Source organism: Medicago truncatula, chromosome 4, assembly GCF_003473485.1.
Source record: "Medicago truncatula cultivar Jemalong A17 chromosome 4, MtrunA17r5.0-ANR, whole genome shotgun sequence".
Lineage (NCBI taxonomy): Eukaryota > Viridiplantae > Streptophyta > Magnoliopsida > Fabales > Fabaceae > Medicago > Medicago truncatula.
Window position 1 is genome coordinate 15,240,167 of NC_053045.1, and position 58,069 is coordinate 15,298,235.

The 58,069-nt window shown below is 32.9% G+C and overlaps 5 protein-coding genes across 5 annotated transcripts; 1 reads left to right on the forward strand and 4 right to left on the reverse strand.

Annotated features, from left to right (window-relative positions):
- Nucleotides 1-1,323: 1,323 nt before the first annotated feature.
- Nucleotides 1,324-2,283, reverse strand: LOC112418110 (proline-rich extensin-like protein EPR1). Its single transcript, XM_024774341.2, has one exon. It carries the CDS (start codon nt 2,281-2,283, stop codon nt 1,324-1,326), a length of 960 nt encoding a protein of 319 aa, XP_024630109.2.
- Nucleotides 2,284-3,152: 869 nt separating this feature from the next.
- LOC25480867 (uncharacterized) lies at nt 3,153-12,991 on the reverse strand. Its single transcript, XM_013586649.3, has 16 exons — nt 12,838-12,991; nt 12,063-12,140; nt 11,005-11,054; nt 10,819-10,872; nt 10,594-10,646; nt 9,787-9,859; nt 9,337-9,398; nt 8,821-8,889; nt 8,070-8,175; nt 6,375-6,439; nt 6,095-6,195; nt 5,466-5,561; nt 4,487-4,554; nt 4,296-4,341; nt 3,592-3,673; nt 3,153-3,468 (listed from the first exon to the last, which is right to left on the reverse strand). Exons 1-15 carry the CDS (start codon nt 12,943-12,945, stop codon nt 3,593-3,595), a joined length of 1,110 nt encoding a protein of 369 aa, XP_013442103.2. The 5' UTR covers nt 12,946-12,991; the 3' UTR covers nt 3,153-3,468; nt 3,592.
- Nucleotides 12,992-27,705: 14,714 nt separating this feature from the next.
- On the reverse strand, nt 27,706-31,402 carry LOC25480206 (transcription initiation factor TFIID subunit 11). Its single transcript, XM_013587356.3, has 4 exons — nt 31,078-31,402; nt 30,894-30,981; nt 28,267-28,366; nt 27,706-28,054 (listed from the first exon to the last, which is right to left on the reverse strand). The coding sequence occupies exons 1-4, from the start codon at nt 31,368-31,370 to the stop codon at nt 27,927-27,929; spliced, it is 609 nt and encodes a 202-aa protein (XP_013442810.2). The 5' UTR covers nt 31,371-31,402; the 3' UTR covers nt 27,706-27,926.
- A 2,477-nt stretch (nt 31,403-33,879) lies between these two features.
- Nucleotides 33,880-37,735, forward strand: LOC25480205 (uncharacterized). The gene is made up of 5 exons (XM_013587355.3): nt 33,880-34,037; nt 34,133-34,295; nt 36,043-36,136; nt 37,031-37,230; nt 37,399-37,735. Exons 1-5 carry the CDS (start codon nt 33,978-33,980, stop codon nt 37,512-37,514), a joined length of 633 nt encoding a protein of 210 aa, XP_013442809.2. The 5' UTR covers nt 33,880-33,977; the 3' UTR covers nt 37,515-37,735.
- An 11,652-nt stretch (nt 37,736-49,387) lies between these two features.
- On the reverse strand, nt 49,388-54,776 carry LOC25480204 (cytochrome b5 domain-containing protein RLF). Its single transcript, XM_013587354.3, has 5 exons — nt 54,530-54,776; nt 53,422-53,782; nt 52,196-52,330; nt 52,041-52,091; nt 49,388-49,811 (listed from the first exon to the last, which is right to left on the reverse strand). The coding sequence occupies exons 1-5, from the start codon at nt 54,560-54,562 to the stop codon at nt 49,735-49,737; spliced, it is 657 nt and encodes a 218-aa protein (XP_013442808.1). The 5' UTR covers nt 54,563-54,776; the 3' UTR covers nt 49,388-49,734.
- Between the last annotated feature and the right edge of the window lie 3,293 nt (nt 54,777-58,069).

Consider the following 58,069-nt stretch of genomic DNA (forward strand, 5'->3'; position numbering starts at 1 on the left):
GGGAAACTATATTTAATAAGGTGGAGCTAATGTCCATATTTAGAACTGTCTCAAGTGAGATTGTAACCATCTCTATTTTGATTACAATGTCAAACTTTTATCACAAACAGAAAAACCATATTAAATTTTGTTTATCCCATAAAATTAAAATCACTAGTCAAATGATAAATTATCTTCACAAAATTATAATGAATTCAATTGGTATTACGGATCAACACCTTAGTACGAATTGATTATTGTAACCTTGAGCGCCAACAATTCGATGGAAAACTATTTACCTTCTGATTTTCTCTTTCTGGATTCTCTCTTGGTGTCTCTCCATCAAAGAAGCTACAAGATTACTATCATAGTTAATTGGAAACTCTATACAGCGCCTTGGGTCAAAATTAATTCATAAAGTTCGGTCATTAGAACGCATGCTTCTTGTAAAGGCATTTTCCGAGATCATTTGGACCCTTTTTTGGGGTTGATCTGCTTACAATTTGGGCAGCCTATCTATTTTTAAATGTGAAATAAACGAGTACATTTGGGCTATGGAGTATACAGGTCAACATGGTTGCTGGAGTTAATTATTTGAGAGTGACCCATCTACTGCTATTTTGATATTAAAGAATCTCGTTACTATTCCTATCAGCCATCAGAACCGATGGCACAATTGCCTTCACTTAGGCCTACAACTTGTATCTGCCAACATCTATCGTAAATTCAATGGCTATGCCAACAAGTTCTTCAATATGTGTCATTCTTTTCAAGATATGTTTGGTTCGATTCTGTCCTCTATTTGTAGTGATTTTTTTTTTGGGATATGAAGGATTCCCCATTGATTGCTAGCTTTAGATTATAATCATTTTAAGCTTTCCTATTCTCGTTCGAGTGTTTCAGTTCCGTCCCCACTCTTGCATATACTTTTCTACTTTTTAGCGAATACTAATATCGTAGAAAGCTTGTGTATTAAAATTTATAATTTTTACTTCATTTAAAGGATTGTAAAGAGGAATTACTTTTGAAAACTGTGTGAGGAGTAGCATAATTATAATAACAAAGATAAAACATTTCTATATGATCAAACATATATTTGAAAAATTAAGTGTAGACTTGTGACGAAATATTGGATTCCACACACATAAACTTAATTTCGGTGAAATAAATTTTTAAATAAATCAAAAGGAAAAAATGCAACAATGCTACTAATGATAAAATAAAATAAAATAAAACACACAAAACTAAGAACAATAATTTTATTTAAATTTTTTTCTTACAAGAAACATTAATTTATTAATATCACTCATTATCTGAGACACTACAAAGTTTCTATTAAAAAAATTAATAAGATGCTGGTTTAACAGGAGCTGGGGTTGGTGGGTGATGAGGATGAGGTGTGTGGTGTTCAATGTGTGGATGATCTAGACCGTTGGATAGAATGAGGGATGAAGACGGTGGCTGAACAGGGGCATTTCTTGGGGTAGATGGGTGATGGGGAGGATGTTTATTGTGATGATGATCTAGACGAAGAGAATGACTATCCACAGAAGATGGTGGTTGAACAGGAGCATGGGTTGCTGGGTGACGAGGACGAGGACGACGTATGCGTTCAATGTGTGGTTGATCTAGGCTACTAGATGGAGTAGGGGATGACGACGGTGGCTGAATAGGGGCCTTACTTGGGGTAGGTGGATGATGGGGAGGATGTTTATTGTGATGATGATCTAGACTAAGAGAATGAATATCATAGGAAGATGGTGGATAAGCAGGAGCAGGGGTTCGGGTAGGTGGGTGACGAGGACGTGGTCTGCGTTCAATGTGTGGATGATCTAGGTTATTATATGGAATGGAGGATTGAGACGGTGGCCGAATAGGGCCCTTTTTTGGGGTGGATGGGTGATGGGGAGGATGTTTATTGTGATGATGATCTAGACTAAGAGAATGAATACCATAGGAAGATGATGGATGAGCAGGAGTAGGGGTTGGGGTAGGTGGGTGACTAGGATGAGGTCTGCGTTCAATGTGTGGATGATCTAGGCTCTTAGATGGAATGGGGGATGGAGACGGTGGCTGAATAGGGGCCTTTCTTGGGGTAGGTGGGTGATGGGAAGGATGTTTATTATGATGATTATCTAGACTAAGAGAATGAATATCATAGGAAGATGGTGGATGAGCGGGAGCAGGGGTTGGGGTAGGTGGGTGATGAGGATGACTGTGGTGGTGAGTACTGACCTCTATAGCAAGAACGGCCAAATAACTCACTTGGAGTAAGGCTAACACTAAGACTAGGACATTGGCCATGTCTCAATGCAAGAAAAAGTAGCCTAAAGAGAGGTGGGAGAGTGATATTGATATCTTGGAAGTGTTCAAAAGAGTGTATTTATAGGAGTTAGTGCGTAGAATAATTTCAATATTTTATTATAAACTTAGTCAAAGTCAAAAGATTTTTAAAAGATGTAAATTTAAAATTAATTATTCTATATTTTAATATTATTATTATTATTATTATTATTATTATTATTAATAAAGATTAACATACATGCATAATAATATGTTAAAAATGTAAGTTGAATACTTTAATCAATATTATTATATATTTAATATATATTTTATGACATTTTGAATCCTAATAATTATATAATTAATAAACCATTTAAGGGTATTTTTTTCAATAATCTTTTTATATAGTCACAACTTTTACCAAGAAAAAATTTATGTTATTAAAGTTTGAAAGAAACTTAAGATGATGATTGAAAAGTTTTAGTATTATTTTACTAATTAATCTTTTATTTGCTTTTTTCATTATTATTACTAGTTGGAATGTCGATGATGCCTCTTGATGCATGTCATCTCTCCTTACTTATAAAAAAATAAAAAATTCATTATTATTATCAATCACAAAAATCAAAATAAACTATTTTTTAAATGAGTTTACAGTGAATAATAATACATTTTGACTAACATAATTTATTACATTAATATATATGGTTTAATAAACATATAAAAATAATTTTTTATGAATTAATTAAATTAATATGGTTGAATAGAATAAACATATTAAAAAATCTTTTTATGTCCATGTATTTTTTTCATGTATGTAGTATCCCTTTTTATATAAAGGTATAGACAAGAAAGAAAAAAAAAACGACGCTCCAGAATTTTGTATCCCATTATATTGAAGTATAAATTTAATTAATTAAAGAAGGGTTAAATTATAAATAAAAGGGTAAAATTGAAATGGAAAAAACCACTCCAAAATTTTGTATCCCCATTATATATAGAGGTATAAATAGATGTAACAATTAATTTTTTTTATCTTGGCCTTCGAGATTTATCTTTATTCCACTTGACGTAAGTAACAAGAAATTTTATTTTCTATTTCTTATCCTATTGCCATGACACTTCTGCACAACTTCATTTAACTCCCATGAATTAACAGTTAGTAAATTGGCTAAGTCTCCAACCAATCACTTCCAGGGTGAGACCCTGCAAATAAGCATGAGTTAAAGAAACCTTAGAAAAATTAAAGATATGGATACTAAACAAAAGCAAATGCCAAAAAACATTCTTTTTGACTAGCAAATCAACATCAGTAGATAAAATTTATACATTACTGTTTCTTGTCGTAGTATTTGTCGATCACTATCTCTGAATACTCTCCATAAGTAAGGGAAGCATTTGATGGAATAAGCTGTAGAGAAAGAAAAAAATTGAAAATTTCAACCCATTCTTTGACTAGAAATGTGGATTATCTATTTAATAAAATGAAGAGGTAGAAGAAGGTATAGTCTGTTATCTAGATGAGGAAAAATGTTGTGTACAAAACTATCTTCGTGGATTTCAGAATTCCATATTTATGATGAATTTTTAGTTGTTTAGATAAACACAAATCATTCAACGGTCCTATCATCCACTAAATTTAGAAGTTATGCAGGATACCTACATATTTAGTGGAACTTGAAATGCTATCAAATGACTAACTAGATTCTCTGCATGAAGAACTTTATTGTCTAATATGTACTTCTATGAAAACTATGATTATTTCTTCCAAATAAAAAAATCACACGTGAAATTGCAAAGTCTCTTTCTCTTTCTTTTTCTGTTTTATAACATCATCTTCTATCCATTATGTAATGGGCACCGGAGACGACATTAACATCGATAAAATTTTGAGAAAATGACATAATTCAACGTAATCACAAGTGTCGGTGTCATGTCGTGTGTGTCGGACACCGGGACACGCCTTCAATCAGAAGTGTCTGTGCAACTAATGGCTGAATGTGAACAATAATGACTTTTAGGAATATACATACCTCTTTATGAATGTGAACCTCCTCAGGAAAACTGAGTTTTTCATCCCTGAAAAGCAAAATTATCAATGCACAATTATAGATTGAGATCATATTCATCATTGACCTCACACTAACTTGTAATTCTACTATTGAAAACAACTCCAAACAAAATTTAAGCAACAGAACAACCTAGCTGATCTCATAGAACGTACCAATCAGGTTGCATGAATAATGCAAATGTCGAGCGTTCAACACCAGAAGATTCCTCCCCTTTTGGAGCCTAAAAGTAGTATATCATGCATATTTTAGGTCAAAACATGTGAACCCAACAAGAAAGAAAACACAGTTAAGAGTCGAAGAAAACTTCATTAGAGTATTTAGACAAGGTAAAGCTATAATCTGAGTGACAAATGGTGAATTTGGGCCAACATCTGATCCATCGAGTCCACAGAAACAATATGTTGCTTTGGCATTGGACATGCTTTGGATTGCCACCAACAGCAAAGAAAGCACACTAGAAAAGAGTACTAGACATACAATTTTGTGACTAAGGGTGATACTCATTTAGTAATCCATTTATAAATATCAATAAATTAATAAAACATTTGATATATCAAATTTTATAAGTTCGAAAATGCTAACAACTCCCCTTAAGGCATTGGTATAGCAAGAGTAGAAAGCATATAATAAGAGAATATTTTTATTACAAGTTTGTCGCACTCAGAACAGCAAGTTTGTCATACACAGAACAGCCATTAGAATAGGTGTTATGCACCTATTTATCAATGAATGAGCAGGCCTCCAAAAAAACTTGTCCAACATCATCTACTATTAAAAAACCACCAGTACCCGAATCCAATAACATTCATATTTCAATGCTGACATGAATCTTATAAAGCATTTTAATAAGAAGATGCAAGTAACATAATCTTTAAACAATAATAGTATGTTGTTTGCATTCCTTCTATTAAATAAGAACACTAGCAATCACTAGAAGAAAATAAACTAAGATATATTTATGACATCAATAAAAAGCATGATGCAGCACAATACAAGAAACCAATGATGTAAAAAATAAAATAAGAATAAGAAGGAATATATAAACAGAATTGATTCAACAGGGTGGCACTAAAAGATGCTACAAGTCTAGCACAAAACAGAGAGAAATATGGTTTTTTTTTTTTTAATTACCTGAACACAATGAGGTGTTGCACGAAGAATACCTCCAGAAAGTATTTCGGCAGTTTCACCAATTTGGTAAGCTATATCATCTGCTCCATAAACAACCTATAAGAGCAAAATACAATGAGTAAATGCATTGTACTAATTCAGAGAAATTCTAAGCATCATATTCAAGCCATTTACGAATAACATATCACATTTTACAATTTTACCCCCTCCAAATGCCGGTTTCCTCTGAGCTATTTTTAAAAAGGAAAAAAAAAGGTCCATGCAATGCTTCCTTGTTTAAAGGTCAAGCATTATTTCTCACAGCTGATGTGTTATATTGAGTTAGGTTTAACTAAACCCTACAATACCGGCTTTTTAAGATGGATGAGAGATGTGTCTCACTTATAAACACATTTCAAGGTTATCTCATTAAATTTCGGACTCTCAACACTATTGAGCACTATCAAAAGAATGGAGACATTTTACCAATAATTTTATCAACATCAAAAATCTGCTTATTATAAGTATGATTAAAAGGGAGAGAAGGATTAATCTACTTGAATGAAAGATGAACCAAGAAAATATTTTAATGTTGCAACTACATATTTAGATCATCCAGTTACTTGCAATTCCAGAAGAAGAATGTGTACCTTGACAATCTGATCATTTCTTGTTCGGATGTAAAGACCAGCAGTACTGTCAGGGCAAGGTATTTCTACACCATCTCTTGTAAATATACCACAAGTGAGACCTACATATAGAATTAAAATCAACATTGCAAGAGTTATGCCATGTGAAGAACTTCGATATTAGTACTCTCATAAACAGTTTATGATTTTAAAATCCATGGGTTCACTAATCAACTTGACTAGCATGAAAATATAGGAAAGCAGAGCCCATGTGATAGACAAATAAACATATGTTAATAACCTGTTAGTGAACCATTGTCGGTATGCCATCCACACCATGAAGACATAGAGTTGCCACCTGAGATTCTGTAACAAGTCATATGTAACTTATCAATATTAATATACTGTTAGTCATATATTAAAGGATAACCTAGAAATATTTTCTTAATTTAAGTATAATGACAATAAACTTGAAAACTACAACAGGTGTGATGACCCAATCATTGAGCCTAATGCACACAAGTATAACTTCTAGAAGGTTATAGAAGCTGAAGGAATAAAAGTTGGGATATCCCTGAATTTTAGGGACTTTTCTGTGACAATAGAGAGGAAAGGGTAATGTGTAGCTCATTGAGAATGTTTTTAGAATCTGTAAGGAAGGATTCCTCAATAGTTTAAGGGTTCATTGAACACTGGTTTTTCCCCTCATTCTCTGTTTTCACCATTGTAGAGCTTTGAGCTCACCAATTTCCAATTCAACAGTAAACAGTTTATTTACCTAAAGTTATGGTTTCTGAGTTCTTCTGCTACCATCGTATCAGTATTTCAAAAGAGTTAAACACCATTAAAGAGAAGGTGTTGATTTAATCAAACAATTTTGATTGCAGGTCATATTTTTCCTTTTAATGCGGTATCCAAATTGTAACTGTTCTTCTGCTGTCATCATATCAGCATTTCAAAAGAGCTAATATTTGATCTTTAACAGCTTCTGTGAATAAAAAATGTTAAAAGTAGAAACAAGGCTTGTAGCTCAATTGGTAATGACCTAAGTCTTTTAAGGCTTGGGTGTGATTGTGAATTTAGAGGCTCAATCCTGCACTAAGGCTAAAAGGAAACACTATCCTGAAATCATAAATTCAAATTTTAATTTTAATATCAAATTCATAGGTCCGGTGCATATTATTATCAATCTCATTTTAGAAAAAGTAGAACAAAATATTTTTTTATGAAATTAAAACAGAGAAACTTGCATAGGATATTTGAATGTAAAGGAAGAATAAATTTAAACATCAAGTCTCCATTATCCAGGGTTGAATTTTTCTAGTTATCAACAAACAAGAGGGAAATTTGACTGATTAATTTTCAATTAAATTGACTTCGTAATAATGTAGTATACCTTTAAAAGGTCAAAGAAAAAGACAGATCAAACTAAATTGTATCAATAAAGTCCAGTCAGCAATGTGAACATTTATTTTGGTGAACAATGTTCACATATTGATTCCGCTAAATACTTTTAGTAAATCAACAAACATATGCTTGGTGGTTATGTAAGATATCAATATAAAAGTCTTATGATAGATATTGGTTCAATACCAAACAGATTTGGAACAATTTTTAATATTTATTGATACAAATAAAATTACAGTACAGAGAATAACACACAAATCACACATAATAACACTAGGATAATTGTTCTCCAAGGTTTCGAGAGCCTTGGCCTCTCCCTTTCCCAAATGCTCGAGAGTTGGGTCTCTCCCAATAAACACTCAATAACTTCCAGACAATCCTTTCTTATGTCTGACCCTTCTCCTATTTATCCATAAAACATATAACTGACTCTATTACTAATTAATTATTAAAGCATAACTGACATAAAGATAAAACATAACTGCCCTTAAACAACTACTTGACATAATAGAAACTGCCATATTCCGTTTCGGTTCCTAATAGGAAGTCTAACATCTAATAAGAAAAGAAACATTGTAAAGAAAATTACCCCTGTTGTGCAGGAAAGTAATATAGCAAACGTCCTTTGTGACTGCGGGAGCGATTAAGTATTGATTCCAGACCTTCATCCTTACGAATTTTCATTCCTTTGGATACTGACAAGTTTTGAATGTGAACATTGATCAGAAAAGCAACAGGAATGAGGGAAAATAGGTATAAGAAGTTGGTAATGAACAAGAAAATAGAGTGCGACAGATGCCATTCTTCGCATGATTTAGTGCACCACCAGTCATATAAGGTGGCTCGGGCCTTAACTCAATGAAGGCTAAGAAGTTCAGAAACTTTGCTAACTTAAAAAAACTTAAAGATGATTCCTGGCATACTGAGCAATGTAAGAGAATAAAAAAAGGAATAAAAATTCGATGAGCATTATATATAATCCACCTAAAGGCTAAAACCAAATCAGATGTTTCTTTCCAAGATAGAATATCCCTAGAGATATTTCTGTGTCATAAAATAAATCAAATGTTCTTTTCTCAAGATAGAATAATCACTAGCCCAAACTCTCATTCATAATCCACCTAAAATTATTTAGAGCATTAACAGTATAAGAAACACCACTTCAATATCCAAATAAATATATTGGTCAATATTCAAAATAGGCTAAATAATTACCACCCCTGGGAAAAATTAATTGGTCCACTTCCAACAAGTTACAGCATGTATAAATAAAAAGCTAGAGTAACGTCGGTTAGAAATGCCTTTGTCTAATGCCAAACAAATAACAATAGATGTCTTACCATATTGATCACAGTGATATGCCACCAACAATCCAACATCGAATATCAGCTTCCCAAGTGCTTTGAAAGCTACATGCCAGAAACAAAATAACAGTATACATGTAACCAATCATGTTACTATCCAACAAAACATAAGGCTCGAATAATCTGGGAAGTTATTGCTGTTATCTAAATTTAACATGATTTAAAAGTACTATAAGCATCATGCTATTAACCTTATGAATTTAAGTTCAAAATCCATGATATGATCTTTTTATAGTTTTCAGTATCTGCTGTGTACTTATAATGTAAAGACAAAAAAACTGACAACAGGTATACAAAATCAAACAGCATGGTTTGATTGCTGCCTATATGTGCACAGGCATAGCAACTGCATGCTCATTCATGTAAAAGCCAACGAAAAAAAAAACAGATAATAAACACAGAAATCTATATCCCCAATATGAAAAAAAGCAGCGCAAATGAAAAATCAATTTAGTAAGCCAAAATATATTTGATCCACAATATGATGTGTACCAAATTCAAGTTCTGGTAATGTGTTTTTGGGCCATATATTTGATCCACAATATGATGGGTACCTACAGGCACACAAAATCCAAGGAATTGCATATGATCATATATATCGAATCACAAGCAGTATAATACAAAATTGATGATGATAAAAAAGTAAGCAACATATAAAATATATAAATCTGAATAAAGAGTAACATATAATTTTACAGGTGTGCATCTACATTTATTTCAAATGATAAGAAAAAATAATTTATAGACAGAGATGATAAATCAGTATAATTCAGTTCTGTGACATCTTGCATGTAAGGCGTATTATATCTAAAAGAATAACAATTGAATTATAAAAGCGAGAATTGCTCCATAATATCCATATCCATATATAAGATAAAAAAACACCTACAACAAGAAACAGCCAAGTTTTTAAAACAAATCAAGTGTTCTCATCCACTTTACCGTTGTATTAACGATTTATCTGTTGTAGGCGTATCAAGTATGGGATTGGCATAGAAAGATCCTTTTAATAAATCTGCACTCAGAAGAAAAAAATCGATAAATGAAACCGACCTCGCATAAAAATGTAAATAACTAACTGATTTACCAAAATACATCAATGCAGAAAAATATTAGAATTTACAAAATAACAGGTACAAATTAAATGTAATATATAGTTGAAGTCACTTTCTATTATTACAGTTCAGATTTACTATTGTGATATGAAGAACTCTATGTCAGAAAGTCATTTCCCGACCACCACTAGAGCATCTCAGATTACAGTTCTTTTTTCTCCTATACCAACAGTAAGCATAATATACTTGTGGAATAATCAAATAATCTTCAATGACCCAATGTACTCAATTCAGAAAGGTATTAGATAATGTTTCTATGTTTTACACAGTTCTACTACCCCTTGACTTGAATAATACACTAATTCATTCTCATCAAAGATTATCATGTTGGACCTCTTCCTCACAATTTATTTTGAATTTGAAATACACAAATTTCAAAACATGGTTACAGTTATAGAAGTTTTTTTTTTAAGAGAGAACCATTTTTATCAAAGAGAGAAGAAAAAAAGTTCAATAATGTAAGGCGTCCTATTAAACCAACAATTCAAAATACAATGCAAAAGGTACTTTGAAATTAAAAAGGCATCAACATTGTCAAATAAATATGTATATTCAAAATAAAATCAGCCGATGAGAGGTTTCCCAAAGAGAAACCAAAAAAGAATTCATTATATGCAACAGATGAGAGAATTACCAAGCTTGCCAGATTCAAGTTTCTCTTTCCCATGACTCCAACCAAAATTATATCTACAAATTCATTGTGAATAGAAGAATCAGAAGTCATTTTCTGTTAAAATATGCAACAAGTGAGGTTCCTTGGACCAATGGAAAACAAAAATTTAAACTGTATAATGGGATGACGGAATTAAGTGGAAGTGAAAATTTAATAGTAAGAAGTTTTAAAATAAAGATAGGTTACCTACTGTTAGGATCTTCAAGATCATCTTTCACTTCTTTAGGAAGATTTGCCAATCTGACATGGAGAAAGGAAAAATGTTATCATCAATAACAACTTACCTTCATGCGAGATGCAAAAGATTTCTACTGTTAGGATCATCAATCACTGCTAGAACTATAAGCAGAAATAGCATATCAAAACACTTACCTTGGTGCGAGATGCAAAAGATTTCTGCGCAGCGTAGAGTATCCTGGGACCTACAAGTAATTCCAATTAAGTTATTATGAAAATACAAATAGTAATACATACAGCCAGAAAATAAACACATGAATTTCCAGTTCTAAAGCTTTATAACATATCTACAATCATCACTTTTAGGATAAGTAGAGCTAATGACAAGAAATGAGCATCACCTAACTCTGCTGTCATTTTTCACTGCAGAAACCATTATACAAACTAGCACAAGGTGTAAGTTCAAACTGAGAAACTTCACATAAGCATGATAGTTCTGAAATTGTTCAAAACAAAAAAACCTAGTCATATGTTTGACTCTTTCCTTCGTAGTTTGATTTAGGGGTGAATATTGGTTAGTCGGATTCGGTCCAAAATCACTCATCCATAGCAAACCAAAGAACACAAACACGAACCCATCTTTGTCCGATTAAGCAACAGTTAGAAAAGATAACACTTAGCTTATTGATGGGACAATTTGGTGCAGGCACAATACTGAACAATGTGAGGGAGCTTAAACTCTCTAAATACTTGGATCGGGCAAGTTTGGGCACTACTGGATTTATTTTGGGCAACTGAACCCACCCGAATGAAGCCATTTTTAACAGCTTTTAATCATTTGGTACCCGAAACCCACCTGAAACGGACCAGGTTTGCCTACAGTCAAAAGTTTCACACATTCACGAAGTTGGCAGATAACCTGGTTCTTGGATCAAGATGGAACACTCCAAATTTCAAGCTTGGTATTTTTCTATTTTAAAACATTATAAACTGCATTGAAATTTGGTCCGTCGGATCTCGACCAACCAGCCACAGATACACTGAATGCCTGAATGTGTCAAATATTGATTGCAGCATTTTGATTAAGGCTCAAAGACTTGATTCAACTTTACATGCAAACACGAACTAACAAACAAAATGAAAAATTAAATTTATTCAACAGCAACTTATATCAGAACTAAAAAACTAAACTACAATTGTGATTCCTCCCTAACAAAAATTCAAACACAAATGAAAATGAAAAATGCACATACATCCGTGACTAATAGAATCCCCAAACCATTAGGTCCAAAACCTTCTTCAATCTTCAATGACAAGTCATGGTTTTTATCCTGTCACAATAAAATTCAGAAGAATATAAATAATAATCAAAAACTATATCGTCACGCAGATAAAAAAATATACAGCCATAGTCAAAAATAAAACCAAGTATCAATAATTGGTTATGTGGTGACAAAAATCGATTTTCACATGTTTGGTTCCTCTAAAGTTGAATTGATTTTTCCTCCATAATTGATTCTACTTGTGTCTAGAAATCGTAGCTTCTGATTCTAAAATAGATTTTTACACTGAGATTTATTATTCAACTCCCGTTTTCATTAATGTATTCAAACATAAATCACTTTTTCTTCAATTCAATAATTTTAGCCAGAAACAATTTTACTGAAACAAACTTTATTCAAAATCAATTTTTCTTTTAGAATGTTTGGTTCCACTTCTAGAGTAACCAAAATTGATTCTGGAGGTGTAGAATTGATTATGACATATTTGGTTTTTTCTAGTACAAATCTAGAATTGATTTCTTCTTGGAAATAAAATCTGTAACTTTTGATTTTATAATTGATTCTTAGACAAATTTAAATTCAATTCACTTTTACATAAATGTTTCCAAACACAGCCGAAATCAATCAATTCACTCAAAATCAATTTTCATCACCACAAACCAAACATACACCAAAAATCAATTTTAGAATCAAAATCTTCAAATTTGTTTCAAGTCAAAACAAAACAGAGAGAGAGAGAGGTTACTTGGAGGTGAGAGAAGGGAATTGAAACGGTGGAGTAAGAAGACATAGTATGGCGGGGAACGACTGCGTTTTGAGGAACAAGGGGCGGGAATGGAGACGAGTTCAACATGCGAATGGCAAATCATTCAAGTTTGAAATTGAAGACAACACGGCACGGAAACTCAATGTATATAATACTAGGTCAACTCAGGTACTATAATACTCTCTCCGGTCTTATTTACAATGGACAATTTACTTTTTAGATAATTTATGTATATATTTGATTTAGGCTAGATACATACAAGTCAACTTTATCTTGTAAATAGGACCGGAGGGAGTAAAAATAAAAAAAATTCAGTTTCTATTTTTCTATTATTTTTTGAGAGAGAGAGTATTTATTTGTCTGCTAATATGCATTAATTATTTCTTTCTAAAAACATCTCTATTTAATTTACATTGTTGAAAAATATAAATATATTTTCTTTCTCTTATAAAGAAGGATGCGTAATGTAAACATGAGTATAGTTTATGGTGACTTTGTTTTAAGTTTGTTAATTTTATTTATACGAATGTTATTTCTGAAAATATAATTTGAGAATTTTAAAAAAGATGTTTGGTTAATATTTATTTATTTATTCACAAGAACTATTATATTTATAAGAACTTAATTTACATAGACTTTGTTTTTTAAGAAATCAAAATGAGATATATTAACAGCGGCGGTGAAAAGCAAACAGACAATCAAAGTTATTACATTAAAAGGTCAGTCGATACCCAGACAAAGTAAAGGGTCCGACCATGTCTTCTTGCACCTGTCATCATCCATTTGTTGTGAAGCTATGCATTCTGCAGGCAATTTTCGTTTGGAGGATCAGGTTATTTAGTTCTTGACAGGCTTGAATGATCAATTTTATGTTATGAAAACTCAGGTTCCTTGGATGGATCATTTTCCCTTTATTAACAAAGTTTATTCTTTGGTTGTTCAAGAAGAAAGTAATTGCAAAAGTTGTTCCTGCCCCTTCTTCAATTGCTGAATCAAGCATTTTGATTAATGCTTCTGATGCAAGCAAGCCCTTCGGACGTGGTAAAGGTTATAGGTTCGGCACCTTATGTAATCGCCTTGGTCATACTAATGAGCACATTTGTTCTTCTATTCATTGTTTTAGTTACTTTTATGCTATTCAAACTGTTTCTGTTAGTTAACCTAATGGTCAATCTCTAGTTACTCAAGCAGGTAATGTACAATTCTCTCCTCATTTATACATCACTAAAGTTTTTTATTCTCCAAATATCAAAGTCAACCTTATCTATGTTTCTGTGCTATATCAATCTTTATCTTGCACAGTTCAGCTTTCACTTACAAATGTGTTGTAAAGGATCTGAAAATCCAACATAGTGGATGATCAATATTTTCCTCTATACATGGTCATCAATATTTTCTCACTATAGTGGATGATCACAATAGATTGTTTGGTTTTTATTGCTAAAATCCAAAGCTGAAGTTCACATCAAATACACAATTTTGTTACTATGATTGAAACTCAGTATAATCTCAGTCCCAAAATTATTAGATCTGATGATGGACCAGAGTTTTTCCTTTCAGATTTTTATGCATTCAAAGGTATCATTCACCAAAAATCTTGTGTAAGAACCCCTCAGGAAAATGCTTGTGTTGAAAGAAAAAACATCAACATATATTAAATGTAGGGAGAGCCCTTTTGTTAGCCCTTTTTGATCTTATGCCGTTACTCATTCAATTTTCTTAATTAACATAGTTACTACATCTTTACTCAATCACAAATCTCCTTTTCAAAATCTTTTTCAAAGTCTTTGGTTATGATGATAATAGATCAAATGAACAAGTAAATTGACTAAAATAATGTTTATATCGAGTTTTCATCCTGGAAGACGAAAAGTCACACTTTGACCAAAACAATAGGTAGCTTGGTTTGTAAGCTAAGTCTTACTAAATTTAATTTGATTAGTCTGATAGTCAAAATATGATGATTATAGATCAAATGAACAATTAAATTGACTAAAATAATGTTTATATCGAGTTTTCATGCATCCATTATTCAGGCACACAAAACAAAACTTTACCCTAGAGCTAGAAAGTCTATTTTCTTGGGTTACAAGTCAGGTTACAAAGGTTATGTCTTATTTGATCCTCATTCTCAAAACCTTTTCATTTTTAGAAATGTTATTTTTGATGAACAAATAATCCCACATGTCACTAATCCATCTTTTCCAACCTCCGATTGGAACTATAAAATCTGCTATTTCGTACTTTGAAGCTGTTTGCACCAAATTTTCTTGTTTATTTTCTATTTGTTTAAAAGGAATTCGTTTCTAATTGTAGTTTTTACAGTATAATTTATTGTTACAGTATGTGAATAATGTAACACTGCAAGATGATCTAACTGGTGAAAGAAAGTTGATATATTTGGTCCAATATTTGAACCAATTATATCGACTTTTAACTTATTTTTGCTTATTATATCAAATCCTGAAATCTGTGTAATGAAAATTAGATTCCCTATGTATGAACTTTGATGGGATTGTGCCAGTAAAGTTGAATATGTAGTTGAATATGCTGTCAGCCTGTCACGATGCCTCTGTTGGAACAAAATGTGTTTTACAATGAACCTTAATAAGTTTTGATGATAACAAGGTATTAAAAATTATCAATTGGTTATTGCTAATAATTGTTCAAGTGTACAGGACCAAAGGCTAGTCAAGTTATTTCAATAGGTCTTGGAAGAATAATGGAAAGAAAAAGAAATTCTAAGCATCTGAAGAAAACTGCGTCTGAAGCTGAAGTGCTTCTGAAGCTAAAGTGCTTCTGAAGCTGAAGTGCTTCTGAAGTGATGACGTCATCAGAAGCAGAAGGTCATCAGAAGCAAGGTTTTCATCAGAAGCGAAATCATCACCAGAAGCTACATTTAATCCATGTATTCAAACTGAAGATCCAAAGTAGTTGTTTCTCATTTCAACCTTATCTAAGAAGAACGAAGAATTGAAAGGGAGGTATCAACGGTCATTTGGATAGCGCTGAGCATTTGTCCTTTGATAACAGAGTTGACAAAGTACAAGTGTACAACAACTACCTCCACTACTCTGTTTTTTCCACGCTACAAGACAAGACAACAGCTATGCCTGCAGAATTTGTGCCTTCAAGATGGGAATGAATTTGAAGCTAATTCTTCAAAGGACTACACCCAAATCAGGCAAAGGATTACTGGTGAATGATCAAAGGATTTCAAACGACTCTTTAGACGTGCTAATTATCTCAACGTCTCTTTCACGCCTCTATATAAAGGAGTGAAGACTTGAAGATAGTAGATAGAGATACACAAGTTAAAAAGCGTCATAACTCTGTCAATTTGATTCTACAAAGCACACTGAATTTCTGCACTGATTTGATACATCTTAGAAATTCAAAAGTCTAGAGTCTTTATTGTATTGTATTGTGAACACCACTGATTGTATATCAAGTGTTCAAGTCAAACTTAATTCATTGTACTTTTGTTTGATCAGAAGCCTCTTGCCTGCGTGCTTGAGCATTAGAAGACTCTTGCTTAGTGCTTGAGCATTTGAAGACTCTTGCGTGTGTGCTTGAGCATTTTTGAGAAGTCTCATACTTAGAGAGTATTGAGCATTTGTAATCTTTGTGATTATAGTGAAATCTCCTTGGAAGTGCAAGGGGGACTAGACTACTTCCGATTTGTGGAAGGAACCAGGATAACTGCTTGTGTCTTGCTTTTCTTTTCTCTGCTTTGATCTTTTCCGCTGCATATCTGATTCTGATCATTTCATCAGAAGCATTCACAAACTGCTTCTGAAGTTTTATCAGAAGAAGTATTTTTTTAGAGAGAAAAAGAAAACACAATTCAACCCCCCCCCCCCCCTTCTTGTGTTTTTCACACCTTCAATTGGCATCAGAGCTTGCTCTGTTATCATAAGCACTTAATCTTGTGACAGTTCAAGATCCAAAAGAAAAACATGTCTGGAGGAGATGAATCAGTTACTACAAAATACTCAAGTGTCAAGCATGACTATGATACTGCTGACAAGAAAACAGACTCTGGAAAAGCTCCAAAGTTTAATGGAGATCCAGAAGAGTTTTCATGGTGGAAAACAAATATGTACAGCTTTATCATGGGATTGGATGAAGAGCTATGGGACATACTGGAAGATGGAGTTGATGATCTGGATTTAGATGAAGAAGGAGCTGCTATAGACAGAAGAATACATACTCCTGCTCAGAAGAAGCTTTATAAGAAACACCACAAGATCAGAGGAATCATTGTGGCTTCTATACCTCGCACCGAATACATGAAGATGAGTGACAAATCTACTGCGAAGGCTATGTTTGCTTCACTATGTGCCAACTTTGAAGGCAGCAAGAAGGTGAAAGAGGCTAAAGATTTAATGCTAGTTCATCAGTATGAACTTTTCAGAATGAAGGATGATGAGAGTATAGAAGAAATGTACTCAAGATTTCAAACTTTAGTTTCTGGATTGCAAATACTGAAGAAAAGCTATGTTGCTTCTGATCATGTTAGTAAGATTTTGAGAAGCTTGCCTTCAAGATGGAGACCCAAAGTAACTGCTATTGAGGAAGCTAAGGATCTAAATACTTTAAGTGTTGAAGATCTTGTTAGCTCACTCAAAGTGCATGAAATGAGTTTAAATGAGCATGAAACCTCTAAGAAGAGTAAATCCATTGCTTTACCATCTAAAGGAAAGACTTCAAAATCTTCCAAAGCCTACAAAGCTAGTGAATCTGAATAAGAATCACCTGATGGAGATTCTGATGAAGATCAATCTGTAAAGATGGCTATGTTGTCCAACAAGCTTGAGTATCTGGCAAGGAAGCAGAAGAAATTTTTGAGCAAGAGAGGTAGCTACAAGAACTCCAAGAAAGAAGATCAGAAGGGATGCTTCAATTGTAAGAAGCCTGGTCATTTCATTGCTGATTGCCCTGATCTTCAGAAGGAGAAGTATAAAGGCAAATCCAAGAAATCAAGCTTCAGCTCCAGTAAATTCAGAAAGCAAATCAAAAAGAGCTTGATGGCGACCTGGGAAGATTTGGATAATGAATCTGGTTCTGATAAAGAAGAAGCAGATGATGATGCTAAGGCAGTCATGGGGTTAGTGGCAACAGTATCATCAAAAGCAGTATCAGAAGCTAAATCAGATTCAGAAGATGAAAATGAGGTATATTCCAAAATTCCTAGACAAGAACTTGTTGATTCTCTAAAAGAACTTTTATCACTGTTTGAACACAGAACCAATGAGTTGACAGATTTAAAAGAAAAATATGTTGATTTGATGAAACAACAAAAGACAACTCTATTGGAACTGAAAGCTTCTGAAGAAGAACTCAAAGGGTTTAACCTCATATCAACAACATATGAAGATAGACTCAAGATTCTTTGTCAGAAGCTACAAGAAAAATGTGATAAAGGTTCAGGCAATAAACATGAGATTGCCTTGGATGATTTTATTATGGCTAGAATAGACAGAAGCAAAGTTGCTTCTATGATCTACAACACATACAAGAACAATGGCAAAGGGATTGGATATTCTGAGGAGAAATCCAAAGAATACAGTCTCAAGAGCTACTGTGATTGTATCAAGGATGGATTGAAATCCACCTTTGTGCCTGAAGTTACAGATGCTGTAACTGCTGTTCAGTCAGAACCTGAAGCTTCTGGTTCGAAGGCTAAGATCACATCAAAGCCAGAAAAACTCAAGTCTAAGGTTATGACAAAATCTGATCCTAAGACTCAAAAGATTAAAATTCTGAAAAGATCAGAACCTGTTCCTCAGAATCTGATTAAACCAGAATCTAAAATCCCAAAGCCAAAGGATCAGAAGAACAAGGTAGCTACTGCTTCTGAGAAAACAATACCCAAAGGTGTTAAACCTAAAGTATTGAATGATCAGAAGCTATCCAGCACTCACCTCAAGGTACAAGGGAGGAAAAGTAAAACCTCCAGAACTAACCCAAAAGGACCCATGAAGATATGGGTACCTAAATCTGAATTGGTTAAAACTGCAGGTGTGCCTAAGGGCAAAAGAGAAACAAAGGTCATGGTACCTAGACAGCGGATGTTCAAGGCACATGACTGGAGAGAAAGCTTTGTTCCTTACCCTCACCATGAAAGATGGAGGAGAAGTGAAGTTTGGTGGCAACCAAACTGGAAAAATCATTGGTACAAGTACTATTGGTAATTCCTCCATTTCAATCAATAATGTGTGGCTAGTAGATGGTCTGAAGCATAACCTATTGAGCATTAGTCAATTTTGTGACAATGGGTATGATGTAATGTTCAGTAAGACCAACTGCACACTAGTCAACAAGGATGACAAATCTATTACATTCAAGGGAAAGAGAGTTGAGAATGTCTATAAAATTAATTTCTCTGATCTGGCTGATCAGAAGGTAGTTTGCCTTCTGTCATTGAATGATAAAAAGTGGGTATGGCATAGAAGATTGAGACATGCTAATTGGAGATTAATTTCTAAAATTAGCAAGTTACAACTTGTCAAAGGATTGCCTAACATTGATTATCATTCAGATGCACTTTGTGGTGCATGTCAGAAAGGGAAAATTGTGAAAAGTTCTTTCAAATCCAAAGACATTGTATCAACCTCAAGACCCTTAGAATTACTCCATATTGATCTTTTTGGACCAGTTAACACTGCATCATTATATGGAAGTAAATATGGATTAGTCATTGTTGATGATTACAACAGATGGACTTGGGTAAAATTCATTAAAAGTAAAGACTATGCATGTGAAGTGTTTAGCAGCTTCTGCACTCAAATACAATCTGAAAAAGAATTGAAAATTTTGAAAGTCAGAAGTGATCATGGTGGTGAATTTGAAAATGAGCCATTTGAATCTTTTTGTGAAAAACATGGGATTCTCCATGAATTTTCTTCTCCTAGAACTCCACAACAAAATGGGGTTGTAGAGAGAAAGAACAGAACCTTACAAGAAATGGCCAGAACCATGATCCATCAAAACAATTTAGCTAAATATTTCTGGGCAGAAGCAGTTAATACTTCATGTTATATTCAAAATAGGATCTATATCAGACCTATGTTGGAGAAAACTGCATATGAACTCTTTAAAGGAAGAAGACTCAATATCTCTTACTTTCATCAGTTTGGATGTACTTGTTACATTCTAAACACTAAAGACTATCTGAAGAAATTTGATGCCAAGGCTCAAAGAGGAATCTTTTTAGGTTACTCTAAAAGGTCAAAGGCGTACAGAGTGTATAATTCAGAAACACATTGTGTTGAAGAATCTATGCATGTTAAATTTGATGATAGAGAGCCTGGAAGTAAAACCTCAGAGCAAAGTGAAAGTAATGCAGGTACAACTGATTCTGAAGATGCATCAGAATCTGATCAACCTTCTGATTCTGAAAAGCATTCAGAAGCAGAATCTAGTCCAGAAGCTGAAACTACTCCAGAAGCTGAGTCTATTTCAGAAGCAGAACCTAGTCCAGTAATACAGAATGAAAATGCTTCTGAGGATATTCAAGATAACACTCAGCAGGTTATTCAACCTAAATTCAAGCACAAATCTTCACATCCTGAGGAGCTAATCATTGGAAGCAAAGATAGTCCTAGAAGAACAAGATCTCATTTCAGACAAGAAGAATCTTTGATAGGTTTGCTTTCAATAATTGAGCCTAAAACTGTTGAAGAAGCTCTCTCAGATGATGGATGGATATTAGCTATGCAAGAAGAGCTAAATCAGTTTCAGAGAAATGATGTGTGGGATCTGGTACCCAGACCTTATCAGAAGAACATTATTGGAACAAAATGGGTATTCAGATACAAGCTGAATGAGCAAGGAGAGGTAACCAGAAACAAAGCCAGACTTGTTGCTCAAGGTTACAGTCAACAAGAAGACATTGATTACACTGAAACATTTGCTCCAGTTGCAAGATTGGAAGCAATCAGGTTACTTCTATCCTATGCAATTAATCATGGCATAATATTATATCAAATGGATGTCAAAAGTGCTTTTCTTAATGGTGTCATTGAAGAAGAAGTGTATGTTAAACAACCTCCTAGGTTTGAGGATCTTAAGCATCCTGACCATGTTTATAAACTTAAGAAATCACTATATGGCTTGAAACAAGTTCCCAGAGCTTGGTATGATAGGCTAAGTAATTTCTTAATTAAAAATGATTTTGAAAGAGGACAAGTTGACACTACACTCTTCAGAAGGACTCTTAAGAAAGACATTTTGATTGTGCAAATATATGTTGATGATATAATATTTGGTTCTACTAATGCATCTCTTTGCAAAGAATTTTCTAAGCTAATGCAGGATGAATTTGAAATGAGCATGATGGGAGAATTGAAATTCTTTCTTGGAATTCAAATCAATCAAAGAAAAGAAGGAGTATATGTTCATCAAACAAAATATACAAAGGAGCTTCTGAAGAAGTTCAAGCTAGAAGATTGTAAAGTGATGAACACTCCAATGCATCCAACCTGCACCTTAAGCAAAGACGATACTGGAACAGTAGTAGACCAGAAGCTATACAGAGGTATGATTGGTTCTCTGTTATACCTCACTGCATCTAGACCTGATATTTTATTCAGTGTATGCTTGTGTGCAAGATTTCAATCAGATCCTAGAGAATCTCATTTAACTGCAGTTAAGAGAATCTTCAGGTATCTGAAAGGAACAACTAATCTTGGACTCCTGTATAGGAAATCTCTAGATTATAAGTTGGTTGGATTCTGTGATGCTGATTATGCTGGTGACAGGATTGAAAGAAAATCAACCAGTGGAAATTGTCAATTCCTGGGAGAGAATCTGATATCCTGGGCAAGCAAAAGACAAGCAACTATTGCTATGTCTACAGCAGAAGCAGAATACATTTCAGCTGCAAGTTGTTGCACACAACTACTTTGGATGAAACATCAGTTGGAAGATTATCAGATTAATGCTAACAGTATTCCCATCTTTTGTGATAATACTGTTGCTATTTGTTTGTCTAAGAATCCAATTCTACATTCTAGAGCCAAGCATATTGAGATCAAACACCATTTTATCAGAGACTATGTTCAAAAAGGAATTTTATATATACAATTCATTGATATTGAACATCAATGGGCTGATATATTTACAAAACCTTTATCTGTTGAAAGATTTGATTTTATTAAGAAAAATTTGAACATGCACTTTGTGTCTGATTGAAAATTTGCTTGCCTCTGAATAAGAAGTTTGGTTCTAAAGTCCATTCAGAAGCATTTAGTCCATCAGAAGCTCTTAACTGAGGTTCTGAGGAAAATGTGCTTCTGAAGATGACGTCAGCACTAAAACTTCAGAAGCGGTATTCTTTGCTTCTGAATAGCTGGCTAGTGGGAACGTTAGCAGTTACTTTTTGTAACAGCTGTCTCATTACCCAAAGGTTATTTTTCTGAAAAATTTCTGACGTGGTCTATTTGTATTGGAGTATAACAAAAAGGGCAATGATGTTTTATTTGCTTTTAAACGTACTAACACGCGCCCCCAATTTGTCATTAATGTTATGTTTGTTTGTCTCTTTTGAATTGCAAACGTTTTGATAAATACACTTAAGCAAAAACACACACTATTCACTTCACAACTCACACTCTCATTTCATTTCAAACCTTCGCTACTAAGAAACTTCAAAAACCCTAGAACCCTCTTCAATCTTCAATCAATCAAATGGCATCTTCAAGTTCTGCACCTGGTTCATCATCTAACATGCAACAAGAAGAGGCTCCTGCCTACGTGATTAAAGGAAGAACCATGTCCTTGGAGGAATGAGATTTAAAGATTCAATCAGAGAATCCAGTAGATTTTGCTTCTTTGGCCGCTCATAACTGCGATATTGGAAGTTTCTATGAAGCGCAAGGCTTGGGAAGCTACTTCAATTTTCTGAACGGTCCAACCTATCAAACCTTGATACGTCATTTCTGGGTTAGAGCTAGTATCTTTGATAGAGATGCTGCTAAGATGGAAGAAGATGAAAAAGTTCTTCTCTATCCAGAACTCAAGGGTAAATCAAGACAGGAAATGGGCTTGGAACCATTCACTAAAACCCAGATACAATCAAGCATCATGGGGATTCCTGTATGGATCAAAGAGGATGTGATTGCTTTCGTCCTCAGAAGACCAGCAGAAGGAGATTATAAAGCTGGAATCACTAAACCCAAAGACAGCCCCTGGAATGATATTGTGAACAAAACACTCTACAACAAGGTCAAGGACTTCGCCTATGCAGATATGAATGCCAAGACCAAGGTGATGCTGAAAATTCAGAATGACAACCTACTACCAAAAGGTGGTGGTAGTGATCAACCTTCTCTGGAACACAAAATCCTTTTACACTTTTTCTTAACTGGTGTAAAGGCTAATGTGCCCAGATACATCTTCAGGCATATGGTACAACAGCTCAGAGAGAGCCAGCTGAAGAATAGGTGTTGGGTACCCTATGGAAGGCTACTCTCTGAGATTCTTCATCAAGGAGGGATCATCAAGATGCTGAAGGAGGCAAAATTCTTCACAGATGAACAGTTGGGAACTGTTAGAGGAAAAATTATCAATGGAGAAACACTGAGGTCCATGCATCTGGTTGATGTAAAAGACCTTAAGAAGCTACCCACAGATATGAAGGCATCTGATGCCAAATCAGCTTTGATTCCCAACTTTCCCCCCATCTGTAAGCAAGATCCTTTGGATGTTCAGATGAACTTTATCAGAGATCACTTTGAAAGGACAAGAGAGAAGATCAGTCTAAAAGATGTTCCTGAACAAATGTTTGGAGGTGTTCTTCCTGCTGCCAAGAGCAGGAAATCAAAAAGCAAACCCCTTACTAAGGAAGAATACTTGGAAGAAGAAGAAGCTAAAAGGAAACCTTCCAAGAGGACAAGAAAAGAGACAAAGGTTGAGGTTGCAGCACCAAAGCCCAAGAAATCCAAAGCAAGTGCTTCTGCTTCTGAACAAGCTGTTGCTTCTAAACAAGCTCCTGCTTCTGAAGAAGATGTTCAGAAACAGAAAGTCAAGAAATCTGATGCTAGGGAAGCTGCTCTTCAAACCATCAGAAACAAGAGAACAAGGGATCAGAAAGCTGTTGAAGGTAGCACAGAAGATCATGCTGAACAGCCAGAAGAAGAGCCAAGTGCTAAACAGGCTAAGAATAAGCCTAGTGTTATGCCAATGTTTGTTCCTACAACAGAACAATTGTTATATGCTAGAAACTATACTAAAACTGAGATGACTAAGAAAAAGGAGTTGAGACAGCAGAGGAAAAGAGAGGAACAACTCAAGGCTGCAGGGTATAAGCTAGCTCCTGAGAAGGCTGCTGAGTTTGCTGCGTTGGCTGCTGAGGTTGAAAAGGAAACTGTTCAGGAAGGAGTGAAACTGCTATCTCAAGCTTTGAAAGACAAGCAGGCTTCAGAAGCTACTTCATCAGAACCAGCTCATCCAGAAGCTCACTCTTCAGGTACTTCACTAAAAACTGACATCAATACTCAGATTCCTGACCTTCCTTCTTCACCCTCATCATCATCCACTGAATCAGATGACCAACCACTTAGTCAACACATTGAAAATCTACTAAATCACAAACCTACCAAACTAACAACCTATGGAACAATTGATTATGAGCAGACACAAATTGAATTCTCTAAACAGAGGATAAAAATCTATGAAAAATTCAATTTGCCTCCAGATCACTTTTTCCAACCTCAAATTCCAGAAGTTGTTAGTATATAATTTCCAGAAACCAACCCACAAAATAACCAATCTTCACAAAAAGCCTCTGAAGTAGCTTCAGAAGCAACTACTTTAGAAACCCCCCAACACCAAGAATCATCAACCCTTCATAACTTAGAAAAGCATTTAGGTGGTGAAATGCAACCTACACCCACAAAGGCCTCTAAGACAGTCCCTGAAAAGACTGTTTTGGAAAACCAACAAACAGAAACTCAAACCATTCCTGAGCAAACTGTTCCTGAACAAACTGTTCCTGAACAAGTTGCTTCTGACCAAGAACAAACTGTTCCTGAACAGGCTGTTTCTGACCTAGACCAAACTACCACAGAACAACCACAAACTAACACAGAACAACAACAACAACCAGAACCACCAATAATTGACCTAACCTCTTCTGACCATCAAACAACCTCAAATAAACCTTCTACATCTCAAACACCAATCCCAGACACCATCCTAGAATCTGAGTATATAGATGAACAGCTTATCAGGCTTAGTGATGAGATTCGGACACTGATTCTTCTCAGAACAGTTCCTGTACCTCCCATTCACTATCTTGATCAATGGATGGATCTGAAGAAATATTTTACTAAGCTGCTGGATCAACTGAGCACGAAATGTGTCTCATCTCACTCTGCAATGCTGAAGAAAATGTTGGATGATATGCATGAAGCAGCAAGAGTGAAATAGCTTGATTATGTGCCTCTGTTAGCCAACTCTCCTTTTTATCCAGAAGATGATTACACTTCAAGGGCTGATAGAATTCAAGCTGGGCTGAAAAGAAGAGTGAGAGCACAGACTGAACAACTTCAGAAGAAGGATGAGCAGATTAAATATCTTTTGGAACAGATGTCTAAGCTAGCCAAACCTTAGTTGCACACATATGTTGCTTGTTTAGATTTTTTGTTCTAAGTATGATCATGGTTTTGACTTTGTACTTTGACTTGCTTATCAATATATTTTATCATTGCTTCTGAATCATGCTATTTTTAAGTTTTTGCTCTAATAATAGTTGCTGCATCTTATGTTGTTTGCTCTGATACACTGTATTTTAAGGTTTTTCCTTTTGGTGCTTTGAAACTCTTTCTTTTGTTTTTAATTACTTTTTGTTGATGACAAAAGGGGGAGTAGATGTATAGTATTTTAAGGCTCTGAGCCCCTTTATAATAACTTGATTAAGTTAATTTTTTTGATGAACTTTGCTCAGAACCACTTCTAAACCTTTTAATACTTCTGATATTTTATGAGTAATTTTTTATTGAAATTTAATTAATAAGAATAGAACTCAGGGGGAGCTTACAAACCTCACCTTAAAGATCTATTGGACTCAGGGGGAGCTTACAAACCTCTATCCCAGAAGTCAACTTATTAATTAGATCAACAACAATTGAACATTTTAAATACTATTGTTTGTCATCATCAAAAAGGGGGAGATTGTTGGAACAAAATGTGTTTTACAATGAACCTTAATAAGTTTTGATGATAACAAGGTATTAAAAATTGTCAATTGGTTATTGCTAATAATTGTTCAAGTGTACAGGACCAAAGGCTAGTCAAGTTATTTCAATAGATCTTGGAAGAACAATGGAAAGAAAAAGAAATTCTAAGCATCTGAAGAAAACTGCGTCTGAAGCTGAAGTGCTTCTGAAGCTAAAGTGCTTCTGAAGCTGAAGTGCTTCTGAAGTGATGACGTCATCAGAAGCAGAAGGTCATCAGAAGCAAGGTTTTCATCAGAAGCGAAATCATCACCAGAAGCTACATTTAATCCATGTATTCAAACTGAAGATCCAAAGTAGCTATTTCTCATTTCAACCTTATCTAAGAAGAACGAAGAATTGAAAGGGAGGTATCAACGGTCATTTGGATAGCGCTGAGCATTTGTCCTTTGATAACATAGTTGACAAAGTACAAGTGTACAACCACTACCTCCACTACTCTGTTTTGTCCACGCTACAAGACAAGACAACAGCTATGCCTGCAGAATTTGTGCCTTCAAGATGGGAATGAATTTGAAGCTAATTCTTCAAAGGACTACACCCAAATCAGGCAAAGGATTACTAGTGAATGATCAAAGGATTTCAAACGACTCTTTAGACGTGCTAATTATCTCAACGTCTCTTTCATGCCTCTATATAAAGGAGTGAAGACTTGAAGATAGTAGATAGAGATACACAAGTTAAAAAGCGCCAAAACTCTGTCAATTTGATTCTACAAAGCACACTGAATTTCTGCACTGATTTGATACATCTTAGAAATTCAAAAGTCTAGAGTCTTTATTGTATTGTATTGTGAACACCACTGATTGTATATCAAGTGTTCAAGTCAAACTTAATTCATTGTACTTTTGTTTGATCAGAAGCCTCTTGCCTGCGTGCTTGAGCATTAGAAGACTCTTGCTTAGTGCTTGAGCATTTGAAGACTCTTGCGTGTGTGCTTGAGCATTTGTAATCTTTGTGATTATAGTGAAATCTCCTTGGAAGTGCAAGGGGGACTGGACTACTTCCGATTTGTGGAAGGAACCAGGATAACTGCTTGTGTCTTGCTTTTCTTTTCTCTACTTTGATCTTTTCCGCTGCATATCTGATTCTGATCATTTCATCAGAAGCATTCACAAACTGCTTCTGAAGTTTTATCAGAAGAAGTATTTTTTTAGAGAGAAAAAGAAAACACAATTCAACCCCCCCCCCCCCCCCTTCTTGTGTTTTTCACACCTTCAGCCTCCAATCAGGCTTTCCAGTTTCTTAATGCAGTAGAGAATTTTCAACAATAGTTAATTGAGTATAAGTTGCAAAGATTGTGCTGAGCATAAGCATACCAAGTTGAAAATTTTGTGCAATCATTCAACTTGCATATGTAACAAAATTGAATTTACAAGTGTAGGAATGACTATTTCCTGTTGATTCAAGCCATAAATTAGTAGCATCCATCAAACTACTTTAGAAGCAAAACTCAGACAAATTACTTCCTTTTATGTATTATATATAATATTATTATAAATATCAGGAAGCATTCCTTTGAATCCTTGCACAATGATCTTCCATTAAAAAACAGCAAATCGCGAAGTTCAACATAAAATATAAAATATGTCAGTGTATACTCGAATTTGTTGTTTGGAAGAACTTTCTAGGGTTACTAGTTGATGAAGGAAAAGATAGTAGATTATAATACAGTAAAAGAATTGAATTTTGATATTTGACACGACTAGAAAGAAAGAAGAAAAAAATTTCATTCCAATTAATTTGATAAGCTGGACATCCGGATCAAAAACTTTTGCTATATGCAAGTCACTGTTGCAAACCAATGATATGATCCAAAATGGTCAATTACCGAAAGAGCCTCGGGACTGTTTTCTTAAATGCTTTTCCTTCAAGCTTTAGTCGCCTATGTGCTTCTCTCAGATGCGTCGGCCGAATCGGTCCAGATTCCCTCCTCTCCTTCATAATTGTTCTAGCTGCAAAGACAATAACTTTGACTAATGGAAACAAGACACTGCAACATTTTTACATTGGAAACACTATGTGCAGGAGTATTTACTATCCTATTCATTTGCGCTTTTCTAATTCTAATTTATTTATATTAAAATAAAGCATGTCATGTTTGTAAAGGAAACTAAATAAAATAAAGCATGTCATGTTTGTAAAGGTAAACTAAAAATTAATCTACCTGTTTCCACAACTTCACCCACAAACATTTTTGCAATCCCTGATACTACAATCGTAATTGGCTGAGAGACTGTCTGGGTCCCAATGATGCTTGCTAATACCTGCTTTGAGGCAACGAAGAGAGAAGACGAAACTTGTGAGCAATCTTATCACACCATAACGTACATTATTCGTGCAAATTTAAATGTAAAAATGGCAATCTGCAATCTACTGTAAAAGCACATGAGTTCAAAAGCAGCATCAATGCACAAACTAACTTGACAGAAACCATGGTTGAATAATATACAGGGAGAACGCGTGAATAAATTTAGCTTAAGCGAATATAAGCAATGGGAAAAAACTATGGGATCCCTACCATTTAAACAACCGATCATGTATACGCAAAAAATTGTACTTTCTCCCTCTCATGGGGACTGTATTCTGTTTTCCAAAACCAGAGAAAATCCAAAACGTATTGTAGCTCTTTATAAATAATCTGAACTCAACAGTTCAAAATTTCATATTCGACAGAGTTCTGTGTCTACGAAGGTATAAGGATCATTCGAGTCCTGACATTATAATTAATTTTTTGCTCTAATCAGTTTGGGAGAAAGGAAAACAGAATGCTGAAGGTCAATTCATGTCGAAGGACACAGTATCAGCCTAGCCAAGCATCAAGAAATAAAGAGATTAAACATGAAATCACCTAATAATGTGTTTGTTTTATAGTCTGGGAAGAAGCTGTCCACAACAGATTTCCCACAACAGAATGTAAATAACACAAACAGATAGGACTTTTCCACAGTGATCAACTAACTTTAGAGTTTAAAGTAATATTGATCATTGATGAATTATGAATATATCAATGATTGATATTAGAGGCCCCGTCATAACAAATCATTAGTTTGTTGATATAACAATCATTGGTTTTATCACTTTACTATCTACTCATGGCCAGATTCAAAACAACACAATTGCTAGTTCCATTAGTTTCCTCTAAGAACCGTCGAACCCGAAACATCTTTTATTTAAAACTCATTCTCTTATCTCAAAAACTCAAATATACACAACGAATATTTTTATCCACTCAACAAAACCATGCTAAACCTGAACTATTGACCCCAATTATTCCACAGCCCTATATCTGATACATAGTATGTGGATGTTGTCTGTCTATCAGGGTAAGCATTTACATCCGGATCACAGAAAATAGTGTTTTATTCAATTTTCGCTACGCAATAGTGCTATAACAACCTATAGCCTCTATTTCACAATATCTTGAACTAAATAGTGTATTTCGGAACAATTGCAATTTGTTCAAATTCTGCTAAGCAATAGCTCTATAGCTGCCAAAAAAAAAAAGGCACCGCCATAAAAAAACAACACTTATTTACATCGATATCGCGGTTTCCATTCTTTCTCTATTACTTGCATTTTATCTTCATTTCTACTTATTGATTTTATCACTTTCTTGCTTATACGCGCTTTCTATATGATGTACCATCATCTTTAACCTGCATCATTCATTTACAATTTACATTGTTTTATGATTTTTTAAGATGCATATTTTTATTTACAATTATGTTGGCTTCCTTTTAGCATTTTTAGAGCTATCTTATTTATTTGATTTTTTTTTATAAGCTGTCTAATAATACTACTAACTAAGTTGTTTAGACGTTTTCCTAATTGCCAATGCTGGTTCATCTAGACGAGGAATAAGGATACCGGAATCAGGTCTGTTACCAAAGTGAGTGAACTTATATATTATATGAACTTTTAACTCTGTTTTTAATTCAAAATGATTACTAATATGTTGTTACTTTTGCTGTATAATGATGACAATAACCCTTCAAATGGTTATGCAAAGTTTCAGCGGTTGTACTGTGAATATAATCTAAGAACTTCAGTATTTTTTACTTTTCATACATCATATCACTTACTTTTTATAGCATTGTTGCTTAACTATTTTCCAGTCATATGAAAGGTTTGTTTGTAAGGGAAATTTTATTAAGGGCTTGTGGCCTTACAGTGCTAAGTGTATGTATTCACATGTATAAGAGAAAGGTAGAAACTATTGTTTCAAATTGCGGTCCGCAACCACAATTACGGCCACAATATTGTTGTTGCGGTAGCCTTCACAAGTCACAACAACATTGTACCGCAAGTGTAGTGTTATCTTCAATCATGTGTATGGGCGCATCGTAACTGCATAACACGATTTCGGCCATGTTTGTTCAAACCTTCTCAGTTCTCACCAAAAAAATAAAATCTAGAACCCCAAATCCCAATTTGTTTCAGATCTAATAAAAAAATTTACATTTAATGGTCTCTCAATTGTGTATTTCAAGCACCTTAATTGATATTTATTATTTACAGAGCAATTTGAGACTCTGCTATGGTGGGTAAGGTGGTGCCACTTTAACTAGTCATGGCACGGTGGTGCCACTTTATATTGTTTGTATAAAATTTAAAATTATTTCACACCGCAACAGCTGCAATGCACATGCACGTCGCAGCAACCACAATGATTGAAATCGCCACAACCGCAGCCGCAACTTAAAACCATGGTATAAACCAGTTTTTATCAGCCAGATTATATAAGAAAAAACCAAATAGTAAAAGTGAACAAAAAATTAAAAAAAAAATTACCCTTGTCATTTTAGCTTTCTGGAATCCAGCCCTACGAAATGACTCATATCTACTCATTTGCTCATCAGTGAATTGTGACAAAATAGAACTACGTATTGACAAACAAAAAAAAATGAATTAGGGTTTATCATATGATATGAAAAATAACATAAAATTGAGAAAAAGAATGAAATTAGTAACAAACTGCATCTTGGCCATTTTGTGAGGATCACCAACAGCACGAAACTTAGCGAGTTCAACATCCATGTTATCTTCGTCTTCTTCTTCATCTTCTTCATCATCTTTATTATTACTATTATTCTTGGTGTCATTGGAGATAGTGTTTTTCACGTGAAGGTGTTGTTGTTCATGGATTTGTGAGGGTTGTGAAATCAAGGAATTGGAATTTGGGTTTACGGGTTCTGGTTCGGTTTCGGTTGGGGAATCTGGTGGTGATTCTTCGAATGCTGCTTCAAATGGATCCTTTGACTGCTTCATTCTTGATCTTGATCGATTCTGTTGGAAAGTTGTTATTGGAAGTGAAACTCTCGTTTGGGTGTATATATAGGTTTGTGTTGTGGGTGGCTTCTTAGGTAAGGCACCAACTGAAGCCATCACAAGTGGGCCTACTTAGTCTAAAATAAGTAGGTCTTCAGTAGAATGATGATAGCTTCTTTTCACACCCCTCTTTCTCTTTTTCTATTCATACTAGTGAGCATTAAGCTTTTTTTTTTTTAATCCGCAAATATTATTCAACGTCCTCCCCGCAAGACACAAGATATGGACTAAACAAGATACAAATGGTGCCGCATATAGACGGTACACCATAACCACCTAAAAACACCCTTAAAGATAATCCTACCAAAACACATCATCACCTAAAACAGACTAAAAAAAAAACAAGCACTGTTAACACGGTATTCACCATAGCCCATCGTCACTACGGGTCAGTATGATATGTATTTTTTTTTCTTGAAGTAGTTGAGTGGGTAGAATTTCACCCCTTAACATGAATAAGTGAAATTCTAAGGTTCGAATTCCGGCAATTGCATATTGAAATGCAATGTCCTTATCAATTGAACGATTAAAAGTGATATTTGTTCTATTTTAACATAGCACAAAACCAATAAATTTTTGATAAAAATATGGATTGGGTATGATCCAATTTCATGACCCTAATAAAAAACATACTAATTGCCTCAAATCTACTTTTGTATGTATAACAATAATAATATAATCTTTTAAAATGTATTGTAAAATTGAATAAAATGACTAAATTTACCAACATTATTTAATTAAGAGTTTATGATTTTTTTTTTTTTTTACAGTTAATTTAAATTAATAGATACCATTTATTTGAGCCTTACAACATCAAATAAGAAATGGAAAATGCTAGATATCAAGAATGATTTTATAAGAAAGATTCAAGAATGACATAGCACAATAATCATCTTTAGATTTCAGTCTCATTTATTAATCTTTCATAAAAATAAATACATAACACCCACCACCCCATGATTTCCGGCCAGGCTGAGATTTTATTGGTTAACATTAATTTCAGGACTATTTCTTGATAAAATCTAAGGGTGATTATTCTGCCATGTCATTCTTGAAATTTTCTTGATAAAATCTTTCTTGATAAATAGCATTGCTCGTAAGAAATAAAGAGATCTTGACCAAAAAAAAAAAAAAAAGATATAAAGAGATGGTTGTTCTTTCAGTCGGCATAAATGCGAAGACTGTTAAGGAAATAACTTATAAACGACATTTGCTTCTTTTTTTTTTATAACAAGAGGGCCTTAGTCCGGAAAAAAAAAAAATAACTACTGCTTAACAAAGCTTAGAGTAAGCTAGAAATAAAAAATTAACTTGAAGAGTACAATGCTCATATAATATCAAAGAAAAACCTCCATCACATGTCATATTCGCCAACGTATCGGCATATTTGTTTGCTTTACGAATGCCGAATCTTGATCTCCCACTCCAACTCCAACTCCAACAATCTTCTCATATTTTGCAATCCCCTAAAGCAAGTGTCCAAACTACTATCTAAGAATCAATATGAAACTCCACTTTATGAAAACCACACAATCTAGCCAACTTCAAAACTTCGAACACCTCTCCAAAGCTCTGCTACATATTCACATAACTCTTGAATCTTGTTTTCAAGATAAAAAACAAATAAGGGGTAAAAAGAGCAAGAATTCGGCTCTTTATCCAAACGGTTATGCTCATTCCCAAAATAAATGGCCAAAATACCCCTGTGCGTGACTTAAGTCACGTTAGTTGAAAATTCACACTGAAATCCAACGTGAGTTAACTCACGTTATATTTGCTTTTGTTTTGATGGTGAACTGCTGTTATTTCTTTTTCCTTGTTCCTTTGAAGCCTGGTATTGAAAGCAAACTTGAATAAACAAGGTATCGATTTATGGTGTTTTCTCCATCGAAACCTTCGATTCAAATTTCAAAAAGAAATATGAAATTATTAAAAAAATAGAAGGAAAAGATGTTGTTGTATTACGATGCACATGAAATACAAAATCATGTTACAGAATAAGCAATCACTATAATTTTCATTTGTTTGTTTCTCTTCATCGCATGAATTGATTTATGTTTGTTTCTCTTCATCGCATGACTTGATTTCTTTCTTAGGTAAGGGCAAATAACATAGGAAAATCAATTACACTCTCTGTGTTGATTAAACATAAAAATAAAGAGGACTTGAAGAAAGAAGTTTGTGTGGCATCGTCCCAATTGAATAGTCATGATGAAGAAGTTTGTTGTTTTTCAGCAAAGGTGACTTAAGTCACGTGAAAAATTTAAAAATTTATACACTAAATATAAGTTAACTCACGCAGGGGTATTTTGGTTATTTACTTTAATAATGAGCAAAACCGTTTGGATGAAAAACATAATTCAAAGAGCAATTATATTGGCTCAAGAAACTATTAAAAAAGGCCCAAAAACATTTAAGAGAGTGGGCCCAATCTAAGAAATCAACACGCGCGGGACACATGATACTGAACTGTTGAAAATTGAAATGTGGCGGTAACTCTCATTCATTCAAAGCGTTTGTCGCATTGCGTAACAGAACAACACAACAATGGAAGATTCAGGAACGATTCTCTCTCACATTTCATCTCTCAAGGAAATGCTCGATCAGGTACCTATTCTTCTCTTCGATTCGATTCGATCTTTCTTCCTCTCTTCATTCATTCTTCAATCATCATAATAGTTTCATTATTATTGTTCAATTAGGTCAACGAAGAAATCGAAGCTCATATTCAGGTCACACGCGAGATCGAATCCAGCATCGTCAGATGCGAAGAGATGGAGAATCATTTTGCAACTAAGGAAGCTGAATTGATCGGAATCTGTGGCGTTTTGCAGTTCGACACTGTTGGATTTGTAACTGTCGCTGGTTAGAATTATTCACTTCGCATTTCATCTTCATAGTTTAACTTATATCATTGATTATTATGATTTGTTAATTAATTGGCCAGTTTATAGCAATATTAGATTAGTTTCATGGTCATAGTTTACCTTATATGTATATCATTGATTATTATGATTTGTTAATTACATTTATAGCATCCTTTAGAGCACCAAAACTTCTAATGAAGTCATGTCTGGTATTTGACATCTGTTAGTGTCTAACATCAACACAACACTGACAGGTATAATTACATTTTATTATGCTATTTTTTTAAATTATTATCGGTCTCGATGTGTCACTATGTGTCACTGTTGTGTTTGGTGTCTCTGTGTCAGTGCTTCATAGATATTATTTGAATGAAACGGAATGGAACAGCGTTAAACCAACCATTTGATCGGTTAAATTGATTAATTAGTACTTTTCTTTTTGTGTTAATATATTAGGTTTTATTATTTGCTTACTTTTTAATACCGTGGCATTTGAATTTTTAAGTATTTGATGCGCTTTTCATTTTAAAAGCAGATTAAAATTGACTTTAAGAAAAATGTAATTGAGGAAATAGTATTTGCAACTTTTTGGATACTAAGAAGCAAACCTAGTTTTTGTTTAAGCATGACAGGGGTTTTATAGAAAAAGGCTGTTTACTGAAATTTGGATTGTTATATCAAGGTTTTTGATGTCTTTATGATCGCATAGAAGTATATTTAACAATTATTCTCTGTAATATCGTGGATTATGTCGTGATCGCAATTTAAAACTTTGCGCACGGAGAATTGCTTGAAAATTTGGTTTTTGGATGATGCAGACCAATTCAAATTGCACAAATTCTTCATTCTCAGGGACGGAATCATGTCGGCACTTGTGCAGGCCCGTGCCCCCACTTTGTTTCTGATTTTCTTGGTACCTTTGCTATTCATGGTTCTTCACCAACAGTCCAACAGTTATATATGTGCAGTATTAATTATCAATAGTGTATAGTATCTCACTAAAACTAACATCTTGTACCAAACAAAATTACTGTAATATATGCATGCTATATTAAAGGCATTTTCTTCCCAAGTGATTTGCTTTATCAAAGGGAAAAGAAGAGATTTCATCAATAACCGTCACAGTAGAAAATGTATATCTTATTTAGAAATAGGAGAACTCACAAACAATTGTAAATGTGTAAATTTATATGTATATATTGCTCCCGCTACTCAAAATTCCTGGATCCGTCATTGTTCTTTGTTGATAAAAAAAACGAATCAACTCGAGCTCATACCTACCTAGCTATCAGTAACAGTCCTTCACTTCTTAATGGACATTAAATTAACATAGGAAGGCATTTTCTTACATGTCCTGTTTCCTTTCTTTAATATATTTATTGATGTGTTTTGAGTTTTATTACCAATATAAGCATATGCTTTTCTTTAATCTTTTTTCTATCTGGTTACTTTTACTTTCAACCTGTTATATTTATATTTCTTCAACATTTTGACAAATTTTTATCCAACTTGGTTTGCAAAATCTGAAAATGTCTTTAAATTTGAAATCAGCGTATGGAGAAAACTTGGCTGAAAGCTTGTGTGTCTAATAGGTTCCCGACAAAGATTAATCACTACTATGCAGCGGTGATGTAACATGGTTATATAAAAATCCAAAGCTAGCTTATTTAACAATTAATTGTTCGGCGATTTTTTCAATACTGTTTTGCTTATGTGCTGTATTACATTTTTTCTTCCTTTTATAGCTGGTTTCAGGGAATCAGTGAGTACTTTGGAGAAGGAGCTGTGCTGTCTTAAAAACAAGAGGGACGATATGGTTAACAGAATGGATGAAAAACGGTATTCAAAGATTCTTTATTATCTCTAGATACATGTAGCTATTGAAGTCTGATTTTGTTTTAGACTTTACTACAAGTTAAATTTGCAACTGCTGGAATTATTTTTTGGGCTCCAGCAATCTCTAAAGAAAATAATACTGTGCGATAAGAACTATCCATTTTTAACTTTTTGTTTGGCTTTAAGTTTTCCATATGTGGTATGCATTTATGTTATGGTACTTTGCTAAAATTAAGATGAAAAAAACTGTACCTGGGCATTCACATGTGATTAGGTCGTATGGGATGGGATATTTTGTTATATCTACAATTGATATAAGATTTACTATTTAGCAATAGTGTGAGGATAACTCCTAAGAACCTAAAGCTGGCCAAATATAATAATGATAGTACTTCCTCCGTCTTATTTTAAATGATCTAGATGAAAATGTGCACATAACATACTTTGACCATATTTTCCTACTAATATATAAAAATAAATGGTAGCATATAAGACATTGCATTTGTTTCAATGAATATTTTCAAAATATCAAATTTTAAAGATATTTAAGATCAAAATTGTGCATTGACACGTATAAAAAAGTCAACTGTGTCGCATAATATAGGACGGAGGGAGTGGTATTTTTGGTTAGTTCTCATGTCTCATTGTTTGTCATTTGGCTACATATAAAACTAACATAAATAAATTGTTGTCTTTCTGTTTGAACATATGTCACTGTATTGTTTTTCTATTCAAATAGAAAATGAAACAGTGTATGTTAGGAAAATAGCAAAAGATACTCCAACTCAGATATATGAATTTATCTCTATATTCTAATGTCACTGTAATGTACCTTAATTATGTAACATTTGAATGTTGCATCCTAATTTAATGACCGATTGATTTGTTTCCAAGCAGGGAAGAATTTACAACACACTGCCTAGAATTTCAAAGAGAAATTGACAATAGAGAAAATTGTAAAGTCAGGACTTTGTTGGCAGAGAAATATTCACTTGAAAATGAAATTCAACTTCTGGATGAGAAGAATTGTGTTTTGAAAAATTCGGTTTTGGCATTTGTAGAGGAAATTCTTGAAGATCTTCATAATTCAAACTCAGGTAATAATATATGTATACAAGGAAGTAGGTTTTTCATGCTAGTTATTACTTCTGTGTTTATATTATTATTGCACCAAACCAAATAAGGATTAACATATATATAGAAGTTAAAGAAGTTAATGCTGCAACCTAACCTTTTTATGCACTTCCCCAAACCCCCTACTGCAGAATTAGAAGCTGAAATTCAGAGCAAAAACTGGGAGAATGAGAGATTACTTAATGATATCAATGAATTGAAGAGTACAATGTTTTCAGCAATTGGGAGCAGTGATAATCTACTGTAAATTCCTTTCTTTAATCAAAAGTTAATTCATAGTTCTGAAGTTTGGTTTGTCAACTTTGCCAAATTTGGTCATTAATTAAGATGGAACATTAATATTTGTAAATGATACTGTTAAAAACTTAGCAGTGATCAGTCTATTGTAGTTTTCATGTTCTGATGAAGTAGTAAGAATGGTGTCAGAGAGCTAGTCCTTTTGGTTGATAAATAATTAGCATAGCTATAGTATCATCTGTCATATTCATCCCTGTGAAGTTAAATTTGACCAGCTATGTAGTACATGAAGAATCGTGACTAGCAAGTAAATGTTAACTTCACATAATCCCAGGCGCAACCCAAAGGAAAGACAGGGCATTAAGACTTCTCTTAGAAAAAATTTAAATATTCGGAAAAATCCAAGTTTCACTTAGAGGATATAAAAGGTTTTATCATTTATCTATAAGTTGGTTTTGGGAGGATGAGTTACACTAAAGAAAATTAAAGTCTCTCAATTAAATTTTAAGATTAGAACAGACCTTTTTTTGTAGTTTTTAAATGTCAATATCAAGTTAGTTTTTTTACACTTAAAAGGTTAACAATATTAGATCAAACTTGATTTTTATGAATGTATGATCAAGAGTTTTTCTACACGTGACTTATCATGTTATACGTAATCTATGACGGAAATCTTGTTGATACATAAAGTGGATTCTCATCTTCCAACCGACTTTTCTCCATATACAACAGTTAGAAATCAAACTCCTAACAACTTGTTTATGGGGTCTAAATTTCTTACCACTGTGATTAATTCATGGCTGGTACTAAGACTAGCCCGACCATTCACAAAAGTAAATTACATATTAATTCATCAAAATAATAGCATCATAATATTTGTTACAACATTTAATCCATTGAAATCAACATGATATTTTCAGTTTTTTTATGGATTTTAGCTTTTATCTATGGTTGTGATTTGGTTGTTAGTAAATATCTAATTTTAGTATTGATTGTTGAAACATTGTTTATAGTAGACCATTAAAGAGTATGTACAAAAATTTGTAACATAAAAATTGGTTCAACAATGTAAACAATTTTCAAAATAAATTTTGACCAAAAAAGAAGATAAAATGATAAGTTAAAACTTCAAATTATATTAAAGGACCTCTTATATAGTTTTGTCGATTTAAAAAGGATTCGACGATAGTTTGTAAAGAGAGGCTTTCCACTAAAAAAATCATTTTTGTAAAGATAAGTTAAGTCCAATATAATATCATCATAGCTTATTCGTCCGGACTACCATCAAATTATCTATGCATGAGTTTATAAAGAAAAGTCTCTTATGAAGTCAACAATTACAAGCAAATTGGGATTGTACATGAGGAAGTCTTTTGTAAAAAATCTGTTTCGCATTAGAAAAAGATAACTCTTAAAATACTTTTGACAAAGACATAAGTACTTATAAATATTAATAAAGTCAGAGACTAATTTAAATTTGAGAGTGACTTATAAAAACATTCAACAAATTTGTGGTTACTCAACATCCGGTGGATGAAGGAGCTTTGCATGCTGTTGCTCCATTGGTTTACAGGTGTAAAGAACTGCAACTGGGTCCCACAAAAATAGTTAAGTTTTAATGTCAATAATTACACAATTTTCTCTTCTTGGTGGAGGTATATGTGTATGATCATTCCAAGCAACAAGCTCTTTTGTAGTGATGCAGCTTTTCATGTTTGGTTACAGTTGGCAATACAGGACTAGACTGCTTCACATGTGGGCATGGCCATAGACTATGGTCAAAATAAAGCTAGACTATTCATTTCATTTGCTTATTTTGAATTTGTACGATGATATAATGACAAACAAGAAAGTGTTTAACATCGTTCGTACCTAAAAAAGACTCTCTCTTTTCATTTTCTAGGTCTTAATGGGACAAAAGTGCTTATTTTTGGTAGGGGTCTGGCTTCATTCCTTCCACAATCTTGCTTATTGAAACTATACACGCAATACATGTGGTGTCACTATCAATTCCCGTTTGGGACCCATGTATGATAGGGTTTCTTGAATGACTTCACCTTCGGTTCGATATAGTAGCAGTACCAAACAAAACTGGTGCTTATTGGTGTGTGAATATGGTTTGATAATTGAACTCATTCATCAAAATTGTTAGGTTATATGGACTGGCTAGTCTTTGAGGCTAAATTACAAGCATAAAGCACTTAAACATGATTGCCTTACAAAATACATACATCTAAACTCATACTTTAATTAGTGTAATTGCACTTAGACCAGAGGTTGGTCCGGTCATGGTGTAGGCTTAGAATCTCGGAGTATATTTCTCTATCTATATCTCATGTTTGAATTTGCCGGGAGTTAACAACTCATGTGTTGAATCAGATATAAGTTTTGACCTGATTTAAATCGCTCTTTTAACAATGCACCGGTGTAGTTGATCCTTTTCCGGCTCGTTAAAAGTTATTTAACATTGATTTTCTATCGAATATAAGCATTTTACTCACACATAATATACCTACAATATTTCCCTGAAGTATGAGGCTATAAAAATAGTTTACTATTTTTGCTTATAAAAATAGTTTTAACCATCCCTAGTATCCTATATTGATGTTTAAGCATAAAAACATCTAACAAATATCCTAGCTGACCTTTAAAGACTAAAAATATTTTTTGACAAATAAAGACTAAAAATATAACAAAAACTTAAAAAACATAAAACGAACAAAAAACACAAGTGACCCTCAAATGATTAATGAGTTTCAATTTTTGATTAATTATTCAAAAGAACCCCAGTTTAAATATCGAAATTTCTTTCCGGTTTTTAATTTTTATTCTCTTAATCGAATTCTAGATCATCAAAGACCGGCAAACAAAAAAAATATTGAAAACTAAAGATCTAAAAAAAAAAAATTATTGTTTGCATTAAATCAAGGGTTAAATATGTTTTTGGTCCCTACATTTTACGCGATTTTGAGAATAGTCCCTACATTTCAATAAATGTTTTTAAAATCCTTACATTTTTCCTCCGTTAGCGTAAATAGTCCCTGTTGTCAAATTTCTAACGTGATGTCAATGTTGGTGGTTCAATCTCGCTGGAAAACGGCGGGGAACTTCACCACGGTCTTTCTCCGCAACGTCGTAGATGCAGATCGCCAGTGTTCGTGACATTTCCAGTGAAATATGTTGGTTTAGATGGAAAGATTTGGAGGCCGAAAGCGATGATGTTATCGTTGAAAGTGTTTGCTGTTGCGGGTGTGGAAGGTGTTGTGGTGGAGATTTGGTGGGGTGGGTTTGAACTTGTTATGATGGCTTGTGTTTCATCAATATGACACTGAAGGCAAGGACCAATTGCACCAACGAAAGAAAAATGTAGGGATTTTAAAAACATTTATTGAAATGTAGGGATTATTCTCAAAATCGCATAAAATGTAGGGACCAAAAACATATTTAACCCTTAAATCAATGGCCTCATTTCACATAGCACATTCCATTTTTATTTTAGAGGACGACATTCCACGTGTGTGTGTATATATATATATATATATATAATTAAAAAAAAGAACGTAAAAAACCATTCAGATTTGGCTTTCAATGTTAATGGCGGTGAAGAGTAATGTTAACATAAATGAGGTGGGTGGAAGAGGAAGGTGTTACTGTTGGGGAAGATGAACATTTCATGAAAATTGATTGAATAGGGTGAGACACATGTGAAGTTTTTAATCTGGTCCATTCATTTTTTATCTAAAGACTGACAAGTGTTCTCATCGTTCTCACATAAGTTGCTCTGTGATATACCCCTATATTTAGAGGATATATATATATATATATATATATAGTTGTGATAACGTGCGCACGTCAATTATGACTGTTATCATGAAATAAATTGACTCGTTTTATATTACATTCCACATATATACATATAGTTGTAACTTGCATGTGATAACGTGCGCACGTCATTGCTACTGGCTAGTAATGGCTCCTCCTAATGCATGGGATCCAAGTGATAGAAGGAAAATAACAAGAAGCTCCCTCACAGCCAAGGAAGTTGTTTGTGGTTTAAAAATTTGAAATGTTTTATACATAGAAGCAACAACAATAAAGGTGTCTTCCAACTCAGAGCCAATCCGGCAATCTGCTTCACCCACTCATTAATATTTTGGTTTTTTCTTTTCTAGATTATCTTTGAAAAAATAAAAAGTGAGTAATTTACCCATGAATACATCATCCAATGGAAATTAGCCACATAAACAAATTTATAAGTGGAGTAAATGTCGGAAATTTAGGATTAAATAAAACCAGATTTCATAAGACATGTTCAATCATTAGAAATCAACAGTGGAAGCAAACAAAACATTGAACATAGTTATGATCGGATCTACAACATGTTTGTTTATCAAGAATATTAATAATTAGGTATTAGGAATACCTGGATGAAGCTTTGACGACAATCATCTCAACAACAATGATCTAAAACAAGGAGAGGAGATTATCTAATCTGAAATACAATAAAGGGCTAGCGGCGGCTAGTTCTTCCTCAACTGATACCTTTATGTCTCAAGTTCTCTTCAGATGGGAAGAATAGAGTGTATTATCATGTACGGTGTATTGGAGACCATAACCTCTTATAGTGTGATGATCATTAGGGTTTTCTATTATTCCGTTAATCGGTCATCTAGACATCCACCATATTAAGTCCATATCAATTAATTAAATAATTAATTATTCGAATAGAAATCTAAATTAACCTTGTTACTTAATTTGATCACTATTCAATTAAGGTTTCAAATTGATAAATAACTAATAAAATTATTATTATGATTTTCGCTCACATAATGACATTGGAATATGTTTAAATAATAAAATATTTCAACAGTAAAAATTAGTTTGTGGATATCAGCTGTAAATTTACTCATGTGGTTAATATTCGTTGGTTGTTGGGTAAAGGATGGTATGACCACAAGATAGAAAACAGTTCTTGGGCGTTTGCTAAGAACACATGTTCATGATTTTCTTTCGGCTATCATAATTGATTAATTAGACTAACATATGTCACTAGTAGAGCGTCGTACTACCCTCATATATCACCTCATTATTCCTTTTTTCTTTTTTTTATTGAAGATGTTTGTCCAATTTATCGTAAGGTGTGTCTAGATACAAGAACATAATTCATTCCAGGGAGCTTTCAAGCTTCAAATACGTGTATGATTTTGTTAGGGATTTTTTTTTTTTATAAATATTTTAGGTGGATGAGATTAGTATATGTGAAGAAAGAGACGTTTGTGAAGATTGACACTTAAGCTAAAAGATGTTTTGGTGTATGAGTGGGTAGGAAGAAAATTTGCATGTGTAGACTTGGCGGAGGTTTTTCCACTTGTGTGGAATTGAGGACTTAGGCTTTTATTGTGGGACACGCAGCTCTCAAAGCAGCTTCAAACAAAATGATCAAACATGAGAAAGCATATTCTGACAATCAACATGTTTTTGTATGGTTTATATTTGACGCTTTCGACTTTCTAACATCAAAAGTTGTTGATCCTTATATATTTAACCTCTTGTATTTCAATGGATCCAACTAGAAAAACTTGAGTGATCATAGTTTGTTTTTGGAAGTTAGCGATATCTATTGAAATCCATTAGTATTCTCTCAGAGTTCCAGATAAATGGTTTTGCATTTAAATTGGGAATTAGTTCTCTACTCATATATACATGTAGGGCTTCACTTGATCTCATGTCCCTTATTTTTCTAATTTACAAAAACACTTGTCCCCCTTTTACACATGCAGCTGGTCAATTCTAGTAATCTTAAATATGTCAAATAAAAAGGGGCCACATACTTCACCAAATAAAGGGGGCCACATATCTAGAATGACCAAATATATTCAAGTGACCACTAGTAAAAAATTATTCTGGTAGAAGAAACTAGCTAGTACATATGGGAAATATAAGGGGAGCATATTTTAGATTTAGAACTAACAATGAAAAATATTTCATTTTACGTAAAGATACTTTGGTAGCAAACAATTTAAGCCTCAATTTGTTCATTTCAAAAGCATTTGCAATACTTTTAGACCTCTCGTTTATATCCTCGTAAGTTTAGATCGGTTGATAGGAAAAATGTATAATATATATAAGGTTTGAGATCCAAAACCTGACCATCAAAAAAACGACCTCTTATTTAATGTCACGATAAGATGAGAGAAAAATGATAGTATACACTATAATCTTTTATTTCAATCTAGTGTGTGATAATCAAATTAGATATGATAACTTAATATTGAATTTTATCATATTCTCCATGTTTAGTTAAAATCCATATCATTGATATGAGTAGGGTTAGAATCCATGCAGATATGATAAGAATTTTTTTATTACTCATTTTACTTAATAAAATATAATTTAAATTATTAAAAGAATTATTAAAATGTAAATATAAATTTTAACAAATTGAATATTATATTTAAAAAATATTTTTTCAATGTGTAGGAAAAACATTAAGGGTAGAGTGAGACATCCAACTAGGTTGAATCCTCCCAAAGACCTCTGTCCCATAACAATTAACCATATGGACTTATCCTCCCACATGTGATTGACTCCGGAGTGTCATGTTGGGATAAACCAAAACCCTTAAAAATATCAAACAAAACTGGAAAATTAAAAGAAGAAAACATCCTAAGGAAAACGATTATTCGATGATCTTCTATTTATTTGTTGGAATATTATAATACATATGATTTATATTATTCAATATGATCTGAGTTATATTTAATTTACATAGATTTCATACTTAATTCTTTTCAAACTAGGAAGTGACACCCTAGAATTTGAATTGATCTTAGGTAAGAGTTTATAGATTGACAACTTGCTTTAACCAAAATCTTTACTTAAGTATACTTTTTTTAATAGTTGTATAGAAATTAAAGATTCTTAATATGATGGTTAGGTTCTAAGACATTTGTGTGAGTGTAAGTCTTAATCCTGTAAGCAACATGACATTCAGACATCTATTGTGTTTTACGAATATAACTCCCTTAAATAGTTGAGAGCCAACATGACATTTTGGAGTCAATCACACGTGGAGGATAAATCAATGGTTAATTGTTATGGAGTAACCAAACATCTGAAGGGTTGAAAATATTTGACCCACAAGGTTAACCATTGTTATATTCCTTGGGTCATATTTGGTATAGGACATGTATTAATCCAACAAAAAGGTATATGTTATTCAAAGAATCCTAATTGTTGTTAAAACATCTAAATCAAATCTATTTACTTTTCACTGCAATCTTGAAAACTTTCCCCAATTTATAGTTTTTAAATATATGTTTAGTAAATTGTCTAAAAAACAACAACCAATATGGAGATGATATACTTACTTTTATATATTACTCGGAACGATTTATGCACTTGTTAAAATTATCATCATATAGCTATCAAATGCTTTGATAGTCAAATTCCTTGAGAATATAAAAAATAACTAACAAAGTGATTTTTATGAAAGTATAATACCATATGTTAATATATTGGTTGTTCAAAATGTAATGTATTTTACTTTCATGCAACTGGTTTAGACTTTAGATTGCTCTTGAATAACCTTAGTATTTTATTTTACCTTTAACCATTTTATGGTTAAATCCTTTTGCTATGAATGTTATAGTTGTAATATGAATTATAAAATGTATTTGTTAATTTTTGTTAGATCGTGTTTTGTGTTTACTCTTGTTTGTGTCTTTCCACTATTGTGTTTTGAGTTTTTTCTTTTATATTTTTTATTTTGCTCTTCATACATTTAGGCTAAAATATGGTTTTGATCCGTACAAATATGTCTCGTTTTGGTTTTAGTCCCTGTAATTTTTGTTTTTGTTTTTGATCCCTGTAAATATGTCTCGTTTTGGTTTTGGTCCCTGGTCCCACTTTTATGATGATTTGCATATGTGACACATGATGACTGAACCCATTTATTAGATAAATAGTCCTGCAAAATCTTTTGATTTTTAAAAAGGTTCCTGCAAAATATTTTGTTTTTGAAAGTAGTCCCTCCAAAAACTATTTTCAAAAGTAAAATATTTTGCAGGGACCAAAAACAACAAAAAAAAATTACAGGAATTAAAATCAAAATGAAGCATATTTGCAGGAAACAAAACCATATTTTAACATTACATTTATATAAGAATGTTCACTCCCATCTCTTCATGATGAGCATAAAGTGGCATTGTCCCCTCCCCTTTATTTTTCTCAATGAAAGTAGGTATTTGTGTCGAGAAAAAAGTCTAAAAAAATACAGTTTTAGATCTCGATTTCTATCACTACTATACATTCTTTTTCCTAAAAGAACAACTAACAACTTTTGGTTGCAAAACTCATTGACATAAAACACTTGAAATGCTTAGAATGTCTTTATGAGACTTAGGAGGTCTTATAGCTCCTGCTTAATGAACAAACATGCATAACGCTACAAGAAAACTGAAATATTGCGGCAGCGATTCCGAACCTGACTGTCGATATTTTGCATCTGCAACGGTTGTAGATCTTATGTCGCAAACCAACTTCATAAGATGGTTTTGTAAACCGCCGTTCCAACCGTCACAATTATCAATATTTTTACCTTTCAATTCTTTATACACTTGACTTGGGCGTTAATTTGTCCATAAGTGAAATTTTGTTCGAGAGTAGTAACTAAGTATTAGGCTCTATTTGAATAAACAACTAAATTAACAACTTTTAATATAGACATTATCATATAACTGCTTATATATAAGGTGTATTTATAATAAAAGATAAAATAAAGTCAAATTATTTTCATATGAACTATAAATTTTTTTCCATAAACTATCATCAAAAGTTTATTCATATAAGCTAAAAATATCTTACTAACATGTCATAAAAATAGCTTAGTAAACTATCTTTGTACCTATAGGTAAAAATATTTATGCCCTAGATAAACTCAAACAATGGGAATCTCACGTAACTTATTGGAGATAAGATTGAAAGCCTTGAACATCCTTGTTGGAAAGTAATAATAATATAATAAATTTACAAGGTTGAAAAAAAAAAAAACAAAAAAGAAGAGATAGAGAGTAGTATATATTGTATGGTTTTAAACATTCCTTTCTTTTATATTATTGTAGCTTGGCAGAAATAATGGGACCCAAAGTGTATCTCTTTGGTAAGATAATTGGGACATCTCATATGATCCACCACAAACCCCACGTTTGGTTTCTGCTTTAGAGACCAAAGAAAGCCAAGAGCATAGGACCACCACAAACCCTTTTTTCATTGCTTTATTATATATAATCATCACCTCATGTTGAAACTATATTGCATTTGCATACCAAAAAAGTGATACATTTTTTTTTGTGTTAGAAAGCTTAAAGAGAGAAACATAAATGGCTTATAAAGTACACAACATGGAGCAAAGAGGAAACAAGCAAAATTCTAAGATGAAGATAGAAAGTGAGAGTATTAGAGTATCTAAAGGAAGAGTAGTGGGAAAAAGAATTGGTGCACTTCTTAAGGAAGGAAGAGGAAGGTTTTATATACTTAGAAGATGTGTTATAATGCTTATTTGCTCATAAGGTTAATATTAGTAAGTACTATTTATGTGTAAGTTTTGTTATTAGTTATAGGGATGGTACTATTGTATATTAATTACTTTATTCTAAAAAGAAGAGAAGTTATTATAAAAAAAAAAAAAAATATTATAAAAGTTTTGCAAGGGAATTATTTATTTATTTTTTTCATTAAAATTTCTTCATCTGTTCATTAATTATTAATTATAAAAAAAAATTGAGCATAATACCCAAAAAAAAAATAAAAAAAAAAGAGCATAATATGTTATTCATTAACATGTATCATATATGGTGGCTAGGATTTCTTTCCATAAACAATACACTGCAACATTTGAAAATGGTTATTAAATCATGTTATAATGTTACCATTTGTATCATTTTAGTAAGTGTTAGATGAAACGTAACCTAGGTATTTATTATTTTATTTTTTTAAAGGAGGTTATTATAACGTTTTAGGAGCACTTTTAAATTAATAGTAACACATTTAATACTTATGTGAAGAAGTGAAAATAGAATGAGGGAATGCCAAAACGATTTAAACTGTATTAAGAGAAAGAGTTTTTTTTTTTTTTTTTTTTGAGAGATAAAGAGAAAGAGTTATTGATTCTCATGTTTTTAGAAGATGTGATGTGAAAAGATAAACGAGATAGTGATACGACGAAAATTATAAATTTATTACTGAAAATTTAGCACATAAAAGGGCATAAAAATGAGTGGGATAAATTGTTTTATCTTTCTAAATTTATTTTTATTTCAAACTCTTCACATTATTATTATTATTATTATGTAGATAGTGTCGGATATAAATTTAGGATTCAATTAATGAAGGTTGGCTCAGTTCATAAAGAGTTGACTCATATACAAGGTTGTGAGTTCAATTCCCACTACCGATTTAAGAACCTCTTTGATTGATTACATGTAAGTATATTTGTAAGTGCTCGATGAACCTAAAAATCGGTCTTGACTCTGATCAGCCTTCAGAATCCAAAGACCTAAACTTTTTTTCTTCCATAAAGCATAAAAAATATGTCCCGAACATTATTGATGTAAATTATTAATACTTTTGCTTTAAAATTTTAAAAATGGTGTACAACACAATACACCTGAAACATTTGTTAATTCTATAAGAAAAAATGGTGAATAATATAGGAGTAGTGATATTTGTACAATTATTTGTGACAATTTTTGTAACAACCTTATTTTTCTCTTTTATTGATCAAAAACAATAGAGATAAAGAAAAAGAATAAAGAATAAAAACATAATGCGAGTATGAAAAATAGTTGTTTAAAAGTTATCACAAATTTAAATATCATTTCTCTAATATAGAGCGATAATAGAGCACTAATATGTCAAAAAAGTAGACAATTATTCATAATTAAAGCAATTTGTTATCACTCCCCCACTACTTCTCCCCAATGGGTAAAATTAGGAAGAACAAAACCAGTTTTTTTGGATTCTAAAATCCGAAAAGTGAGTCTTAGAGCAATTGAAGGGTGCGATAAGAAGTTCACCCTAATTAATTCAACCTATTATGTTTAAGAAAAAACCCGGCTCACCTAAAAGAATAAGATTATCCATTCTACATGTCTTCCATTAGACCCATTTAAGTGTCATTGATTTTTGGTATCATTGATGTCTTTAGTGTATTTTAGACGAGAGAGAATAATAGATGAATGATTAAAATAAATTATTTAGATGATAAAAAATGATTGGTTAATTGAGATATGAACAAAGGACCAATGACTCAAATGAAACTGACTTCTTCCTCCACTATAGAGGAATGGAATTGATTCTTTGATATACAACATCATTATTTGATTGACCCAAATCTGTTGTGTAAAATTGATCATCATGTTATTTTAATTTTTTTTTTTTAAAAAGAGGAAAATAGGCTTGCAAAGACATCACCACGAGACAAAAGGATCCAAATCTGTTGTTAAAAATGATATTTGGACAACCATTTTGTAACAACTTTTGGACAACTTTCTCTCATACTCACATGATGTTCTTATCCTCTCTCTTCCTTTTTATCTCTCCATTATTTTTGACCAATAAGAACAGAGAAAAACAAAGTTGTCACTAAAATTATCATGTAATAGATGTACAAATATCATTGCTCATCTGTTGTGTGAAATTGATTTTGTTGCCATACCAAACAAGGTCTTAGACGTATAAAATTGATTATGTTCAACGCATGACATGCACTACTTGGAAAAGGCCAGAGTTCTTCATTTTTGCCATAACCGTTGAACTCATAAAAGATGAAACAGTGAGCTCTGCCTCAGTCAAATAAATGACTAAAACAAGCAATGCCCAAAATGAACGTTCAAAATAATGTATTATTTCAATTATGTATGCAGCAAGCAATTGCTTACTCTGCCAGGATGTAAAAATACACTTGCAGGAATATCACACTAACTAGTATATCTTTGTGAACATAGTCAACAAACATATATGAATTGTTACATTTTTAATACAACATTCCAGATTACAGAACAACTGTACTCAATAATTGTATGACGAACTCCGATAGGGGATTCTTTAATCAGATACAAGTATATGTGAAGAATTTATTGTTTGTTTCTGTTCCTTATTGAATAATGACTCCTGGCAAGTAAATAGAAGAGGGCCTGTGAAGAGACCTGAACCAAGGCTAGCTTCATTCTTCACTGACTTTCATCCAAGGTACCCACCAGGCATTTTTCCAGTAAGAATTCCGCGTTAACCCAAGCATGGTATTTATCTGATAAAGGGGTTAAGGAACTAGCTGCGAGAAATCATTCAAGAACATAAACTATGTGAAGCATGGGGAATGGATGACAAAACCCAGGGAACCTAAGCAACAACTGAATCATAGACATACGGCAGGGGCAAATGCAAAAAAATGGGATAAATTAGCGTAAAATTGTAATAAGCCACATATCCACCAACTGCAAGTACTTTGAAACAAATTTAGAATTTTTTATGTGAACATCATACGTGAGGCATAACAGACTCTGTAATCTTATAAATAGGATCCCAACTTCCAAGCATTTGGGAAACTAAGATCTCTATCTCCACTTAACAAACAGCTTTTAAGTAGGCACATTGATCTCTGGAAAATGTGCAAATTTCACCTTCAATTTCTAAATAATACAAATTTGGGTCATAATTCCAATTCCTCACATGGAACATAACTAAGATTTGGGAAAACATGTTAGAAGTGTTGAAGTTGTGATCTTGTTTATCTAAATCAGACTACACTCACCTCTATTTTTTTATTCTAACACTTTCTCCCAAGATAAAGCTTAGTAAGCTTTCAGCTTGTTACAACCGGTTGATGGAATGTAGAGAAAAGAGAAACAGCAGGGCTGTATCGGGAAAGTTGTGGAGCAACCGGAGGTGATTGTATCAAAGACAAAAGTGTTCATCGGAGGATTCCAAAGGTGGTTATGAATCTATGATGGTTTTTAGGAATATGCCTCACTCGAGAAGGCGCAACTGGTTGTTTGTCTAGACAGAGCACACCTTGTTTGTGTTAATAACAGAAATAAACCAATAAGTTAATGCTAAAATCAATTGCAATGACTGCTTATTAAACATAATTGATATGACTGATTTCTAATTGATTTTAACCCTTCCACTCTAAGGTATAACATACTATGCTTGAAGTTTGTTAAAAACAAAGTGTTAAAATCAATTAGAAATCAAATGTTACGATTTGTCATATCAATTATGTTTAATTAGCATTAATTGCAATTGATTCTAACATTAATTGCAACTGATTTTATTTCTATTATAAATATGAACAGAGGGTGTGCTCGGTTTAGACACACAACCATTCACACAGATCTACAATCTTTACATGGTATTAGAGCGTGGTTCAGATTTTGCGACCTGCCTCTGCGCTTTTGTACCACTGTCGGATGCCACTGAATTTTTTTCTAGGATGTTTCAGTAAAAATTTTAGGTCTATGTGAAGGTTATTTGTCTAGATAGAGAACGCCTTGTTTGTGTATATAATAGAAATAGAATCAGTTACGATTAATGTTAAAATCAATTGCAATTAATCCTAATTAAACATAATTGATATGGAAAATCATAACATTTAATTTCTAATTGATTTTAACACTTTCCCTCAAGCAAAAGTTTATTATGTTTGCCATATAAAAAAATATGTGTAAGTGCAATTGTTACAAAAAATGTGTCACATTTTTTGATATGACACATTTTATTTTTATTTTTTTGTTCCAAAAAAAATGTTAAAATCAATTAGAAATCAAATGTTACGATTTGTTATATCAATTATGCTTAATTAGTATTAACTGCATTTGATTTAAGCATTTGTTGTAATTGATTCTATTTCTGTTACAAACATAAACAATGTGTGTTGTGTCTAGACAAACACCCATTCACACAGATCTACAATCCTTACAGAAACATCCTAGAAAAAAATTAATTGGCGACAGGCAGCGACAACTTGCCACAAGCAGTCCTAGAAACTCCCTGATCTACAATCCATTTCTATTACAAACAAAAACAACGTGTGTTGTGTCAATGAACGCCGCTAGTCACATGATCAATAACTGATCTGGTACCATGTTGAATTTGTGATTCAGTGTCTAAATCATTCTACACTCACCTCTATAAATAATATAGCACATAGAAGAAAAACAATAAATACTAATTGATATGACTTGCTAGTTCTAATCCTATACAATTTAAATCCTAATATAAATATCAGGAATTGATTTTCGATATTGTTCAAAAAAAAAAGGAATTGATTTTCGATTCTAACAAGATGCATTTATCTAGCTCAACTAGCACATCCAATGCAATGCATGCACAGACAGTTGTTCATAGAGATTGACATATGGATGAGTAGAGAAACGAAAAGCTAAATATTCAATGGTAACATTAACTTGATAGAAACAAACGAATGAAGTAGGCTCACAAACTTAAATAATACAGTACGGAATAACAAAAAGGATACTGAATAGAGATGTGCAATCTTTTCCCACTGTCTTCATCAACATATCAACACCTGATTTTTCCCCAACAGGAAATGCATATATAATTTTAATGAAACCAGTAACAAGAACAATACAATGTCATATATGAACTTGAAGATTGAGCTGAAAGTTTTACCTCCAGGGTGAAACTTCATATATGGTGATATATTGTAAACACGGCCTTTCAATACAGTCCACATTTCACCTTCTGTTTTGTGCTTTCTAACTTCATCCATAGAAATTAGTCTCCTGTTCGACTGTCCTTTTAGACCTGGATCAACATACATGATGTTAATAAACTGCATTACCTCTATCCTCGTGAGCTTAGCTCGGTTGGTAGGGATATTGCATTTTATATGCAGGGGCCGGGGTTCGAACCCCGGACACTCCACTTCTCCACAATTAAATTGTGTGAGTTCTAGCCACTAGGCTACTTGACCAAAAAAAAAAAAAACTGCATTACCTCTTATTCTTAAAAATTGTAACGACGAGAACTATTAAGTTCACAGAAACAGTGATAACCAAAAACTTTGCATATAAATACTGTTTCCAACATAACAAAACAACTACGGGAGCAAGTAACCTCTGATATATAGCTATGTACATATAAATGGTCTGCAACTTTTTGGTCAGACAAAAGAGTTCATAATAGTAATAGAGTAACTATAATTTGAAATAGTAAATATAGTTATGTACATGATTTTTTTTTTCTTTCAAAAGAAAACAAACATTTATAAGGAAGAGTGGAGAGAAAAACACTTCCAATTTAATGGCCGGCAGAGCTTGAAACCAAAAGTAGGGTGAGCCCATCCATTAATTGAAAGCGAAAAGAAAAAACAGAATGGAATTAACTATACACAAGCTACAAGTTAATTACAAGAAAAAGAAATATAGCATATTAAACCAAAGAAAAATAAATGCATGGGGATTAGGTGGAGGGAAAAAAAACAAGGAACATAAAAGTCAAAAGCAAAGAAATGAAAATCAAATAGCAAGGGACGTCGCATTCGTACTAGGGTGAATTTAACTTTGGAAAGAAATATCTAAAAAAAATTAATAAAATTGGTGGAGCCCAAATTCCCCTATGTTAAAACTAAGATCAACCATTCAATTCCAAAGGCCAAATTTGGAGTAGAGAGTAAGTGTTATAAAATACACTTAATTGAAATAATACTATCATAAGCATTGGAAATTGCAATAGCAAGTTTGTCAAAAAACCGATAGCATGCCACATATTCAATTTTCAACTATAATAATCAACCAGAAGCTCTTAACTCTTTCAAGTATTGTTATCTTACAAAGCTCTAACAAATTAGACGATTTTATTTTAATAAAACAATATGGTCAACAGAATAACTGTACCTGCAAGGTCAGGATGAGTTCGAGTAAGCTTGAGCCAGTCCATTTGACTATAACCCTTTTCGAAAGGAACTTTGGCCCGAACCGTTGGCTTTTTAACAGAACTCTTCTGTTCTGACAATTTCTGAGGCGAATCCTTAGCATCACTCTTGGTTGATTTGCTCGCTGTGCTAGTTACACTGAAAGACAAAGAACCAATTGTACCCTCCATTTTAGAGTTTGAAAAATCATTTGATAAACCATCCTTCCATAAGACACCACCATTATTGTTATTACTACTACTTGCATTTGAGGATTCTTCCTTTATGGAAATATCCGCGATTTCTGAAACAAGCTCGTTTGTTTCCACCACAGGTGTACTGACCTACAGAGTCATTTTAAATTAGAAGAGTACATGTTTTAGTTTGCAAAGCACAAGAGTAAACCTTCCATTTAATTTCTCAAATATTGTTATGTCTCCTACTTAGTATATAAAAACATATGAATCAGATTAGGTGTGTCGTGTCCGAACGACACATATAACGACATTGAATTATGTGATTTTCTCAAATTATTAGTGGTGTCGACGTGTCACTGTCTGTGTCTAGTGTCCGTATCGTGCTTCATAGATAAAAACAATACATAATTCTAAATTATATCACGGATTTAAAGTTGCATACCGTAATTTTACTTTTGCAAGTGTAATGTGAAATTGATCGGATAACATAGAAAAAAAGTCTATGACCCTCTTTGGATAAACACCTTAATTAAGTGCTTATAGCATAAGCACTTATCATATAAGTTTATATGGATAAAAAGATGCTCATTAAATTATATGACCCTGTTTGGATGAACAACTTATAAGTGTTGATGTGTAAGCTATGAAGCCCGGACACTCCTCCTCAGCTTAGGCGTGTCCCGATGTCGGACACCTATGATTGCACTGAATCATGTCATTTTCTCACATTATTATCGATGTCGGTGTATCAGTGTCAGTGTCCGTGTCTAAGATATTCTACATAAGTTGAACATACGCATGTACATGTTATAAATTGTTTTAAAGTTCTCCTAAACATTCATACAAATGATGATTATGGCTGAACAAGTGAAATGAAAAGAAGAGGTATGATACCTGACAAAAAGTGAAGTCATTATCAGTATCCATTTGAAACAACAGTGATGAATAGGAAGAGGATCGGTGATTATAGAGGAGGAATCGCACAATTTCTAGCGATCTTTCAAGTAAGATTGAAATTATTATTATTCGCGAATTGCGATTTTGTTACTCTCTGTCGTGTGAATTTCTGTCTGCCGCGAACAGCTTCAGTGTTTTCTTTTCCCCTTTCCCCTAAAATTTGTTTGACCGATGTTTTAGATTCGACTTTTTAGAAAGGCTATTACTTTTCTCACTTGTGCTTTTCTCCGGTACGTCCTAATTTTTTTTATTTTTTTTTGTTGATAGACGAAATAGCAAAAGTTATTATAAATTCACACACACAGTATAAGTGGAGGTATCGAGGTTCGAACCCCAATCATGGTATCCGGCCTAACAATTTTATCATTTTTTTCAGTTGAGTTATGACTTATGGATAGGTACGTCCTAATTTATTTTAAAGTAAATTACATTATTTTTCTTTAAAAATGCTTGAATTAAAACTCGGGTTAATAGTGTTTTACCCCCTGTAATATAGGTCATCTTTTGTTTTCCAGCTGTAAATTTTTTTTTTTTATTTACCCCCTGTAAAGTATATTTTTTTTGGAATACCCCCTAATAGGTCATAAAAAAACGACTTTATTTTTTTTTTTGCAGAATTTTTTCATTTTATTATGACCTATTAGGGGGTATTCCAAAAAAAAAAAATTACAGGGGGATAAATAAAAAAAAATATTTTACAGGGGAGAAAATAAAAAAATGACCTATATTACAAGGGGGTAAAGCACCATTAACCCTTAAAACTCCTTCATTCTTATGTTAAAATATACTCTCCTCCTATCTTATGTAAAACATATTATAAAATATTTCACTCTTCATCTCTCAAAGAAGCTTGAGTTATATTTCTCATCACTTCTTATGTTTTTTGAAGGAATTTCTCACCACTTCTTATGTTAAAATCTACGATTTCCTCCCTTGATAAGTTTTCTTTTATTTATAGTAATTTATCAACAAACACACTTCGAAGAAAAATAGTATTGTGGATCCACTTTAATATAATAAAAATTCAAATTCATATTTTTCTATATTTTTTATTCACGATTTCATTAACATCTAGTTTTAAACCCTATTATAAATTATAAAATATAAAACAACAAAAATAAAATTAAAATGAGTGAAAATTACTAAAGGCGATAAAATATGATTATTTAAATGACTTTTATATCCCAATTTATAAAATTAATAACAAAATATTTAAATTTAATCATCATTGATATTTAAATTACAAATAAATAAAAAAATCTTCTCGTGTTTTAAACTTGGTAGATATCGTCAAAATATTTATTTATTTTAAAATAAATCAAATTGTAGTGCATATTTAATTATTAAGGAAAGAGGTTGTAATTCAAGCATCTCATAGAGGAGAGAAGTTAAGTTTTATTTTTTAAGGAAGGAGGTGTATATTTTAACTTAAAAAGGAGATGGGAGTGTAATTCAAACTTCTTTTGAGGAGAGGATGGAAGTGTAATTTACTCTTTATTTTATTTTTTCAAATTTACCGTTTACTCGAAAAATGGGCTATGTTTTGTTATATGGATAGGCTATATGTTTGAAATATGTAATGTTTTGTATGGATAGACTATGTTTTGTTTTGCAACATTCTTCAACTTTAACTCCACATCACTAAATTGAATTGGATATGAGATTAATATTATTTTTTATTTATTTTTGTAGTGATGACGACATGTCATCTTACATTATTTTTAGCATGTTTTTAAGTTAGTTTTCTATTTTTTAGAAGAGTATTAAACAATTGTTTGTGGTTTCCAGGATATTTGTAATGTTTTCTATATTGAGTCATGTAATTCAAGTTTTTCTCGAAACATGGCAATTATAAGGTGTTTCGATGTAATTCAAGAATAAATCATGTACATGGGCACAACAAAACATTTTGAAGACTTGTGGGACTTTGGGAAGACAATGAATGAAGATTCAAGAGGCCTTGGAAGAAATTATAAAGGGAGAGATTTTGTTCCCAACTCTCAAGATATCTTATATGGAATCAAACACCCAAAAGACAAAGAAACAAGCAATTTCACACCAGCAAGCAGCACCTATGCGCCTAGGGCATGGCAACATGGCAAAATATGCCTGTGCGTCCAGCCATGGGCCTGGGGCATGCTGGGAGAGGGTCAGAATTGGTTTTTTTTCTTCCACTTTTTAAGTGGTTAAAGCCCAATTTTTCAACCCAAACCAAGTTGAAAACTCTTCTATAAATACCAAGCCTCTCACTCATTATTTCTCACTAAGAACGAAGCGGTTTAAGAGGAAGGAAAACACTAGTAGCTTCAAGGGATGAGTCTCTCTCCTCACTCTAAGTTTTTAGGGTATGTTTTATTTCTTTTGTAATTTGTCTTTAGTTACCATGAGTGACTAACCCTTTTTAGGCTAGGGTTCTAAGATGAACCTCTATTATGTTTGTTGGATTATTTGATTTAAGTTCTTTATTTATTTATTTTTCAAATCCTATTTAATTTTACTATTGCATAAGATTTGTCTCCTTTGAAGCGAAAAACTGTGAGATAACGGTACTTAGGAAGGTGACATACCTAATATTGGTGAAAACCTAACCGAATCAGGAAGTAAGTAAGATAACGATTAAAGGTAATTAGGGAAACATGTTGACTTCATTACTTAAATCTGCATAGTATAACTTTATTCTTATTTCATCCTTGGTAAGGTAGACGAGCTATGGTTGTCCGTTTATAGAACTTCCGAGAGGGAGAATATGTTGATGCCCTTGTAATATTCAATAGACGAGGGTACCTTTAGGACACTGAGAATTTAGGATCTAAATATTTGTTGTGCATTCAAATACCTTTGAGAAAGTAAGAACTTATAAAAATGATATTTGAACAATCATTTTGTGACAACTTTTATGACAACTTTATTTCTTATACTCACATTGTTTTTTTAATTTCTCTTTCTATTGCTTTGGTTTTTGTGTCAATCGATACATTTCTTTGTATACTTTGGTTGTCCAATTAGTTGTCTGAAAAAGTTGTTGTTCAAATAACATTTCTCAAGAACATATACGTACCTTTACGCGTGTTAGTGTATATTCCTACATGACTAACAACCCTAAACACTTAATCGTGTAGAAACTCCAGTGTAAGGTTGTAACTGATAGTTGGGAGGCGATGAACCCAAACCTCTGAGATATTAAGACCCCACACGTACAATCTCGTGTGATTAGTAGGTGCAATTTGACAGTTGGTAGGTAGTAAAATCCCACGAACTCATCACTTAGATAGAAGACGTTGAAAATTGAATAATGCTTGACCATAGAATAATTTCAACAAATGAATAGAGGGGATTCGAAGAATCCTTACTGCCGATAACAATCTGCAATCAAAAACCAGGTTAGCTCCTAAACTATTTTTTTGTTGCAAACAGACTAAATTGCCTAGTTGATACGACAATCCTCGTGCATACCATACTCTACTTACATTTCATTAA

Bases quoted from the DNA above. Each gene is read 5' to 3' on its own strand.
- LOC112418110 (XM_024774341.2), bottom strand. From the start codon at position 2,283: ATGGCCAATGTCCTAGTCTTAGTGTTAGCCTTACTCCAAGTGAGTTAT.
- LOC25480867 (XM_013586649.3), bottom strand. From the start codon at position 12,945: ATGTTGAACTCGTCTCCATTCCCGCCCCTTGTTCCTCAAAACGCAGTC. The intron at 6,440-8,069 runs GTAATTTTCTTT...GACTTGTTACAG, and splicing joins TACTTTCCTGCACAACAGGG to AATCTCAGGTGGCAACTCTA. The intron at 3,674-4,295 runs GTATGTATATTC...CTTTCTCTACAG, and splicing joins AGGTTCACATTCATAAAGAG to CTTATTCCATCAAATGCTTC.
- LOC25480206 (XM_013587356.3), bottom strand. From the start codon at position 31,370: ATGAAGCAGTCAAAGGATCCATTTGAAGCAGCATTCGAAGAATCACCA. The intron at 30,982-31,077 runs GTTTGTTACTAA...GTCAATACGTAG, and splicing joins CACAAAATGGCCAAGATGCA to TTCTATTTTGTCACAATTCA. The intron at 28,367-30,893 runs GTAATTTTTTTT...GCCTCAAAGCAG, and splicing joins AGAAAGCTAAAATGACAAGG to GTATTAGCAAGCATCATTGG.
- LOC25480205 (XM_013587355.3), top strand. From the start codon at position 33,978: ATGGAAGATTCAGGAACGATTCTCTCTCACATTTCATCTCTCAAGGAA. The intron at 36,137-37,030 runs GTATTCAAAGAT...GTTTCCAAGCAG, and splicing joins AACAGAATGGATGAAAAACG to GGAAGAATTTACAACACACT. The intron at 37,231-37,398 runs GTAATAATATAT...CCCCTACTGCAG, and splicing joins TCTTCATAATTCAAACTCAG to AATTAGAAGCTGAAATTCAG.
- LOC25480204 (XM_013587354.3), bottom strand. From the start codon at position 54,562: ATGGATACTGATAATGACTTCACTTTTTGTCAG. The intron at 52,331-53,421 runs GTACAGTTATTC...ATGTTGATCCAG, and splicing joins AACTCATCCTGACCTTGCAG to GTCTAAAAGGACAGTCGAAC. The intron at 52,092-52,195 runs GTAAAACTTTCA...GGGAAAAATCAG, and splicing joins TATGAAGTTTCACCCTGGAG to GTGTTGATATGTTGATGAAG.